Source organism: Nesoenas mayeri (genome assembly GCF_963082525.1).
Source record: "Nesoenas mayeri genome assembly, chromosome: 7".
In the NCBI taxonomy this organism is placed as follows: domain Eukaryota; kingdom Metazoa; phylum Chordata; class Aves; order Columbiformes; family Columbidae; genus Nesoenas; species Nesoenas mayeri.
This window is the reverse complement of record NC_137551.1, coordinates 22,132,417-22,193,364: the sequence shown is the minus strand read 5'-3', so window position 1 is coordinate 22,193,364 and position 60,948 is coordinate 22,132,417. Positions and strand designations below refer to the sequence as shown.

Here is a 60,948-nt window from a genome sequence, read left to right as displayed (position 1 = left end):
GTGTCTTAGAAGCGGAAGGCTGCACTTCTTATCATTCAAGTATGTGCCATAAAGGGGTAAAAATAGGGACGTTGAGGATAAGAAAGCTGAAACCAAGGCACCTGCTACCCACAGAAGGAAACTTGGGAATTAAATAAGACCTAGAGTATCTTCTATTTTGAATACTGAAAATCTTCACTTATGAGAGTAAATGATTTGCCTGTAAAGCCTCTGAGATTACTTATTTGAGAAAAGGTTTGCAGGATTTAGGCTCCCGAATTTACCATGCAGACTAAGTTCTGTTTACTGAGTTTTATAGAAGCTGAAAATGCCAAAGTTGGCTGAGAGAATTAGATTTCAATACTATTAAACATTTACAGGACGTCCTAAATCCCCATCCTTTAGTTTGTGACCTAAATAGAATTGATTAAACAGAAAAGTTGAAATAAGGTATTCATATCATATCACTATTGCCAAATACTGCATAGTTCATTCAATTTCACAATATTTTAATCCAGTATTTACTTTGCCATGATATATAGTGCAGACTATTTACAATGATTGCCATTCTTTAAATGACAGTTTTCCTTTAAAGCAAGCAGCAACAACAACAACCAGCCTCATACCCTGCTTCAAACCTTGTTTGCAAGGATTTTGATTTGTATCACTAATGTACAGATTTACACAGAGCAGAAAAAGGAGGTGTTCTTATTCTTGGAGCTTCTTGTATACTACCTGCAGCCACATTCTGCCACTTTCATCCCTTCATAGTTATATATCAAAGTGGGCACACCAGCATCATCCTTGTAAAGAATGGAGATTGAATCCAATTTAGTTGGAACACAACAGGCCTTGGAAGCTTTCTTTGGGTTTTGAAGATGGACGAGAGTTTGGACAATAGCATGTTTTGTTGGGGTAACGTTATCTGTCAGAGGGAAGAAGCAACCTCCTTTACACTCAAAAGCTTCATAATCTTTTGGAGCAATGATCCAGGAATCCCAGCCAATCTCTTCGAAGTTCACATGGAGGGAAGTTCTCCGGCAGTGGTTGGCACCGATGCTTCTCTTGCTTCTGGAGGAATGCTGGTGGGGCCCAGGGATGGTCTTTTCTTCTCCCTGTTCTTCCTCTTCAGATGAAGTGTTGTTCTTTCCTAATTTCTTTAGCACACTTTCTTGTTCATGAACAATCATGTCCCGGAGTTCCACTTTGGTCTCTTTTGTCCCATTGCTGCGGTCATTGGAGAACACTATTAATAGCGGCAGATTTTTAGTGTCAGGGGTAACGCTGATATCCAGCTTCCCACAAGTGAAACCACCCAGAGCCTTACTCTTTATAACAACCTCCAGTTTGTTTTTAGTCTTCAGTTTGTCTGCTCTGACCCATCTTTTCACAGCTCTGGAGACTTCAAACATCTCCCAACCACACTCCTGGATATTGTGGGAGACAAGGAAAGATTTGGTACTTTCTGGATTTTTCCCGTGGTCACTATCTAGAATATCATAAATGACCATGTTGCCTTCCAGCCTGGAGAGAGACCCAGCTTCTCTGTGACAGGAGATATAAATTCTCAGTTCAGCTCTCGTGATTTCCTCGTATCGTGGAATAGAGATGTTGAAGAGCAAGATGTGTTTCTGAAATGGATTTTCTTCTGGTGAAGCTAAAGAAACAACATCTGCAATAGGAAAGTAAAACACGTGGTTACAATGCTTCTGGCTGTCCAAGTAACTTGCTGTTAAGAGACTCAGGATGTATTTTGCGTGTAAATTAAGAATCTGGCTACCCAGCTTAAAAAAAAAAAAAAAAGTTTTCTGGCCAAGTTTGAAGGGCAGGGAGTAGAAAGTGGAAATTGAGGTGCCTGGTGTTGCAAGCATTTTCATCAAGATTGCATGGTTAGGTGAGTGTGTGAAGTCTGCCTAGAACAAGCTGTGAGTGATGCTGGTCAGTGTTAAGTATGTAATTAAGGCATCTTGGGAGTGTTGCGGTTTCGCAGTTTCCTAAAGAGATTTTTACACAAATAATTCCTAAAATACTCTATGAATTTCCTGTCTTATCATCATCATATGGGATGAATGGCCCTCCCAATGCTAAGAAGCATGTTACATATTTAAGTGTCTCCAACAATTACCTGTGCTGAGGCTTTTGTTGTTGTCTTCAAATAACTTTGAAAGCTGCTTGGATTACTGAGAGTTTGGGGAAATAGAAAAGCTTTTGAAAATTCTAAAGCTTCAGGGTCTAAATTAAGACTTGGTGATAAACAACATTTAATGGCCAGGTCCCAGTCTTTTCCAGGCTGAACTTACTGAGCTTGCCAAGGCAACTCTGCCTTTGGAGGGGCAGATACTTGACTGGAAGCTCAGATTGGCTGTGTTCAAAAGTCCTCACTGTCTGATATCTGTTTGGTCAATGTAAGGTTATTACTCAATCATGATTGGTTTTTAATTGGCTTATGTTGACACTTCTTCACAGTGTTTACCCACAAAAGCAGTGAGAGAGGAGAGTGAGTTATGGAAACTATAATCTAGTTTATACTGTTAAGGTTTCTTTCCATTTCAGGACTAGGGGCACTAATTTGGAGATTTGGAGTTCTTCATTGTGATGTTAGCTGTGTAGGTGTATTTTTCTTATAAATAGAAGCTTCGATTCTCCCTGTCTTATTTTTATCACAAGGATTACATTTACTTCTAACTTTTTTACTGCTACTTATGATGGAGGTTTTAAAAGTCTGTGTAGTGTTACACAGACAGAGATCTTGAATATTTTTGGTTGAGACAAGCTTGACTACCAATTTCCATTTAAATCTTTCCACCTCAACTAGAATGTTGGGGGAGCACTGCTGTTCCTTCTTCGGATCCAGAGACACATTTCTGAGTTGACTGCTGCGGTTTTTAAGTATTAGAAGAATCACCCAAAAGCAGAGCTCTCTAGCATGGATGTCTCAATTATAGATGATCATAAGTTTGCATTCTAACATTAAAACTCAGTTCCAAATTTCTAGCTTTGAGAAACATGATTCATATAAGCCATTATTCAGTGCATCATCTCAGTTGATGCTTTTGAGAAAAGAATATTGTACAGTAAAAATATCAAAGAAGAAAACTAAAGGTAATTGTATTTTTTTTAAGACTGAAAAAACTAAAGAACAAGACTACAATCCAAAATTTTAATGTTTCATTTCTAAAAAATCTGTGGAAGTTAGGCACTCAGTTCACTCTGAATTTCAAAAGAATCTGAGTACCTACTGTCCATCCACGTACTTCAAAATTTCTAGTCCACATATTTAAGATTTCTCCTACCTTCAGTGCTGAAGCTCCTTACAATATTGGATGAGGGGATGGAGGACTTGTCTGCAGCATATCTATTGTATAAATCAATCATGAACTGTGGTGGTTCTTCTTTGGTCTTCACTTGTGAAGGGACTCTTGACATATTCAAACTTCTTAGTAAATCTGTCTTCATATTCTCCAGCAAAGACTTAAAGTCAAAATGAGTCTCATCTTCCACTTCCCCAGGATCATGAAAGCGTGCATCAGACTTTCCCATAGCTGATAACTTGTCCCAGTCCTCCAAAGGCTTGCCTCTTGTCAAACAGGCAATGATGTTGAAAACAGACAGTGCCGCTAATACTCCAAAATAATGCATTTCTTTTATATTTACTTTCTGATGGAGAGACAAGAGGACAAGGGTATTTTAGCTGATTAAAAATGTTGTTTCATTACAGAGAGAGGAAAGGAGATGGAAGGCAAACAACTGGAATGTCCTTTGCAAATCACTTTCTTGTGCTCTTTTTGCAGTCTGCTTCAAACCCCAGCCTCTTGTCAGTTGTCAAGCAGATTGGCTGTACACTTGCCCTTATCAGAGTCATTGATGCCATGCTTCAGCTTCTGTTATCTAGCAAAGCTCTTAGTTAATGAAGATTCTATAAACATCTGACAAACACATGTGGCTGGTGGGAAGGACATTGTATATTGTAGAGAATCCACATTTCATTTTAGGGTCATCATGGCTTAATTACACTCTTCCGTCACTTCCTTGCCAACAAAGAGAAGCTCTCTTAGGGACGTAGAAGATTAAACTGTTTTCATCAAGACGAGAAAACAGAGATCTAGAACAAAGTTACTTTATTAGCTATTAGTAAATAACATCTCTGAAATCTTTATTACAGTCCCTTCTCATGTCGTCAGAAAATACCTGATCATTTGAGAGAGACCTGTGATTCTGCAAGACGTGATTTCATGACAATACAAACAACCTTAAAACTACTTTTATCAGTGAAGAACTATTGTTTGTACACAGTGAAATATCTGTTTTGTGTCAAGTTTGCTTCATGTTGTTTGCAGGCTTGTCCATTTTTGGTTTGAATGCTTTGGTGGATAGAAATTCAGTCTTGTTCTTATAGTATCTTATGTCATATATTTCTTAGATTTTTTGATCGTCAATCCAGTCCAAGAACAACCAGTCATTATTTCAGTGACCTCAAAATGAAGGTGGAACTGGGCCTTCTAAGGCCACACAGAAAGTAAAAGCTCTCTGTGCAGATGCAGAAGATTATCTATGAAAATACTGTTAGTTATGAGAAGAATGGGTCAAGGCAAAAATACAACACTGGTGACAGAATTTCTTATGATACAGAAGAGATAAACCTAGTTTATTTATAGACAAAAATATCACTCGCTATCTTAATGAATGCATTATGATTTAATCTAATGATGCATAAGTATTTTAGCCGTACTATTAATGTATCATTTTTTCTAAGAACAATGGAATCCATACTGTACACGATCCATAAAGTCTGAATAGTATTATGAGCTTTTACATTTAAAAAATCTAATTGCAAAGAAGCAGAAAAGATTTTGCTATTTTTCTCTAGTTTTTTAGCAGTTCATACACAGTGTTTAAAGTGATCCCAGACTTCTCAAATACTCACGTCTGTTAGGTGACAACTGGGAACCAAGATCCTGGTTAATTATGTTCCTGTGGTGTAAAGTCAGAAAGGATTATTCGGCATTGATCCTGGTCTCCTGCATAGCAAGTCTGCTATGTTTTACTCAAGGCCTTTGTGTTTCCCACCAGTGTGCAGAGCCCAATTACTTCTGTTTGTTCAAAATGTAACTTTCTAAGAGTCTCCAGAAATTACCTGAAGATATCAAAGAACTGAAGATTTCTTCATTTTTTGTAGCATTTCTCTAGAAGATTATCACTTACACTTAAAAAAACATGGTGCCTCATTTATTATTTCATTGTTCCTGGCTTCATTTCTAGACAGGAGTTCCTGTAACTTTGTGGCTGGCTGAAGGAGCCCCATAGCACTGGCATTTTCTCCCTGTTAAAGTACTTGTACAGTGTAATCAAGTTACTTCCCAGTTTGCTTTCTGATAAAATAAACAGATTGTGCTTTTTCGTCATATTATCAGACATTTTCTCTAACTGTCTTTGTTTCTCTTTCATGTCTCTTTCAGAATTTGAATGTTTTTTTTGCAAAAGGTGAACACTAGGGCTATATATAGTTTTCCTAGTGGCAGTCTACCAGTGCCACATGCAGATATAAAATCTCCTTTCCTGATGTGGTTCACTACCCAGGGGTGTATCTTTCCAAAGCCTGCATTAGTCCTCTATACATGGCATCACCATGAATGCTAATACTATGCTGTGATACCTGTGATACCATGATACCCACCAGAATTGTTTTAAGAGTTATGGATTTCAAGGCTGTAGTCATCTACTCAGTAGCAGCAGCCTCAATTCCATGTGCCCAAGTACTAAGTTCTGCATCTGTCTACCTTAAAATGAATTTTGATTACATAAAGTGCAGCTAGATCAAATAAACTATATAAATACCTCTCACTGTCTTCTGCAAATGCTGTGGGCTTGTTATATACAGAATTCCAGTTCATATATAAAGATGTCAAATAGTGTCAGGCCAAGTGTCAGCTTTGCAGAAAGTTTACAATGAACAGTTCCATTTAGTGGCAATTCCTTTGAAAGCTGCTGTTTGAGGTTTGGCAGTGAGACATTTGTTAATTCCTGTGATACACAAATATGTTAATATTGTCCAGTGGATTCTTTTAACTATGCAGTCTTGCGCAAGTGAATTGAAATACTTCATGAAAACCCAGGTACATTCTGGCTGTTGCTGTTACCTCTGGCAATTAAACTGTGGCCACAAAAAATGAAATTTGATTTGTTTTAGGAAAAAAGTCCTTAACGCTTTGCTGGTGAATATCACCTGTTTTCCTGTTTTCTGTCTTTAATCATCCCATATCAATGTATACTTAATTATTTTAGGACTAGTTAGTGGCATTATCTTGACCTGCCAGTGTAAGTGTTTGTTGATAGTCACTTTCTCTACAAATCAAAAGATCTGTTGGAACCAAGAATGTGAGGGTATCAGCATCTCCCAACAGCAGCTGACTTCATTTGTGCCTTTTCAAATGTAGTTTCCTTTTCCATAGGAAGATTAGACATCCAGATACCAAAGACACAGAAAGTAGTAGCCAGTTCTACACAAATATGGGTTTTAGACATTGTTTGCTTTAGAGAATTTACTGGTACAGCTAAACGCTAAACGAAATACGTAAACTTTACTAATAAGAGAGTTTTATTGCTTGTGTAGTAAGGGTATGCCTTGAGAGCTATGCCACTTACAAGTATAATTTTGTTTGACCCATGCTAAGTAACACAGATATGCCAACAAACCTTTAAATGCAGACTAAACCTTTCAGAATTTTATAGGTATCTTAATGAATATAGGAGTAGCATTTTCCCTTATGCTCTATAGACCTTATAACAGATCATAGTATCTCTTTCCTAATTGCTTACATCAGGACATCTTGGAAAGTCAGCTTGTACCCAAGGGTTAATTCAAGATCTGGAAAAGATTCCTTGAGGAAAACAAAATGCAATAGATGAGAACATAAGCACACTAGGCTAATATGTCATTCTGTTCAGAGCTGGTGCTAAATGGGAGCAAGACTAGACCTACAGAAAAGGGTAAGTTTTTACAGAGAACAGAAATGACAGTGACTTAACATATTTTGAAAACGCATATGCTTATGGCTGTTCTGTAGGAATAAATGATGATTTTCTGAGCACTTTTTAATTTTTCTTTATGCATTAGCATTACTCTGACAACTGTAGTTGAGTTTCTCGTGATTTATAAAAGCACAAGACCCTACATTTTTAAGGCAGACCTTCAACAGCAACAGTATACAAAGGTTTGTCTCAGTAGTTCCAGTGTAAATCACTGCAGTACTTTAGGAGAAGAAGAAATGCCTAGTTGGATCCATGATCTTTTGGCAGTCATAACTGGCAGATGCTCCAAGGTGCCTTAGAACTATCTACTTCTTATTTGAAGCTGTTTATGATGAACTAGCAAGAACTGCTGTGAGAGTAAGCCTGTAAACACCCCCATACACACTGAATCTTGCTTTTATGAAGGTTAGCAGGAAGTACCACATTTACACATCTCTGTTGTCTGGGAATCTGCACCACATGAATATGGAATACTGGTGGCAGAAGTTATCTAGCATCTCAGCTGGATAGGAGCCTCCTGTTAGTCATTCATCAGAAGACAGTGTGTGCAGTATCCTTTCCCTAAACAATACAACTCTTAATAGGATAAGATAGTGCAGAAGATTAGGTGTCTCTTGAGGAGGAAACACACTGTATCTTGCATTCTGTGTTACCTCATAGACTTCAGAAGTTTGTTCCAATCCTGATCTGCCTATGCTATTGTGCTGGAGGTGGCTGAAAATGGAATATGTGGCAAGTGTGTCCTGGCACACAGGGACACTGAGAAAGAGGATTGACAGACAGAATGGTGGAACGCCAGCTCTTAAAGGAGCGCTGCAGTTATAAGGGCTACCATGAATGCATCAAGAGAGGATTGTGCAGGAGGTAGAGGGATGCAGAGACTTTGTTAATACAAAGACTTCTAAGAGATACACTGCCAGATATTGTGTCCCATTTTGGTGTCCATTGTTGGAAAAGAAAGTTGATGAAAGTTCTGGAAAGAGTTCAAAGAAGAGCTGTGAGAAATTGTTTTGAGGCTTAGAATAAGAAATCAAAGTACTTATTTAAATCTTAGCCAAACTGTAATTTGATCCTGCTCTATATACTAAAAATACACAGTGAAAGTGTTTTGGATAATAGATAAAAGGGATCTAATAAAATAGATTACAGTAAGATCCAGTGAATTGAAGCTAAAGCTCAACAAATTCAGACTGGAATTAAGCCACTGCATTTGAACAAAGAGGACTAACTTTTGGAACAACTACTTGTAGTCCAGTAGAGATATTCTACCACAAGAAATCTTTAAAGCCAAATTTATGCATGTTTTTCAAAGATATTCCCAAGCTCAAAACAGAAGTTCCATAATGCATGGTGTAGGAACTACTGGGCAACATTCTTTGATCTGTGCTATGCAGGAGGTCAGTCTAGATGATCATAGTATTCCCCCGTCTTTAATCTACTGAGGTGCATTATGACAAGCTTAACATATATTTACATGTTTCCATTTAATTAATAGAACATAACAGACTGCATTTATAGAAAGACAATTGAACTGTTTCTAGATACTACTGTACCTTTAATTTATTAGCTTTTGTTAAAAGCATGTAACAATCTAGAGGATATAAAGTATAACTTACAAAAATATAAATCTTGGTTATTTTATTTTTAGTATTTCAACATATTACTATATAGGATGTGTTATTCAGAGAATATGTTTAACAACCTGAAATTATCCAGCAAACCAAAACTGTGGGATATTACATGTCTTTTGTAGAGCAAATTATATATTAGGGAAGGTAACCAAAAATGGCTATATTAACATACTGTTTATATGAAAGATTATGCAGTGCACTATACTTGCATCCTGAAGAAAATATACATTTTAAGCCCTTTATTACAGCATTTTTTTTAGTATAAATATGCAGATTAAGAGTATGAGTGTTTTAAACAAAAAGATTTGATTTGTGTACAATAGTTATACACTAAAATAAGCCTGCCTTTGCAAGTTCACTTCCCATCTTCCTGTTTAACTGAAGAGATAAAAGAAAAATGGCATATAAAAACGTATTTTAGTCCTTCAATTATGGAAAACTTTACACTTCAATTTCTCGCTAAACACCAGGTGTCCTAGCTAGGTGGATTATGAAGATATTTATAAAAATATTGAGTTCCTGGAAGAAGAATATGAAAGACAAATTATGACAGTAAGAGGTATCCTTCCAGATGAGCATGTGTATCCTTTTAGTCTCTCTGTGTGCTTTCTGTAGAGGAATTATAGGCTTGCATTCATTCATCAGAGCAAGTGGATTCATTTCCCATTCACAGCTTTCCCAGTGTAGTCAGGCAGGATGCATAGGTCTGATTAAAGATGTGTTTGCATAAACTTATCGGCAGGCACAGGTTTCAACTGACATATTGGGATATACCTTTAAAACAACATTTTTGTTCTCATCTAAGAACAGGACACTGAGTGAGCTCATTTTGTCAGGAACGCAGCAGGGTTCCGGGATGCCAGGAATGATCCCCACTGCTTTTACAATGCTCTGGATTGTAGCATGATTTGATGGCCGAACAATCTGGAACAGAGAAGGAGATAGTTATTGCTTCATTTACGAGCAGTCGCTTTCTCAGATGAACTTGAAAAGTTACAACAATAATGGGTTTTGTTTCTCAAAAAAGTGAATGTATGTGGTTGAGTCGCAGGGCCATGCAGCATAGTCAGTCCCTCGCACTTCCAGGTCTCCTGCACAGGTTGTATCCAACAGAGATTTTGTGTTTCTTATGCTGCCCTCATCAATACCAGAGGGGGGCACTGGTGGCACAGCCAGCAGTCAGTAGCCTGAAGAAAGAATGTCCCTGACTGTACATACTAGATGCTGGAGGCAGGCATGAAGGAGAAAAGGTCTAAGGCCAGGCACACTTCTCAGTCATAAGATGACATCTTTTGTTTTCTTAACCTCTTGTCTGACTTGGAAAATTGGCTGTTGTCAGTATTTCCAAAATAACTATCCGTATGTTGTTTCAGTAGTATTTCTCCTCATGTTCGCTAACCTGGAATTAGTTCCTTTGTTCCTGGAGTAATTACTCTCTTTTGAAAAAGCAGAGGGCTCCAGGAGTACTGTCCACAGGGGGAAGCTAGTCTAGAATGGTCAGCCTTAAAGAGCCTTTCTGATCATAACCTCCTGACAAACAAGTACTTCACACCTGTAGTTTTTATCTGCTTCTCTTTGCCTTCCTCACCAGGCTTTTTATTCCCCCTGCCGCACCCCGGGCTAGCCTTGAAGTGAGGAAAGAAGATAAAAGGCTGGGAGGGCAGAAGAAGTATAAAGTGAGGTTTCACAGCCGTCTTACGTCTATATACCGTTCAGAATACTGAGCCACAATTTTATTTCTACTCCTGTTTTTTGGATGCAGTAAACAACACAAGGAGAAGAGGATGCAACCAGTAGGCATAACAGCAGAGAGAATAAGAAAAGAAAAAAGTAAAGTTATGTAAATAGTATACAGTTTTACTGTTTAGTAGCTAGATGTAACTTCTTTTTTTTTGTAAGTTTTATTCACAAACTATGCATGACCTCTGTAGTCTGAGCAACTTAATAGTATCAAACAGTTTTCACCCCTTCTGTTGCTTGAGGTACATACAGTCAAGGACAGGTGATGTTTACTGGTGACAGATGACAATATTTCTCTGTCATTGTCTCGGTAGAGCATGGAATGCATGTGCTTCAGTTACCTGAGGCAATAGTATGGCATGCAACCCACCACTGAGGCTGAAGCTTTAGTGACTCTTATTCAGTTGTCATGCTTGAATACTGTTCCTGCAAATGAGTACAGTAACAGTAGTAAAATTGCAGTAGTCATATCAGACTTTTTGCTACAGTTTCACAAGTTTTCTTGCACAGATCTGGTATATGTGGCACATGAAATCTTTCATCACTATTGGTACATATCTGTATATTAGGTGGCAAATTACACCTGTGGGTCAACAAAAAGGGACTTTGCTTACCTTCATGTGGAAGCAGATACTTCAAGTGAGAAAAACTATTATCCTCTATAGCTTCTCTGTTTCTCAAAAAAGAGAGTATAGGCAAAACATAATTTTTCATTTCAACATGAGAAGCTATGTAGTCCATAGGTATAACACAGGACCTATTTTTTAGGATAATTCAGTTTTGATAAATTTTCTTTAAGTGTAACATATTAGCAAATCAGATCCAAACCTTAATTGCTATTAAGGCTTTCAGATGTTCCTTGACTAAAGTGACTTCATTTGAGCCATTACAAGGAAGATCTGTGAAATCCACCCTTGATCCTTTGGGGTTTCAAGACAGCATCCCAATAGCCAAGTCCCAACAAGTGACCAATCCTGAAAAGTGCATTTCTATAATTGGCATATGTTGGCATAAATAGCAACAGGTTGCTTTCTCATGCCACCCTTCATCTTTAGATTTCAAAGCTGTTGACAAACAAGCAGTAGTGAATTAATCTCACAGCTACTATGTGAAGTAGAAATGATCTGACATTGGCCATGTCAGCAAATGTGGACAGCAGGAGAGAGACAGAAGTAGCTTTTGTGTGTTTAAGCAAGTGCAGAGAACAAGAGCTTCTAGAATCAAGTTCTTACTTGAACCTTTATAAAAAACCTCTTGAAGTGTTTCTAGCACCTTTATTATTTCATATTGTTATTTGAAACAGTCACAGATCCTACTGTGCTACTGAAACAGAATTTGTTCGCCCCATGTAATGGATAACCATGATTGCCCTCAGTGCCAGTTACTAACTTACAGGATTCCTGGGTATGAACCTGCAGAAGATCCTACTAGGATCTTCTCCAGCTGTGCAGTCTCTAATGTCTGCAAAGAACAAGTATATGTGAGAAAAGTCTAGCGTGAGCAGCTGTCTACAAAGACAACAGCACCAATTAGTTTTCTAATGCCTGCAAATGCTAATGCACAAAAAATGCTTATAGAAAAAAATACTTATTACGGACTGTTACTTTATAGAGAATCTGGCTGCCCAAGCCCTACATCCACAGCAGGGCCAAAGAGCACACCCATCCCACATCCAGCCAGGCTCTGAATTTTCCAGCCCCTCTGGAAACCTGGCGTGAGTGTTTAATGGTCTTGGGCTAGGCTTCACATTAGCCTTTCTACCAATGTGCTAAAGTGGAAAGCTTGAAATAACGAGTTGAATGTCCAGTAGTGATGGCTCTGAGGAAGTGCTAATGTTTTAAATGCTGGCTACTAAGTTATATAGAGCCAGCCAGCTTCTGCTCTTACCGAACCTCTAGGACAATCCTAGCTCAGAAACATTTTAAACCCCAGAAAATAGAAGGGTGGTGAGGCAGCCAAAAAGCAATTACACAGCAGGTTTGAAATACTTTAAATCCTCCCCTTCTGCCTGGCTTAAACTCCTTTTAGAATCTGTTTTATGATGAATTTGCCCCTCAAAAAAACAGTGCTCCCCATCTTAATAAGCAACACTTCTTAGCTTCAGGAAAGTTTTGTTTTCAGGTTTGAATTAAATTCTCAAAATGAAACTCATGAACTCATACACTTACAAGGATGAAATTGTGAGAATTGTAATTGCTATAGATCACGGAAAGCATATGTTCCCACCTACTTCCACCACATGTAGGACTAGCATTTATTTGGCAAATGCAGCAGTGCAACTAGCCATTATTAACCACATAAGGTAGCCTTTTCCCTTACAGTTCAGTAAATAAGAACTTGAACAGTAAGGCAGGTGAACTTGTTATGGCAAGATTTGAACCAGACCCAATTTGTATCTAGATCAAAAATTACAGTTATTATTGTAGATATGCAGAGTGATGTACTGATACTTTATAAAAAAAAAAATCATATAATGTGATGATTCTTAACATGACAGGTATGTAATTCTATCACCACAGTTCTGAAAGAGTACCTTGAAAATAAGTTATCTGTTGTCCATCACAGCTTGACTGTGTAGACCAAGTTTTCATGAATAGCCTTAATCTGACCTTTGACTTTGGAGTACTAAGATCATATGTGTGCTTTCCCAATTTAAGGCATACATGAAAAATCAAAAGCTATTTCTCTGTCCATAATATTTAGCCACTTTTATGCTCTGTCTTGAAGCTTCGTTTAGTCATGCTGATGTCTTAGTTATTTCTGTTCATTTGGAAACAGCCATGTAAAAAAGATATAACTGTGAATCTACCTTCTCCCCCCCTCTTAAAAATACAAAGCTAACAAAAGGTGGACTGCTCCCAAATCAAACAAAAGAGTGTGTCAAACTAAAAATCCCCAAATCTATGTATCTGTGACTTAGTTTTAAATTTGCCTGGGGTTTTTTTTGTCACCAAGGTGCTTGTGCAGCCACATTAGTTTATCTAGAAAACAAGTATCAAAATGAGAACTAAAGTATAAGTGGTTTTAATTTACAAGGGAATCTTTATTATATAGCAAGTAATATTTCCAGATAAGACATTGAATAAGTCAGCAATATGAGCTTATTTAACTATTCCAGCTAGAAATGGATCCACTCTCCTTTAGTTCTGTAAGCTTTTGTGTCATGCTGCTTTGCTCTCAAGAAGTCAGATGTGATAGGTGCTCCCTCCCCCTCTTTTATTTATTTTGCTTTTGTATGTATTAATGTTGTATTATACTGTGAGTCTATGGCAGAGGACCCATATTGCCAGGCTGTGGGTTTTTTTGGGTAAGTTACATGGCAATTGTGTTGCATAATCTCTTTATACTGCCAAAAAAAAAAAGAGGCTGTGCAAGCTCTCATTTTTATCAGACCATGTATTAATTTATGCATACGTGGATCAGCATCAGCTACACAAAAGCACGTGGTCAGATTTGTACACCCCACCCTGATGTCTGGGTTTCCACCATTCCTAGACTTAAACTAGGCTGTGTATTTACTCTTCCTGAAATTATACTACTTATTTCACCATAAACACACACCAGTCTCCTTGTATGTAATATAGGGCATATTCCTGTCTCAGAGCTTTGACATTTTCTGCTGTAAAACACTATCCATTATTTATGTGCTGAGTGACCACATGCAAAAATGGCAGTAGAATAAGTAATAAGGCCAGTTGTAGGTAGAATTGCAAAATAATTAGTTTCTAATCATGCAAGTTATGCAGTGCTTCAAGTCCTCTCCTCTTACTTGAAAGCCTTAAAAAATGCTGGTAATTCTTGTGCTACATAGGATTGCCAAAATGTCTCCTTTTTGCTATAGAGCGAGTGGGCCAAACCAGAATTCCATTGGAGAAAGAGTTCATGTTTGCCTCTCTATTAGGAAATTTCACACTGGGTCTACAGGAGGAATTCAGTACGGTAGCTTTAGGGTGTTTAAGGAGTTACAGGCAGCTATTTGGCATTTCCAGTCACATAAGGTAAATAAACATTTTTGTTCCAGAAGCATTATCTTAATTTTAAGAATTTAGTAAGTTTTAAAAAGCACCAGAGATTTTGACACACAACTATCAGCTTAACTAGCATTATTATGTTCAAAGTGACAAGCAGTTTCTTAAAGTTAGGAATACCTCATTGTCACTACTCTGTATTTTTCTCCTAAGGTATTACCAGTGTAGTTCAGAAATACTCTTCAGTACCTTGTTTTATTATTAGCATACAAAACTTTATACTTCTTCTACCACAACAGAGTAGTTTGATGACTCGTTGTTTGTTATCATATTTTAGTAAACTGCATAAGCCTTCATGTTATGGTTTCATGATATAAAATGAGAAATTTTAAGATAAACCTGAGACATTTATCTTATTCTTCAGATTACATTTAAAGGTAACTTGAAATCTTTTTGCACTCCGATTAATTAGTCGATGGAAACAATATTGCTAAAATTATTTTGGCTGAACAAGACAACAGAACACAGTGAAAAATAAAAATCTAAAGGAAAATGTAACTAACAGTATTTGGATAGGTATAACAGTAAATCAACTGTTTGCAAGCTAACAACAATGAAAAGGCATACTACCTTGGGCATTGGAAATTCACATGCCCCCGCACAGTAGTAGGCATCAAATGATTTGGGAGATATGATCCATTCATTCCAGCCAATATCAGCAAAGTCAACTTTCATGTATCTTTTTGAACAAATCCTTGGCTCATTCCATTGTTTTCGCCTTGCTTTCTTCATTGTCTTCTCATCAAAATTTAGCACCTGAGACTTTGTAAGTATTTCTGTATTTTCTTGCCCTTTTCTCCTTCGGTCTTTGCGTGAGGCTTTAGGTTTCAAGGACTTGTAGGCATTCTCCCATATGTCATGTTTGTTGTATTTATTGCTGTTATAATCTATTTCTGGCAACTCATTGTTCTGAATAGAGCTAGAAAGGTACGTATCCCTCCTCACTCGGGTATCAGTAGAAGCATTAGGGGATAGATTTGGGTCCCCATCATTGGAAGGGAATGGGTCGTAACGCTGTAAGGTGACTGCCACACTGTTAGGTTCAGAGATTGCAAGATCATTGGCATAAACTAGTATATAAGGTAAATGACTGGCAACCTGTTCAGGGAAGCTCTGGTGTTTCTCCCCAGAATCAAGCTCAGCACAGAGAATGGGCTCTCCAGCCTGTTTTGATTCTTTTATGATGTGTGAAATGTCCTTTGCATGCCAAGCCCCTCTCCTTTGCAGAAACATGGTGAAGTTCCCTTTCACTAGTCTGTAGGCAGAATTCTGCTCAATGCTTTGGAAAATGAGGTTGAGCCGCAGGATCGAAGGCAGGTGAAGGAGGCGGCAAGAGGAGTTCTTGGACCGCTTACAAAACACTTCCCGGTGCCGAGGGCGTTTGTCAGCATAGAAGTGAAAAGTAGCAGTAAGGATCATCTCCGAATCCTGCATGGATGTCAGATTGAAGCAGTACAAGGGCTTCTGGGCCAAGAATTCTGCAAGAAAGCAAGGAAAATATGGAGAATTATTTGAGACCAGAAAAGGTAGTCAGATCCTTATTCTTGTATAAGTGGATTAACAAATTTTGCTTTTCATTTACCCACTTCAAATCACTTAGTACAGTGAGCTTGTCACTTCAGCTTAAAACTATGGTGAATAAAGGGAGGGAAAAACCTTTACAATATTTAATAGCAATATTAGAGTAACACCAGGAGGGTCCAACACACTGGGCATCTTTTGTATACATGAGAGAAAAATGTCTTCCCAGAGGTTTCCAGTTTCAGACTGCTTTTCATTCCAGGCAAGAGAAGCAATCCTTGCTTCCATTCCATTTCATCTGTAACAAAGCCAAGCTCAGAGAAGCTGTAGTAGAGCAGTACCTTACTCTATACTAGCTGAAAACCAGATTTAGAGTTAATATTAAAGCTGGTCTAATCTAAAGCTGGCTGCAAAGATTCCTGAAAGATCTCTGGGTGCTAACTCTGTGGGCAACAGCATATGAAGTTCATAATCCATAAACAGTGCACAAGAGACATTTCACAAGGGAGCTGGAAGTAAATAGTGAAACATATTTTGAAGCCATTACTCTTATGAACAATCCTTCTTTCCAGTATACATCATGTAGAAGCTTTGTTTAAAGCATTATGAAACCCTTTTGGTTTCCAAGAGTTGTGTTTTGATCTGCCTGAAGTTAATGACAGCTACTGTTGAATAGAAGCTGACTCCTAAAATTCAAACTCCATTTGATACAGCTCCTTTTTAGCTAGTTGAACAATTTGTGTTCCAGTTACATCTCAATACTCTTCTCAAGGAAGGTGAGCAATTTTGCACTAATAACTGTTTACACTATGTTTATTTAAATAGTAGAAACCCCTCTTATAGTCTTAAAATGTAATCCTAGAATCAAAAGACCCTACCTTCACAATCTATCATTGTGAAAAGTTGCTTTTTTTTTTTTTTTTCTAGCTAGTTCAAGAGTATACAGGGAAATGATTGCAGAACCAAAAAGTTCTGCTGAGCTTAGACTGGTACTTAGAATATATCATGGGACTACAGTGGGTAAGTTCGCATCTTTAGTTAACACAAGTGGACAAACCCTCCATCAGACCTTCTTGACATACTTGGAAATTCTCTGGCAGCAGGGAGAAAAAAACAAACAAACACAAAACAAAAAGCAACAAACCCAACAGCCAGTCTTCCTAGAAATATTTATGTTTCTTTTGCAATGCACTCTGGATAATAAGCCACAGAAATTTTGAAAACAACAGAAAGGCAGTACCATTAATTACCACCTGTCAGAATGTTCTTCCTTTTAACAGTTTCATTTGAAAGATGGAAATTAATAGTGCTACATCTCACTGAATTGGTGCATGCTGTCTTCCAGTTCATGCTATATAGAACCATCATTTGGACTAAAGCACAGCAGGTTAGGATGCTCATTAATCCTAGGCCCACACAGACCATCTGAAAGTACAAATGTTCAAGTATGCAATTTCCACCTACACCATCTGTGTTTTTTTTCCTGATGCAGTGAAGCAGAACAGCCTGTACTGATGCCCACATAACAGTTTCATAGGTGCCAGAGAGGCTAGCAGAAACAATATTCTGGGATGACAACCTACTTGTTTCTGTCAGTGCAGGAGAGGATTGCTATCAGTAAACTTTTAATCGACACTAGTCTTTTGTACAGGTGCTCATACTATGAATAAACTTCAGAGTTTAGATTCTATTCAAGTCTTTGAAGCATAGACATTTCACAAGGCTGCCAGCCTATCCTTCAAACTGAGGAAGAGAATAATTGCAATCCTTTAGAACACCAAGCTGTTATTAATGTTTGCTCCACTCAATCTCTGTGGCTCTGCGCTGGACTCTCTCCAGCAGTTCCCTGTCCTTCTTGAACTGAGAGGCCCAGAAATGGACACAATGTTGCGGATGCCGTCTACCCAGGGCAAAGTAGAGGGGAAGGAGAACCTCTCTCTCGACCTACTAACCACCCCCTTTCTCATGCACCCCAGGATGCCATTGGCCTTCCTGGCCACAAGGGCACAGTGCTGGCTCATGGTCATCCTGCTGTCCACCAGGACCCCCAGGTGCGTTGCCCCTACACTGCTGTCTAGCAGGTTGTTCCCCAACTTATACTGGAACCTGGGGTTGTGCCTGCTCAGGTGCAAGATTCTACTCTTGCCCTTGTTATATTTAATTAGATTTCTCCCCGCCCAACTCTCCAGCCTGTCCAGGTCTCACTGGATGGCAGCACAGCCTTCTGGCATGTTAGCCACTCCTCCCAGGTTTGTGTCATCAGCAAACTTGCTGATAGTACACTCTATTCCCTCATCTGAGTCATTGATGAATATATTGAATAGTACTGGTCCCAGTACCGACCTTTGAAAGACTCCACTAGACACAGGCCTCCAACTAGACTCTGCCCCATTGACCACGACTCTCTGGCTTCTTTCCTTCAGCCACTTCACAGTCCACCTCACTACCTCATAGTCTAGACCGCACTTCCTGTTTAGCAGCAAGGATGCTGTGCGAGACTGTGTCAAATGCTTTACTGAAATCAAGATAGCCCACATCCACTGCTTTGCCGTCATATGTCCACCTGGTTATGTCCTCATAAAAGGCTATGAGGTTAGTTAAGCATGACTTCCTCTTGATGAAGCCATGTTGACTGCCCTTAATGACCCTCTTATTCTTGAAAAGCCTTGAGATGGCACCTGAATGGAGAAGGAAATGTGGTTACTAGAGATTATTATACATAAACAAAGAAGGTTTTTGTTAAAAACCAAAGCATTTGCACCCCACTGTAGTATTACTCTAGTTTTAACAATTCTGTGAAATCTCTGATAGGAGGTATCACTGAAATAATGAAAAGATAGAGACATTGGGTTGTGGAAAGCATTTCTTATGGTGGCCCTTCTGCTATGCCTTCAGCTATTGTTTAAATATTCACCATACTACAAGCTTTGCAGGTAACAGGACTTCTCATAATAGAAGAGAATGTACAGAATCACAGATACGGCTGTGAAACACGTTTCAAATGCAAGAGTCCCAGAGTTTCAGATAGGAAAGTAACTTGAAATCATAGCTCAGAGAAAGGGAATTTTAATTCATCTAAATTAAATCTGCATTTTAGAGTGAAGCAAACCTGCCACAATTCTTTGTAGGACATAAGAATTGGTGAATTTGTAGCTACTGAAAAGCCAGAAACCTGGAAGTACAGGCTTTTTAGGAACTGAGGAGACTGGATCATAGTCATATTTATCATATTATGTCAGATCGTTCAGGCTTTTACCAACCTGTCAAACAAGCATTGTTACATTTTCCAGATCTACTCTGAGTTGAACTGTACTAGCTGTATACATTAAAGCTGTTAATATTTTACTGATTTTATGTAGCTCTGATCACTGTAGGTGGCTTCAAATTAGGAATACAGGCAAGATGTGTGGAGGATGCACACAAGAGATTAGTAGAGGAAAAAAAGGCAAGTGTCCAAGGAAAGAAAATATTAGCCTTTAGCAGGTAATCCACATAGGAGAAGATTGCATTGCAGTAAGTAAAGATTAGCGAACAGATTTACATGGTATTTCTGATAACACATTTGTGAGAAATATGCAGAGAACTTCATTTAAAAATATTTCAAGCTGTGAAATTATGTTAAAGAAAGACTCTAGAGGCCAGAATTACAGTTCTGTGGGTAATCTTAATTTACTTTTCTTGCACATTTGCATTATGATATAGTCTTAATTAAATGGCTGCTATTTTCTACTATTCACCACATTCTTCGCTTTATTTAGCACAGAGGATGGATGATGTTTGCACAATGAGCCTGAGCTACAAGAGTCAATTTATGGGGAAGTTTCGTGGCTTAGGTAGAAGATTTCTGCCATGAAGAATAATTTCCCACCAGTTTCAGCAACCTGGCTGAAGTTGGATAATAATATTTCACATTTGGTCACAAACCACTTATGACTTGTCTGTGTAACTAACTTCAGTCAATTGGTGCCGTTTTCTAAAGTTACAAAGTTCCCTGAAAACTGGAAATCACCTAAAGAAAACAAACAAACAAACCAACCAACCAAAAAAACCTTGGGAGATTAATTCATAATTCATAGCCTCTCAGCCTCCTTATCAGAGAAATAATGAACTCTTGTGACCAAATGTAGGGGTGAGCTGAGAGGAGGTAAACAGATGTTTGTGAAGCACTCTTCCTGAGGTGAGAAGTACTGCTAGAGAAACAGGAAAAAGTTGTATTTGGAACACATGCAAATAGCACATGCATATATATAGCAAGTGCCTCACATTGAATATGGAGTAATATTACATATTCAATAACACAGTCAACACCATCTGTACCCTTTAAGGGGTATGTAGGATGGCAATACAATTGTGTAGTTAAAAACACATCAATAATGCATATGACAAAGGGGCAAACCAAGTTTGGACTGACATTTTGCACCTCTGGAGCCCTCATCTTGGCAACTGTAACTAACACTGATGTTTGAGTGTCCCCTAACAAACAGCTTTAAGCTACACCATAGGAACAGCAGGTTTGAGATTTTCTGAAAGGTACCTGTTTAAACAAGTAGTAGGTCAATTTCTTGGGATAATGAAAATAAAATTATTATACATGTAGTCTGTTTATCTCAATATGATCATAATTATAATCCATATTCTATAAAGAGCAGATGTTCCATGTCTTGTTTTAAGAACAAGCCTATTTCTTCTTTCAGAAGAAAACACTAGAATTTCTTGGAGGAGATAAAGAAAAACATACTGCCAGATAAGATTCTTCTCCCCTCTCTCATCTAGTGTCATTCTAGGGTTCATTTCAGACTGTTCATCATTAGGTGAATGAGTTACTAAGAAATAAAATTTATTGTCATAACAGAGGAATGTTGCAGAGGAGCTTCTGCTGTCATGACACATTGCTGGGGAGACAAGGGAACCAGTAGAAAAAGTACACAGATGGGACACAGGAGACAGGAGTTTTGGACATAGCTGTGCTAACGTCCATTGCATGAAAGGACGAGTTGTAAGCATCTCTGCCTTGATTTCATGATCTGACAGATGAGGAAAGTAATACCATTTTGTAATTGTTCATTACAGTCTGTGGGTAGAAAATGCTGCTATTTAAGTTTTTTAAACCAGAATCTAAAACCACTTAGGTACAAGTAACTTGTTCAGTAGATTAACTGAAAAATTAAGAAAAAGAATATAGTGCAATCCTTGCATTCTTCCCAACTCACTCTTGGGGTCCAGGACCTTGGTTTGCTGCCAGTACCAGCTGCTCACTTCACAGGAAAGTACGAGTGATAGTAGGATATCACAGAATAACCATCAACAGTGGAAGTTCCTTCCTAATGCTAGTTAGTGAGCAGGTGCTATCTAATATCTAGAGGATGGTGATTTATTTCTCTCCCAAATGCTCACAATTACTGCCCATCCTAACTCCTTGATTTCTAGACATTTTCATTAACAACTTAGCTTTCCATGGGACCTCCTCCTTCAATATACTTAGTTTTAAATATTGCATTTGACCTAGGATAGAAATGAAGTTGGGGTGCACTAGAGAATATAAGTTATTGTGTGGTATTATAGTAACCATTCCCTAAAACACTGTGTGCTGCCTTGCATTCTACAAATGTTAAGTGTAGGAGAAATAGACTCAAACTTGCAAAAGCCGATTTTGAATTTGTCTATCAGATGTGCCTATAAAAAATGAGTATTTCTAGCAATGTAACAAAAATTATAGAAACAGATATAATTCTTATTTTAACAGCAAAGATCCTAGTTGTAGTCTCTAAGAGTTAACTGAAAAAGGAAGACATTTTCCAGAAAAGGTATTTTGGGCTTCCTTGGCCCAAGGTAACAAATTTAGAGTATCAACTACACAAGACTTTTCTTTCTTATTTTGAAGTAAGACCGGGACTATGAAAGTGCCGTTTTAACACAGTGTATGTGCTCTTCCACCCTCATAATTAAGCCAAGTAAAAGTGGAGAGAGGGAAGTCAGACATCTGTCTACTCAGGTTTAGGCAGCGCGATGAATTTAAGATCCCCAGCAGTTCTGGGCAGGCCCGTAGGCGGCACCCTTCCCAACAGGAACGTGTGAGCCTGCGAGAGTAGCTGGAGAGGACCTGCGGCTGGAGCACCCGCTACCAAGCTGTATCTCTGGAAAGATCGTTAGACTCAGTGCGATGTGCGCTGGGAATAGCGCTTCTTTTGTGGTGTTTTGCATCCGCAGCAACAGAGGCTTACTGAAGGGATGTACCTTGTCGCAGATCCTCTCGGTGAAGGGTACGGAGCCGGGGGAGGTGGGAAGCCGCCCGCAGAACGGAGACACCGTGTACATATAGTTAGCAAGGTCCTCCCAGGATTCACCCAGCGTGACAACCTCCGCAGTCACTGACAACCTCGGCGCAAACCCGTCACTTTAAAGAAAGAGAGGAGCGAGGGGGCTCCGGCGGTGACCGCCGTGCACGGTCCATCTTACCTGGCTTGGCTTTGAAGCTGCGGACCGTGTTGCCGTCGCCGGGCCGGCTGCCTTCTCGGTTGTACTTCTCGTAGAGCTTAAGCATGTGGACAGTTACCATGTCTTGAGCGATACTGCCCAGCGTAGGGGGCGGCGGGGAGCCCCCACGGGGGTCCCGACTAGGGGAGGACGAGTCCCGGGCGGCCGGCGGCTGGACGGGGCAGGCAGGCTGGCTGCTTGCTCCCTCCCCCGTAGGCGAGTGGCAGCCTCCATGGCCCAGGGCCCAGAGCAGGAGGCAGCAGGTCAGGCGGCCGGCCATCGGGGGGATGTTGCTGGACGGCCGGGCGCGGAGCCGCTCGGTGGCTGCCTGCGTTTGGGACTCCCGGTTGGCCCTGCCGCACCGGGGCGAGGGGGCGGTGGGGCCAGGGAGGGAGGAGGGAAGGTGGGGGCGGCCCCCCCCTGCCGCCGCTGATGCCGCCTCCGCAGGGCCAATCCCGGGGCCGGGGGTGAGGAGCTGCGGGTACGAGGGGAACTCGCGGGAGGGAACGCTGCATTCCTTCAACGTGGGGCTTCCCCGCTCTTTAGAGCGTAGCGGGGAAAAAGATCTAAATGAATTGGTGCGGAGCCGCTGATTGGAGACATATGTCACCGCTGCCGCTGTGGCAGCGAGCGCTGCGGCAGGACGGCACCTTGGCTGCCTGTGCCAGAGAGGGGGGAGCTTTAAAATAGTTTCTGAAAGATAGAAGCAAATAGATCACCAGCGGGTAGGCTGGCGGTGGGAGAAGACGGGAGGGCGAGTGGATGGCATGAACTGCATGAGAAGAGCCTGCACATGCGTGCAGAAAGAAGTGGAAGGGTCCTTTCTATTTCGACTGGCAGAGCTGACAGTGCTGCCTTGGAAAGGCAACGCTGCAAATAGGGTTTGTTTCAGGAATCCCGGAGAAAAGAGAAGTCCTCTGTGGGTCCACACTCTGGAAGACCCAGTGTGAACTAGCCAAGAGTGCAACAAGGGTCACTGATAATTCCAAGCAGTAAGGGTTAAAGGGGCTGTGCATGGGTAAACTTTCGTCATTGGGCTGTTTCTATGTGTGATCTGAAAGAGGAGAATACTGGCGTGAATTTCTGAAGGATTTACATGGCTTAGGTCTGAGGGGGTTGATTTAAAAGTGAATGGTGCATGTTGCACTTATTCATCATGTGATACAGGTAGTTCTGAATTAGAGTTTATAGTCACCCAGTGGGTATAAATGCTGCTATAATGAATAGCAGTTTTAAAGACAACCTATAAGGAGAGTGGTATATTTTAAGGAAATTTCTTCATTCTGCCTCGTTTTTTAAAGCTTGTCCTCCAGTAGCCAAGACAGTTACTTTTCTTGGAGAGTATACAATGCAATAATTGAAAACTTGTTGGAAAAAGGTACTGTTGCTGTATATAACACAACTCTTTTGTGATTTTCTAACCTTGGAGTGTCAAATCTGAGCAGATACTATTGAAAACCTCTGAACCACGAGTTTGTAGGTTTTGGATCATGGCAAAGAAAAGTTTGATTCATTTTTAAAATTAGCACCAGGCCACATTGCTCTGTGCCCCATGAATGTATGAAACGAACAATTTGCCAATACGAATTTGCCCAAATGTATGTTGCTAAAGTATCAAACCTCCTATTAATTAATCTTTCCTTCTAAAAAAGCCAAACCATCCTTTAATGCCTTTTTTTTGTTTTGTTTTGTTTTGTTTTGTTTCTTCTCCATGGTAGCATGCTCATGACCTCCACTGGGGGTGTGAGTGAACCTTTTGTTGTTTGTGGTTTTTGTCTGTACTGTTTCTATACAATCAAGGTCCTGTGAAAAGGAGGAAGAGGCAGCAGGAGGTAGGAACAAGCTGGGCTATTTTGGACCGATGTCCCATTAAAATGTTCTCTCTCTCCTTAACTCACTTCAAACTCCTATTCAGGCATACACTTTGTATCAGTCTTTAACCTGCACTAAAACCTGTAGGACACTGATACTTTGACACTGTTGGGAAAGAATTAAAGAATCAACCAGGGATGGCTAATATTTCTTGCCTTATTTTATTGCAGAACAGCAGGAATTCAAAGTCTTTAAAGCTCTGGTACGTTGACTCTTTTATGTAGCTGAGATGATGAAATAAAAATGTGTTTGGTAAAGGAATTCAAATTAGCACTGGGTCACATAATTCCCCTGTTCTGAATATGGCAAATCAATGGCATCTCTAAGGCATCTAGAAGCAAGAGCTATGCAATTTCTGCTCATGCAGAATAATATTCCTAGCGTGGAAATTTCTGCTAATTAAAGCTCTTGCCAAGTAGAGTCTTTTTTTATTCTTCCTCTTAAATAGCTCAAGTCAAAGCTTTGCAAGTTAGGACTTGGAGAAAGTCTATAGTTAGAGCGATGCATTCAAGATTTTACACTGCAGATCTAAGCTTCCTACTAAAATCATGGTGTTATACTGTTATACACCCTTAATAACAGCTCATTATGAAAAACCCATCACCACACACAAACAAACAAACCAACCCCAACAAAAAGCAAACCAAATCAAACACCAGACCCAATACAAAATAATCTTTACTTATGGAATTAGAGACATCTATACAAAGGAAGTCTTGTGACCTGTGCTTGTGTTTTGTTGCAGAATATAATATAGGAAATATGTAAGAGGGGATATGGGGGATCAGGAGGAGTACGTCTTCTTTTTGTTCTATGGTAAAAGAACTTACTAACTCCCTTTAGGGTTATTTCTAGCTATATTAAAATAATTTTGCCCAACTCTTTATTTTTCATAGTAAAGTCAATAGCAGGGATAGTGAAGGTTAAAACTCCAGGGAAGTTAATGAAACATAATTTATTACTGAGGTTGGGCTTCAGTCCAAATTTCTGGTTACTACTTATTGTAGGACATCTCATTCATTTTTCATTCACAAAAATATCTTTGCTATGTACAATGCTACACAGTTAGCTAGGACCCTACAAGACCATTCTTTAAGTATATAACTTATTAATTAGAAATTAATTGAATGAAATGTAGTGGGCTGCAGGTTCTCATAGAAACTGATGCCAGAACTCTAAAAACCCCTTTCACATTCCATCCAAAATCACATGGTGTGACAAGAATGATATATGATCAGTAAAAAAGTCTTTTATATTTTGTTCAGTTTTTCTGAACAATAGTGAAATTATCTTAACACCCAAAAAAGAACAAAGAGGCACAGTGGTGTTTAGGTTTTACAGCAAGCAGAATGAACAGAGCTGATCCAGAGCCCTGGAGCGCTCTTAATGTTGAGAGGAGAGTTTGGGCATATCAGGCAGCACCTATTGTTGGCAGGGAAAGCTTTGCCACTTGAGAAGCAGTGCTCACTGTCCCAGTCCATCCCATCAGTTCAAGAACTAGCTCTCACCTTAGATTTCCATTCTGGATCCACACTCTCTCATGTTGCAGCCTATGGCAAGAATAGCCCTTCTCCCTGACAGACTCCCTGTCCTTCATCTTTAGTGACAAAATATTGTTTCATCTGTCTTACTAGGAAGCAAGAATTGCCTCTATGCACATCCTACCACACTATCACTGGTACATAATTACAGAAAGTAAGGAACTAGGAACCAAGATGCACAGACTCCAGTGTAGCATAATGTATCCCGCCCTACTGTAAATGCCTAAAACTGTTCATATGGTCTGTACTCTAGGAGTGCCTGTTGTTTTTCATTTGCTATAAAAGAAGTCTATGTCAGCTAGCTGAGATGTACACAAGATGAATTTCACTCTAAAGGGGTGGCAGTGTCAGGTAGAGAGCACCTTCCTCTTCTATTAGTTTCGCTGGCATATGGTGGCACATGCACTATTCAGCCTCAGGATTAGTGTTTTGCAAGACTGTGTTTAACTTTAGTTTCTCTTGACACAATTTGCATGCAACAGGTATTGGCATATTAATCCCTTAACCTCATCAGTGCTGAAAATGTCATAAGTTTCTATCGCTTGTCCAGTTTTATGTCACTGAGAGTTCAGGACTTATTCTTCCATATTTGAAGACTTTCAGAACATGTTTATGACAGATCTGACTATTTGGAGCCAGAGACCTGTGTTTCTACCTTGAGGTTCACCATTTATGCTTCTAATGAGGATGGCACAGACAATTATCAGACAAGCATCTCCTATTTTGTTGCCATGGAGGAGCTGCCAGCCTCTACTGGAGGATTTTCTCCATGACTAGGTTACTAAGTGCAAAGTCGTCACCTGGTATTAGCAGAAGCAGTAATTCTGTGATGTTACTAGGCACTGGTCTAAAAGGAAGAAAAGGAAGACCATGTCAGGAAGACCATGTTTTATTTTACATATATATAGATAGATATATGCCTATATATCTATACATATATATATATATATTTTTTTTTTTTACAGTAAGCACTTAAATTTTTTTTCAGTGACCCATGCCCCACCAGATAGAGTTGTTTAGGAACAAAAAGGCTTGATATTTTTTCCCATTAAGAAAGGTAAGCGAACTTTTCCAGTGGAAATTCCAGTGGCAACTTATATCATTGAAAACCTGGTTTATCCAGGTTAGTAATGCTGCCTTGGAACTGACCTGAACTGCAGTAGCTCCTGTCATGGTTTAAGAGATGTCTCCTTATTGTGAGAGGATGCATCACGAGTGCCTAGCTGTTGCTCTTCCTGTGATACATACACTTTTCTTCTGTGGGAGAGGCAAGCTACAGACCATGCAGGAGAATGAGAGCACAAAGCAATCAAGCCATTCCAATTGTGGCTGAAGAAAAAGTAGACAGCTTTAGGGAGGAAAGAGGGGGGTTAAATCCAATTTCCTGCTCAAAAGCAATTTTAAGGAAATATTTCAAGCAGCCCTAGGTACTAGTCTTTAAGTTCCAGCCAGCAACCTATAGAGTTTTGAATTCCCTGTTCTTTTACTCAGTTTGTTTCCTAGTCAGCAGAGACTCTTACCTAGACCAGTGTTCAGTACAAGTTCGAGCTCAGCCTGATGCACTTAATAGGCAAGATCGATATCTGCTGAGCATCAGTTGCCAGTGTAAACACTAGTGCTTTTCCAGAGAGCAAGTGCAAATGGAAGATGGGTTAGATAGGCTTAGTGAGACTGCAGCCTACCAGTATATACCCTGCATCAGCACTACGATGGCCAGCTGTAATACACATCTTAAGATTTCTGTTTACAAGTGGAATTTGAAGGCTGTGGAAAGAGGGTGGGGGAAAGGCAGCAGCAGCTGGGAACCATCCATGGCCACAGCTGGTTTTGCAAAGATCTTGCAAGTTGCATTGGGATCTCTCCAGGATTTTCTTGGTTTGAGTAATGCTGCAGATGAGAGGAGGATATTTAGTGCTGATAGTACAGAAAGGTTTCTGCACAGGGTGGACGAAACTAGACAAATATCGGAAGTGTTCTAGCAGCGTGATGAGCTGCTGACCAGTAGGTGGCAAGCGTGCCACTAAGCCAGGGCTAACCCAGGGCTCTCCGGTTGTCTATGGAACACTGTCGCGTCCTTAGGGTGACAGCTAAGATCATTTATGATCCTGTAGCATCTTCCCAGCGAGCAGCTCTGTCAGGTAGCCTCAGTGTTTTCATCTTGCATATTCATAGCCTTCTAAGCCTTATGATAGCTTTGGCTGGCTTCCTGCGTTGTGCTTGTGGGAGAACCTGGCCTTGTGGGATACACTTGGTGCTCACAGCTCTTCTCTGAGCTATAGCAGCTGTATTAAGGATCCATGCTTAATTGCAAGTGATGGAGAACTCACAACAAAACTGTACTTTCAGTCATATTTAAGATTTACATGTAATTTTTATTTCACATTTGCTGGGTTTTGGTTCCCATGCAGATTCTGCTCTTTTTTTCCCTTTGAACTTCAGTAAGGTTTCTATGCAAGAATAAGTGGTTCTCATGCTCTTGCCAGAAAGGGCGGCATTGCAGTCATGAATAAAGGCAACTATGAAGCCTGACTCAGATCAGTGGTGTCTCTTCCATAGTTGGATGTTAGTTTAGATTCAGAGCGTTTTAAGTACCGTGGAATGGAAGATGCTGCAGATATTTAAGCAGAGGTGATCCTGCCCTGAGGTAGGGTGAAGAACGAAATGATCTCCTGGAGACCTTTAGTTCCTAAAAATTCTGTAGTTCTATTAATGGAAAGGGTGATATTTTATAGTGGTAAAAATAATTTTGATACTAAATATGGCAGATATGCTAGGGCATTTCCTCCCTGTAAAAACGTATCCAGCATTTGTGGTTGACCCATATACACTGAAACTATATTGCATCTTAAGCTTCTCTTAGTTTGTATGAGATGCAAGAAGCACTTTTTTTGCCTAGGTCTGTTTGTCATCTTTTTGGAGCATGTGCTCTTTGTTATACCATCAGAGATATGAGAATGTATGGTTTTACCATTTTAATTGTCTGGATCCATGCTGACATCCTTCCCTCAACCCTGCAAATACTGCAAAATACATGCTTTTTAGATGCATTCTTTCCCTGAGCAGGTGTTCTGAATGTGAAGGTCACTTCTTCAGGATAGATGAAAGTAAAGAGATTAGAGAGGTTTTGGCAGGTTTCCAAGATCATCTTCTGCAGGCAGCACATAGGCCAAAGAATGGATACATGTACAGGGTATTTTGACCATGATTCCATACCCAGCTTGGATTGGTTTTATGGTAGATCAGAATGCTATTAGGAGTACAGAGTCCTTTTGTGGCTTCTCTCTGAATCAGTGATAATCATATAGTGGTTATGATGATCAGAGTCAGACAAGATTTGAGGGTAGAGGAAATATTTTTTATTAGATAAGTATCATAGGGAGGCTGAAAGTTTTTCTGAATTTTCCAGCCATACTTGTTGGTCTAATGACAGTTATTGCCTGTCTGCTTTGCTTCTGAATCCATGAAGCCTCTGTTTCTTATTCTATGTAAGCACTTACCTTCCTCTTCAGTTGTTTCAACAATTCAGCAGTATTTATTTCTCCAGATACATCCCTTTTTCCATATTTCTTCAATTCATATGTCTCTTTCTAATTTTCCCAGACTCAGTGTTTTTGATGGGTGATATCAACATCTCTTACCTCTTTCTGAGAAAATCCTATTCTACCTTTCAGCCTTAAGCAGAAATGTGCATGAGTGGGTGAGTGCAGAACACTAGTTTTCCTGAGGATTTCACTTTTCAGCTATCTGATTTGAAAGAGTCATTCAGGTTATCATCCCATATTATGTTCAATATGCTGATAAAAAACCAACAACCAACACAGAAGGTGACCAGAGCATGAAGTGGAGTTTTTATTCTGATGTCTATAGGCAGAGTCCCTGGTAGTAAGCAGAATTCACTCATTGTATGTAAGCTGACTTCACAGATTACTGCTGTGTAGTTTGGGTCCACATGGGTATTTTTCTTCTTGTAAAAGAACACTAAGGGAATGTTTTGTGTTTTTCTGTTATACTAAGTTGTGGGCCAAAATGTAATGTCACTACATTAACTTCGGAGTTGCACTCAAGATGAATTTGGCCCTGTCAGTTGTTAAATTCTTGCTGTGATTGATATCAGCTTGCTTAGAAAGGGATCATGCCAGACTAGCAACCACAGAAATCATCAGTTGAAACTCCACCAAAATTCGCATTCCCTGTAAATTGAAAAATTAAGCTTTGAAATAAAATGCTTTGTTCTTCAATCTCACACTAACTTTTAATTCACATTATATAACTCTTAAGCTATTAGGAAGATGCCAATTAAAACAGAATGGATTGAAGTATTTGAGTGGAGAAAAATAACAACATGATTCTAGATGAGGTACTGTACTAGGTTCTAGGCATCTTGTGGCATCTTATCTCTGATCTTTTCAGTTGTGAATTTCATTGCCCTCCACCTTCATTTATCATAGATGTACATAGATTTAAATAAATTAAAGTCTATTCCTGGCATATTTATTTTATGAATTCAAAACCACCCCTCATCTGTAGGAATGACTCAACATGAACACTTTCCCAGCTCTTTCTCCCAAGCTCTATGCAGAGGGATTTTTTTCCATGGAGAGAAGAAATACCAGAAATTCTGTAAGCCTCACTTGGAATTGCTTTATAACAGATTTATGAAAAAAGCTTGTAGACAAATATTGAAGCAGAAGAATAATGAAGCTAACACTAGGGTTTTTTTTTTTTCAGTACTTAGAGGTGTAATTGCGTGTGATTTCAATAAACTTCTAGTCTGAAAAGCTTGTCTTTTAATACAACATTTTATGTTATCAACACATCAGTGGAACAAAAGGAACAAACAGATACTAAAAAATATGCCATCAGTAATGGATGGGTTAGTCAGTGTTGGATTAAAAGGGCCACTGATTTAATGTCATGGCAATCCCTTTCCACACCCACAATGGCATTGTATGCTATTGATTTCTACATCAAATAGCTATTTCCACTATATGTACCAGTGCTGACGAGTTTCTGCAAGTTACCATGAATTCCCTGGGCCATCTGTACTGCACAGGGATGGGTAGGACATGAAATTTCAGAAATATGGGTAATCAGCTTGTGATTAGAATGCAGTAAATTATTGTACTGACTCTCAGATTGGCATAAACTCAACATTCCTAATGCATATAGATATAAAACAAAAAACTGTTTATTTTTTATCCCTAATGTCAAAAAATAAGAAACACATGGAGCAAGTTATTTTGTTTGAAATCACTACTTTTTAGAAGGGAAAGCTAGGTTGAAACTACTTGTATGCATTAATAATGTTCAGCATTGTTTTTATATTTTTGGTCCCATATTCCAAGTTTTATTACATTCAAAAGAATGCCTGTGCAATTTCATGAATACAACATTTGCAGAAGCAGTGCAGAATAGCTGCATAAAATCTGCTAGATTTCCTGTCATTGAGAATGCTTACTGAACTTTTTTACTGAAAGACCCTGAAGCCTTAGAAGAGACATACACTTAGAGGCTGGAGCTTTTTATGGACATTCATCTGTGATGAATGGTTAGGTGGAATTGAACCTGCTGTGGGACAGAAAAATGGAATGGATTACTTTCTGATGTTTTTCCCAGCCCTTTTTCCCATGTATCATTTGCAAATGGGAAGAATGAGTCTTATCCAGGCTTGTATTTATAAAGTGATGGGTTGATATGTACCAGGCTGGGTAGTAAACTTGACAAAGCTGTGCACAAATATGTGAATTTGCAAAGTAAATTCTTATTTCAGCTTTTATGAATATAGCAAGGTGGTAGCAGTAGCAAGTGTAGACACTAAATGTGTGGTGTGATTGTGCCCAACAGAGCCACATTACGTGCTTTGTAAACTTGAGATCTTCAGTAAGACCTGTATCTTCTGTGGCAGAGTTATCAATATCTTACTTTAAGAAAGATCTCAGCAGCTGTGCGGATCAAATAAAATGTAAATCTGATTTCAGTTGTTCATCTGGCTTCATCTGTCATCATGAATTTCTTTAGAAAGATTCTGAAGTGCAGAACAAGTTGCACATGGCTTGCATGAAAAAAGGGATCTCAAAACTGCTAAATTAATTAGCAGTTTCTAAGTAAATCAAGTACCTTCATTTAAATATTAGATAAGTAATTGCTGATTGTTAGTGATGGTCTTTCAGAGACTTTTCTCATACCTTCCCATCAGATGGATATCTGACTAGACTGCTTAGTTCAAATTCAGTTCAATAAGGCATCCAGGTGCCATTTTTGGCAGCTCACCTCCTTCTGGGGATTTCAGAAGATGGAGGTTTCTTCAGAAGGGCTATTTGAAACAGTAGAAAGAATTCTCTGAGTAACTAAGGGCTACTGAAACACTCACCAGTTTCTGCTATAAATACAAGATGCATTTCCAAGGCATAGTGCACTTTGTTTTACATAAAAGAGCACATGTATTGACTTGTTGATTTTTTCATATATAAACTCCAAACAAATAAGAAATGTATATGCTCAGAGAAAGAATTTAATTTCTTCATTCACGCTTCTTCATTTGAGGAATCTTGTAAAAAGAAACTGAAGGCACATCTGAACTCTGTTGCTTAGGATACCATTGGATGGCATTCTGATGCTAAGGTGATGTAGCACAGCCTGTGTAGCCTAGAACAGATATTCTAGACCTTTGTTGCCAACGTCTTAGTATCTCCCAGAAACCCACTAGACAAACAGGCATGTTCTATTAAAGTAGTCCAAGTGAGATGGACAAAGATTGCATAGTAGATTTCTGGCTCCACCGAGGTCTAACCTCTGTGGTTCTGCTCCATGAGACAGCTGGGAAGCAATGAAGCAATGTATTCTGAAATTGGAAAGGTCTGCAGCAGGCAGTAAAAGTTTGTAGTCAAACAAAGCTCTAAGCCTCTACTTTGTGTTTTTGCTGGGTTAGGCTCCTTCCATGGGAGCTGAAAGCAGCCGCGGTGCCGCCATGTCCCAGATCTGGGGGTCAGAGAGCTAGTAAAGTGGCTCAGCAGGGTTGTGCTGGAGCAGAGGCAGCTTCCAGTGGCCTTGTCTTTAGTGAGGAGTGTCAGGTTTTTATGAGTACCGTTACATTTTTATAGTTTAATGGGTTTGACTATTAAAGCATAACAAAGCACATTAAAAACTTGCCACAGCTCATTTCTACGCTCAGAAGCAAGGCCTTGTGATGTGTATCGTGGGTCCCTAGGAAATACTAAATAACAAAGGCCAGCTTATGACAGTACTTTTCACATCTTCCTTATCCACTTTAATAATCTCAGTCCCTTTCTATTTAAAAATAATCTTGATTCAAGGTGTGTTTTATTCAGCTTCAAAGATCTCAGCACAGTGGCTGGTCTGGAATTCACACCTATGGGTTGACTTCTTCAGGAAAAAAGATGGTAGTTTGTGTGAAGACTGCAGATTTGAAGACAGGTCATTAGAAAACATGTTTCTAAAGACACTGTCATAGAAACTGAGGAATACTGGATTAAAGAAGAGAGTGAGAGGTTTCAGTAAAGAAGCAGTAGAGAAAAGAATACCCTAAAGAAAGCAACTATGACTAGTTGCTGACACTGAAAGTTTGACAGAATGGAGAACGGTTTATTAGTTTTAAACAGTGCTGCTGGCATCTTCAGTTACGAGAATATGGAGATGGATCCAGGCTGCAGTTCAGGGAAGTTTAGCAGCAATTCAGAATTCACTCTAGCTGCAGCACACGAGATCTATACAGCACTGAATATTGTTGAGATGGACACTGCTCCCAAGGATGACAGTTTTGCAGAGCACATGTTAGGTTGCTGAGGTATTCAAAACTGGCAAGAACTCCCATATTGGAGCTGGACAGCACAGAGAATTTGGTACTTGTGGAAGTAAGACAGAGTGCTCTGCAAGGATGTTTCTTTGCATCTCTTTCTGCATTTATAGAGAAAAGTTAGAAAGTATGATAATTCAGTTAAAATCTCATGGCGGGGAGGATTTTAAATATATTTTATTTCTGACAAGCAGCTTCAGGAAACAGACAAACAGAATACTTAAAGCTTAGATTTGATTTTGGTTTGCTATTTCAATAGGGTCTTTGCAAAATAGGGTTTTAGGGTTTCCTTTAAACTGAAACTGATAAGTCAACTTAAATGTACTTGTATTGCTTTTTAAAAATCTTAAGATCCAGATGTGTATGTACCTAATGGCATTTTCAGAAGGAGGCTGGTATCTATATAAGAATTTTGGGAAGTTTTTCTAGATGCTAATTGACATTGTTTCATGCCTAAATATGATTATAATTGCATTCCCTGTGAGCTTTAGGATCAAAGTGCTTTGGAAATGTAAAGTATTTTACTATTATTTACTGCCTTCAGTTCATTTGCTCATATGTTTTCTAAGCACTTGAAAGCCATTGCAAAGTTGTGGTAACTTGATCTAGACCTGGAATAACCTCACTGATGATGATACATTCAGAAGTATTTACCACAAGACATTCCAGTGCTTGTCAGTGGTGCCCAGTTCTCAAAGACAATTTGTCACTACGTTTATTTTCCTGTTAACAGTCTGCATTTAATATCACTTGCACTTGTGACTCAGAGAACACAAGTTCATCATAGGGTTACTTATCATTGCCAAAGAAAGTTCACTCTTTCTTTTCTCCTTATTGCCAGAAAAGAAATAAAGATTCTAGCAAACTATTCCAAAGGGAACTGGTGAATTCAGGGATTCTGCTTGTTGACTCATGTGTTACAGGATCTTTTACAGCAGAAGGGAGTTATAATAAATGTCACTGAAAACATATTGCAGATCACTGTTAAATAATCCCTGCTTTAGTGCAGTGAAAAGCGATTCAGCAGTACAATGATGAATGTGGAAGAAAATCCTCCTAGTGACAGGATATATGGTCTTTTTAAGGTTCTAGAATGGTAGCTGACCTTCCTTGGGAAGACAAGCAAGCACAGGTGACACAGATCTCAGTTGGCAGATTTTAAAAGCTTCCAGCTTGGGCAGGAAGGACAGGGACGTGTTATGCAGAGAGTTTTCCAAAGGAAGGTATTCCTTCTTGATGGGAAGGAGGAGCAAGTAGCCTATTTTTGGATAGCAAATAAATTATTTATTCTGAGATTTCACACCAGAATAACCATACTACTTTGTCATCCCTAATAGCAGTTATGATCTGCTCAAGTATGCATGTTGGTCAAGTGGCAAAACTGAACAGACATCACGAAAAGGTAAAGAAAAATCATACCGAAACATTACCATGTTGTCTGTTCACTTGATTTATTCAGTGCTCCTGAACAGTTCTGTCTTCTCTCTTCTCCCTTCCAGACAGAAAGTAATATTAGTTGCTGTAAATATGAACTGTGGTTTTACTGAGAAATGTAGAAAGTAGTTTTGACATGATGATGTATCTTTATATGGGGAGTCTTCATGTGGCAGTGGATGAGGTATGAATAGGAAAATGTGAAGTTGCCCTTCTGATCTCACCAAAAGTTGACTTGTTGGTGCAAGAGTGTTCCTGGAACAGGAGCTGAGATAAGGAGAGGCAGGAAGAAGTGAGGCAGAGAAAGCCATGGGATTGAGTGACAAAAGAGGTGATGCAATAGGAGATTAGTGCAATGCAGAGAGAGAAGCTGCTTGGAATGAATATGATAATTACATCCAACTATCAATAAAGAAGTGAGAAAGTATGTATACTATGATGTTACAAATGAAGCAAAAGAAACGTTATGGTACTGATGTTACAGTCCTGTTGAAACTGTGGTTATTGAAGTAGAGAGTGAATAGCTTGGTGGTATTTCTATGGATCACTCAGCCTCAGCCTCAAACTCTTCTCCAAAAGGTTTTGAAGTCCTGTTGAAAATATCTGAATTGTCACAGTGAAAAGAGATTTGAAGTTATAGTGAGACCTAGTTGCCCAAATATTCTTTCCAACTTTTCCGCCAGAATCTGGGAAGAAGATTTGGTGATGTCTGTTAGATTTGTATAAAGTTCTTGGTTGAGCTGAATTATCTAATGCTTCTGCTTATTTTTAACATGAAAGAAATTCTACCAAAGTAGAATTATACAGGCAATATAATCTACTTTTATTGCAGTCAAATTGGTACATTTTACTTCATATGCCTAAAAACAAAGGACTAATATTATTGTTTTAAGGTGCACGCCAATGAATTATTTTTGTAAGATAGATTTCTGCACAATCTGGATGTAGTTGGTAGTGACGCCCCAGATTAAAGCAACAGTTCTCTGGAAAGATGAAGCATCTGACTTTCACACATACAGCATTATGTGAGATGGATTCCACCACACAGATAGCTACATTAGATAACTGAAACTGGATCCTGTGAATATCCCTAAGGATGGGGAGTTATAACTGCCTAAACTTAATGTGTTAGTGGTCGTCCACTTTTATTTTCACTGGCTAAATGGCAGCACTGAAAGTGAAATTGAAGATAAAGATGACGAAACTCAGATGCTAACAATGCAAGTACCATCAATGTATCAGGTATTGTAATCTTCCCATAACATGTAATGCATGATTTGGTGTGCATTACTTGCATCAGCTGCCTACAGCCTACTATCATTTACAGGCAGCTGGCCCATTGACACCTTTTTCTGGGTATGCCCTCTATCAATGCGCTCACACAGAATTACTGTATTACTGAGGAGATTTCATTCACTTGTAAAGGAATCCAGTGAATTATTTTCATTGATCATTTCCATCCCTCAGACAGGAAGTACTGTTCATGCTATCTGCATATCTGCAAAGTGATTTACCATCTTTCCTATATCAAAGACTGTGTCAGTACAGAAAATACCCTTGTACACATATACAAACATACTTTCATACCTGTATCATATATTTTACATAGCAATATTTGTTATACAAAAAAAAAAAAAGTCTCTGTATGTGTTTCTTTTCATATTCACTTTAAAATGAAATGGAAAAAGCTGCCTTTGCAAGGAATTTTTATTGGCGAAGCATATAATTTACTTTGGCTTCATAAATCAAAGTGCAGCCATGCTGCAAAATATGGGTAGCCCATTTAGAAATATTCCATCAGGAGGTATAGAGGTACAGTATATTATACCTGCTGTTTCAAATGAATAGCATTCTCAATTCCTGTTCATCTGTATATGATATCTTTTATTGCAATGTGGTGCTTTCAATCAAGTTAGTTAATTTTGTTTCTGCAGTTCAAGACATAATTGATCACTACAGTACTTGCCCTTGGGACAAAGTATCTTTTTTTATCCAGTGTGTTGTTTCAACCTTTCACTATTCTTTTAAAAATATTCTATATGAAATATTGTAGCCTGGGCAATAAGTTTTATTATTTTTTTTTAATAGGTTGTTGTTGTTGTTGTTGTTGTTGTTGTTGGTGTTCTCTGTCTTCAGCATATATATGTAGTCTGTAAAATGTGTTGCATACCTTCTTTGGTGCTCTACCTGCACTTTGTTTTGCAAAAAAAAATGCATTTCAATATAATTTGCATGAAGTCTGTGGATTATTTCAGTCGTCTTTAGAACACAATGCTTCAGTTCAGTGAATTACTTAATTTTGTGCCTAATCTCTTCATTTTTATAGAGCTACTCGAATAGACAGCAATGCAGAGCAGGGTTTTGAATTTCAAGATATTATAACTATTTTTGTTTCTAAATTATTACTTTGAAATAATCACAATGTTTTTCTATTTTTCTTTTAAAATCTGGTAGATGTTTTACACATTAAAATTATTCTTGTTTTGAAAGTGATTCAGGATGGAAAATTCATGAGAAAGGTGTGTCAGACTTTATAACTGAGTTTTTAGCCCCAAGTAAGCTAAGAAATAGCTGAGGCCAGATAGAGGTGTATATCTTCTGGTAAGGTGCTAAAAGAGGCGTTAACTCACTGACTCTAAATAAGTCAGAATATCTGTATAGTGATGATGCATTTCAGACAAAACCATAACGGATGAGAAGTGTAGTTACCTTATACTTCAACTGTAAACACTTTGGGGCAGGGACTGTACATGTAGTAGGTTTTCCAAGGTACTATTTCAGTACAAATAAATCAAAATCATCATAATAATAAATTATGAACCCTGTGGCATTAGAGAGGCCAGCAAGTGTCAAAGGAGGCTGAGTGCTCAATGCTTGGCATTAGGGGCTATACCTGTGAAATGGCAGGTGGTATGGTGGGAAGATCTGAATGTTGTTAGGTGTGTTCTGTGGATTGAAAATTCTAGCTCTATCCATCTAATCAAGATTGGCTAGAATTTTTTTTTAAAAAATAGGCTTTCTAATAAATTCCATTGAAATTTTAAACAGGCATGAAAAAACATAGAACAATTATTTTTTTTTGCTGCTTTTGAATCAATTTTTGGTAAACTAGCTGAAGTAAGATAATTGGAGAGAGTTATATGGGTATATGTTAAAATTTTCATGCACAATGCATTTTAATTTGGAGATAATCCAATTTTGTGTTGCTGTACCAAACTGAAAAGAAGAGCTTTCTCTTTTAAAATAAATCTATATTAAAATGTTTTAGTACTTGGATAATAAATTACTTTAGAAATACAAGTTAACTAACCTTTCTAATGAACATCTGCATCACTCCTACAGCTAACAGATAATGGTGGGCATTCCAGAAATAGTTTTTAGACATTAGAATTGATACTTAATTAAGGCATAGCCTGTGTATTTTTGTATTTGCTTTTTGCTAGGATTTCTAGCAATTGAGCTATTGGAAAGAGTATTCATAAATCAGGAAGTTAGTTGAAAATAGTTACTTTATGTGCATCCAGCTTCTGATTTTGAATGGGGAGTATTTTTTGTTGGGGTCTTCAGTCACATTTCTGATTCCCAAAATCTGTGTTTTTAAGCAACTGGAATGTAATTAGTGCAGCATGAATTGCAATAACAGATTTTCTGTAGAAAGTGAAATCTATTGTTAATAGTAATGAAAACAACATTATATTGCATTCTGAACAATTCTATTTCCAGTATACTTTCAAGGGTAAAAAAAAATGGCTATGTAGTAGTGGTTTAATAGTAGTATATGAGCACGAAAAGTTTCTAAAAAATATTCCAGAGTAGATGTAAGTAATTTCCCTTTTGAAAAGCCCTAGGAGAATAGCCTGAATGTTTCTTTAAATGCCATTGGTGCAGCTTAGCTAGTAACACTTTCTCCACTGAACCACATACTTAGCACTGGGAGTTTCTTGCCAGTGTAACTGTACTGGCTGGCTATAATTGTCTCGTGAGCTATAATACATTGCATACGTCCCCAGTACTTCAGTGAGGCTGATGAGCGGAAGACTTCTGGAAAAGACTTAGGTGACTACAAGTGTGTACTTAGAGCACTAAACTCTAGGTCTGGCATACTCAAAAGTGGCACTGATTTTGAAAAGTTCCTAGTTATTCAAATAGTACTGAAGTCTCAGACTAGCTGATGGAAGTGTACTCATTAAAGAAATGTTACAGCATTTATTCAATACTTTTAAGACTTTTTAGGAGTATTTTAGTTTATTTTCAACAAATACTGGTTTGGGTTATGTGCTTACAGTCCGTTATAGTTCTTGGAGGTCATCACTCAGCTATGTGTATATGATAAGCTATGGACTTTATTTACGTGTTCTTACTTTGGCATTTGGTTTTTCTTCTGTAGGTAAGATTAATGGGCTACTTTGCCCTTGCCTATCGTGATTGCCTTTCTTTTCACTGTGTTTGTGAGACGAAGATCTAGTTATATCCTCAGGATGCTTTCCTGAGTATTGTGGTCGTCGTTACAGAACTGAGGATTCCTTTTCCCTTTTGTCTTCCTCTTATCAGGTAGTACAAAGTGTACATCCATAAGCATTGTTTGTTGACTGATGTCACCATTTCACTGGCGCCACATATATGTCATTTTCATCATTAAACTTAAATATGTTGCCAGCAAGAATTACAGAGTTTAGGAAAATTGTACTTCATTTTGTAACAAAATGTTTCAAGAATATACCTTTCTGTTCTGTGTCCTGTACCACTTCATAAACATTCATTACTGTTTGGATATATCATCATATAGTTAGGCCATTGCTTTTCACATACTCTCTTGAGTAATTTTTAATACTTCTGAGCTTCTGAAACAGAAAAGTTCTGTCTGTCTTTCAGGTGTTACAGGAATCTTTAACTTTTTATAATAAGAAGAGTAGAATTTTTTTCTTTTTCTCGTGTTCTTGACAATTGCCTATTCTTATGGATGTCAAACATTGCACATCATAAGCATGTTTTGTGCATTAAAGTGGAGGCAGTGGTGACATGAATTGAAATTTGTTTAATTTTGAGAAAACAAAGGGAATAGATAATGTAGGCAATATATAGGTAACTGAAGGATGCTAAAGGCAGAAGGAACTTGCATTAACAATTCTGGTGCTGACACTGTGGCTAGTTTGGAAAGAGAAGAAATGGTGAGATAGTCAAAGCTGGAAATGGATGGAAAATGAATCAGAGATCAGAATAAAGAGCTAGGCAATGTGACTAAGGCTAGAATGTAGAGAGATTGCAAATGGAAGTCTGGAGAGAGGAGACATGCTGGACCAAGTATCCAGAGTACCTTAATTTTTTAATAATCTGCCTCATTCTCTAAAAGGCAACCAGCTTTTGCAATAAGTGAGGCAGGAGATTCCTTTGCCATGCAGCCTTCCTAGAGCAGGTCTGCCTTGAGCAATGAATTAATTAGAATTCTGTAGATGTGATTTTAGATTATCCTAGCAGATATACACAGAGTGATAATTTAGGATAAACAAGCAAACTGAATTATAGAATTTTCACATATTTGCTGTTTGACTTTGCAAATTTAATAATACTTTTGAATTTTTTTTTCTGTATATACTAAAGGGATAGGGTACAAAGAAGTACGCATATCCATTCATATCGACAAATACACATAGTCAGGTATACACAGACTATACAAACAGACATGTCAATGGAATTATATGCACATAGGTACAGATATACTCACAAAGTCAGGAGGGTGTAGGACCATGCATGCACATGTGTACATACTGAGATAAATTCATATACAAGAAGTGAGAGGCACATAACCATGAACAGCACTGTGTGAATACACACATACCTACACACCACAGTTCCCTTCACAGCTATATAAAGTGACGGAAAGGCCCAGAGCTGTGCAAACATCATTAAAAGACACCCACACAGCCGCGACTGTCTCAGGCTGAAAAAAAGGGAATACTGAAAAATACTGTCTGGGAGAACAAAACAGGAGAGTCAACCCATCAAATGTCTGGAACTAAAATAATGCCAGATAGTATGCCCTGGCCAAAAGCACTGCCAGCAACTAAGTCAGTCACACAGCAAGAGCAGTCATCCACATACACATATGCTGCAAGAAAAATATCCACCACCTGCCAACTGGCTACTAGCAACCATGACCTGTGTGTGTGTGTGTGGCCATTGTGCTGGCACCAGTGTGGGAAGAGGAAGAGGAGTGGAAAGAAAGGAAACAGCAATAGGAAATCAGAAACAGAGGTGAAATGGAATCAGTGATCCCAATAAAAACATTTGTTTAATAGAAACAGAAATCTGAGATGTGTGCAATTTATGTTTTACACAGTGAAAGGTCTTGGTCATGTGTGAAACTTCAGCCTTCTTGAGTAGCAGGAAGTCCTGTATGTGTGAAGCACATTGCTCCACTTAGCACACATCAGATGTCTTGAAAATGCCAAACAATTAAAGAGGTGGCTAATTGGCTTCCATGCTCTCATTTCCTACAACACGAAGAAATCTGAGCAAGTGGTGAGATAGGATGCTCAGTCAGACCTCCTGGCTCTCTCTGAAGCGCTGTGTGATCTTGGGTCTTGCTCTTTGTGTCTGTCTGCTATGTGTAAAATAAAGATAATAATGCTTCTTTACCTCTTAGGGGTGCAGGATGTAAACCTCCTTAAGATTCATGAAAGATATCAAGTACAGGAAAATTTAATTGCAAATGAAATTTCTGAAATCTGCCTCTGAGCCAGACACAGTGTTGCATGGTAGATTTAAGTGACACCAGCATTTTGTGGCAAATTCCATTTTCATGCTGACTTTACATCTGTATCTCCTGTATTTTGTTAGAATAGTTTCCAGTCTGATGGAATATTTTTTTTTTCCCAGTGTCCTACTATTACTTTATGGCATCTCTACATCTAAACTTGACTTGAAAAAAAACCTCAAATAGTTGAGAAAAGCAAATTTGACCTCCTTATTTTCATACTTGCTCTGAATAGCTAATAGCCATTTTTGCTCTATTGTTTTTACCTGTTTCCCTCTGAACACTTTTCAAGCCTAATCCTGACAGAAAACCATCCAATAAGTATGTATGTTATGTATTCCTCCCTAAGGGATAAACTATAAATGCGGAACTCATCTGATCATCTCTTCTTATTTAAGGTAGTATGACTTTTTTTTGTTAACTTGGTGTAGTGCTGTGCTGCCTTCACTCTCAGCTCATAAGGATGTGTTACAAACCACCATACTGGGAATCCTTTCAGCCATGACAGGCTGTATGCCTTGGTGTCTCCTCTGTCATGAGACCTAGATTTAAGTTACTTATCCATCCAGACACCCGTCCAAATGAGTGTGAGTTCGGCCAGAAATTAAATAGAAGATATAAGAAGACAGACAAATTTCCATTGAAATAGTGACCACACTAAGTTTTGTTTCCAAGACATTCACGTATCTTTAACAAAAAAAAAATTCATCAAAAAGTTCTAGACTAGCAATATACCAATTTTTTACCATGGGAATTCACCTCATGGTCTAAATGACTATTGAGAACTTTTCCATGAGACATTTTCTCATCAATGAATGTTGTTCCAGAAAACTAAATACATGCAGGTTGTTGATTTTGACAGTATGTGTTTAAGAAAATAAAGATGAGACACTTCAGTGGTGTGGAATGTTGTTTGGCATAACTGGATTTGATATTGAAATGTATTTTGTGTTGAATTTTTTGTCTTCACATGGTATTTAATCATAGTGCGTAATATCCTATTTGGAAACTGCAGGGGAATGGTTCTTGTGAGGAGGTGCTTTGCTGGGTGAGTGAAGGCAGTCATACATCTGCTTTGCCGATGTTTTGAGCCTGCCAGATAGGAGAAGTCCAATTCAGAAGCCATGTGCTGAAAAGCAGGATATATTAGCTCGGGCTTGATGCCATGCTCATATGGTTACATGGCTTTTGGATGGAGTTGGCTGCCATCTGGCTTGTGTGAAGTATGGTAGAGTAAAATCCCAACTGTCTGCACCTATTCATCTGGACATACTCAACATCTGGTTAGAGAAACAAGTTGTAAATTCACTGCTTAGTAAACTTTCTTCATCATTTTTAAGTTTCACTTCTGACTCATGTATTAGCAGGTTACGTCCTACATTTACACAGTATCTTCATCACTACAGCATTCATCTCGTGCTCGTCATTAATGTACCTAAAACACTCTGCAAGTAAATAAAAAAGGTACAGCTGCTCAAGAGTATTTCATTAAATTATCAGAATAAAAACTGGTTTTACTTCCAGTTGAAAATATTAAGAAAAAATGTTAGTTTGATTAGAAAAGAATTTAAGTGAAGAGTCATAGACCAAAACCTGTAACATGCCCCAACACAGTTTTCAGAAGACATTTCAGAAGAAATTTCTGTGGAAAAGCTTGAATATCCAACTTAGTTTTATGTATATATTATATATATAAAATATACTTATTTTTCTACTTGGATTTTCAGCAAAGTAAATAAAATGCCCAAAGGAAAAAAAAAATCCTCTAAATAGTTGCTGGTCAAAACATGATCACTAAAATAACTATTATAGACTGAGAATGCCTGGAGAAGTTGCATTTTACTATGAACTTAGAATTATTGTCTCCTAATCAGTTTATAATATCTGGGTCCACTTAGGGAAAATGTGTAAAGCTGGACTCAAGTTAAACATTGTAAATTACTTTAAGGCCAAGAGCATCTGCATGACTTCTAAGGCATTTGAGTCTGAAAGAAAGTATATTTGTTAAGGCTTCGATCTTGGTATGCTTTATAAATGATTTGCTTTTGTTCTTAGGTTAGAAATTTCTCAGTACATTTTTCAGTTTTTCAAGCAAGTTGGGTAGGATGATCTGGGATCCTTATCATCCTCTTTAACACAAAAATTTTTACTCTCTTTTTCTGTGCTCAGGATCATGGTTTGTCCCTCTGAAATCAAAAACATTTTCTCCCAGATAAAGGAGCCTGCCATGAAGAACGTTTTTCAGGACAAGATTTTAGACTCCCTTTGGACATAACCTTCTGTTTCTGAAGTTAAGGAACTTAGTAATTGTGTAAGTGAAAAGCAAATGGTCCTACAAACGCAGCATACAGGAATGAGGCTGTAACATTGGTGACTAGTGGAGGCTGTAACTCATGACCGTTCAAAACTGTGTGCAGCTGAGGAGCTAAAGATCAGGTCCTGCAGCATAGTTCCTAAAGGCTCCAGGTCTCTGAAGCTGCCCTGCTGGGTGGTAAGGACAGTACCAATCAGTCATCAAAGCTGCTTCCTGCAGAAAATGCCAGAAATACTGAGTAGAACAGGCAAACAGCAGGAGAGTTGCCAGTTTCACTTTGGAAGTAAATGTCTTGGGTTCAGTTCTGCTTCTGACATTCGGACATGGCTGCTTCCCAGCTGGAGACATCCCCCATCAATCATCATGGCATGAGGGCACAAGATGACATTTTAAAAGGCTAATGCAGTGACTCCCATCTTTCCAGAGTGGGCACGGTGAGCTCATTGGCAAGACAGGAAGAGGAAACAGAAATATAGTATCTAGCACAGGCAAATCACTGGGACCCTCTCACACTGCTACAGTACAAATAATAGCTGTTTTAGTAACAGCACAGATGGCTCAGTAATATGTATGGGGGAATTTTACCTGAGTTATCTGCAATTCATCTTGAACATTCTTCCCTCTCCTTGTGAGGATTGTGCTAAAGACTGGTCTGGTATGACATGGTGACAGAAGGCTGAAAGACTTGGTTCTCTAAAAACTGCCAGATGAGTTCCAGTCCTTTCAAATCCAGATATCACTTCCAGGCTGCTGTAACTATGATGGTGGTTAATTTGAAAGGCAGAAGGGGCTGAGAATCCTGCTTGGAGCTTCTGAGAGGTTTAGAAAGGAATCAGCTTGAATCATAAATTCTAGAATTTTCCAGAATTATGGCTTCTCCTGTTCATAGCTCAGACTCATATAACTACGTGGTGATTGTTTTGGTGGAAAGCCAGTTAAGAATGAAATAAAAAGCCATTCCCTGGTATTGAAAGCTGCTTCATGCACTCTCAGCTGAATCCTAACTCCAAGAGTGTTCATGCTGAAGAAACATTGAGATAAGTGTATTTCTTACTTTTTGTGTGTGTGTGTGTGTGTGGTGCCTGCAAAAGCTACATTTCCATTGAGTATGTTTATTCTACGCTGTTGTTAAAATAGAGATGCCTTCACATTTGCTGTGGATAGTGTCTCTAAGGCAGGAACAAGTGAAGCTTGGATGGAAAGGTCTGATAAGAAAGGGCATAAAACAGCCAATCCCAGGGAGAAACCTTACCCTGAAGTTTATATTTCAGTCCATTTTACCAGCAAATCTAAGTTCTGGGAAGCAGGTGACTATTCAAAGTGTACAGTTCCATTTGTATGTGTCCTTTCCTGCAAGTGAATGGGAGACACAGAACAATTAAGTGAAGCATCGTGGTTGCATCTGTGAAGTTCAGCATTTGTTTAAATAATCTGAGGCACTGGGTCTAGGGAAAATGCATCATGCAAATAAGGTACGAGTGAATGCTGTTTCGGGGGAAGACTGGTCAGTCCCCTCCTTGTTCATGGTGTGCTGCTTTCAGCTCTGATTAAGGACATCAGACAAGACTGTGTTGATTCAAGTTCTGCCATATACTCAATGTGTTACCTCAGGGAAGTAATTTAATCTCTTCATCCAATTCTCTGGCCAATTCTCTGGCCACTGAATCTTTTCTTTGCTCACTGAGATTACAAACTCTGGAGAGCAGCAGTAGTTTTTGTGTAGCATCAAATACACCATGAGTTTCTGGGTGCCAGAGTAGTAAAATTGTAATTTGTTTTTCTGAACAGCTTGTAGATGGAGGGTATTATTTCATTTGGTGCTCTAACTTATGTGATCACTTTCCATCTGTAGGGAGTTTTGTTCTTCTATTGCCTATAGAGAGCATAGAGAGCCTGAGAATATGAGTTGACTAATTTAGTCTGAAGTTTGACTTTGTTCATACCTCCTATAGTTCTTATGAATACTGAAAAGTCAGTTGTACTCAGTGTGTTCTACCTAGTGTTGCAAAGGCTTGCCTCTTCACCTATGCTCATTTTTGCTCATATGCTCATTTCACTTGATCAGTGACCACCCGCCTCTGTTTGAATTTTCAAGATGAATGATTGAATTGAATGTTGCTATATAGTTTTTCCAACACTGGACCACCCACTTACCCTGGGCTCTTTAAAACAAACAGACAAAAGATCTAGGTTCTTTGTTCACCCTCAACTTTGCTGGTGTTATTTTACAAGCATAATGTTGTTTAATACCTGATAATTAGTAGTAATAGCCTTTTTAACTTCTGCAGCTGTCAAAACCACACATCTCTAACAAAAGCATAAAGGATATTAGGTATCCAAGCAGAAGGCTACATTATCCCTTCAGTTTGTTCCAACTAAGAAAAACATCATAATGATGTAACTCACATAACTTTGGTTCTTATAACTGATCAAATTCATGCGGTTGGATTTTTTCTTTTGGTTTTGTTCTTTTTTTTTTTTTTTTTTTTTTCCCAAATGATCTCAGTCTTAGAAGCATCCAACAAAGGCATCAAGGCAGACAGCTTCATAAAGGAAAAGGACACTTCTATGCTTTGTACCTCTTTGAAAGAGGACCCAATGAGGGCAGAGGAGACTGTACAGCTGTCTCCACCAGACATATGACACATAGCCTTCATTTTACTCCTCTGTTTTTCACATGCCAACAGTCAGAATGTGGGATATTATAAAGATCTTGGAAACAGACTGGAATCTCTGCAGCTATTGTACCATATTAAATCTCTGCCCCCACAGCTGGTCCCCAGATCATGATAGAACAAAAGCTCTTTCTATATATTCACTTTGTATCTGCAACACAGCTATGTTCTTGTTAATGAGTTTGGAAGTAATATTGTCTATGCTTCGTGCATCGGTACAGGGATTTAGGGTGTTAGTTTGTATGCCAGTCTCAGCCCTGCAGCTAGTGTATTATGTAACTTTAGCTACGCCACTTATTCTTCAGGTATTGGACTTTAGCAGAGGATAGCACAACAGGAAAGTGTGAATAAATACATCATCTCTGACATGTTTTAGGGTGCCCATCAAACATGATTCTGTTATGCTGGACAACACCGGAATAATGAAGGAAACCTATATTGACAGCAAAGCAGTAATGACCCATGTATCATAACGCAAGTGTGTTCAAGTCCAGGGAAACACAAGTTACATGAAGATAGACCTATTTTTGTCCATGCTGACAGATAGATCCATTTCAGCCACATTGTACATGGACAAGAAACACGTTTAGAACAAAACTAGTTGGAAACCAGGCTATTAGGGTTACTGAAGCCAGAAAAAAAGGAAAGTTAGAGTGGGTTGACGTGGTTTTAAACACAATTCCCTATGAAGTGTTTTCTGATTAGCATGCCTGACTACTATGTCTGGATGTTTTTCATTCCCATGATTAATGTTTATTACCAATGGATTTTTTGCGAACTATTTTAAAGAGAGTATAGAGAGACCACTGATGGCAAAACAAGTAAACACCAAAAAGACTAGACCAACACTATATTTTTGTATTCAATGTTCTAAGGTATATAGAAGAAAGATATTTTCTGGGACCCAAAAACATGGAACATGTCTCAGTATATAACATCATTTCAGAATTATGTTTGCAGCAAGAAGAGTGGAGGTGACAGAAGGTATTGTGCTGTGTAGTCTCTTGCTTTTGGATTGTGATCTGATGCCACTGGAAAAGGAATACCAAGTTGGGCAGTCAGTGACAGTATGTGTGTCTTTTAAGTTAGTGTGTTAAGTAGTGTGTGGCTTTTAAGTTACCTTTGACTTAACTTGAGGGCCCATTTTGCTTGGACATTTCTTGTACACCTTGCTGTGTCCAGTTCCATAGAATTTATGCACTGTGTGAGGGGTTGTACTGTAAGACATCTCTTTAGAGAAGTAAATCTATGATTGCCAGCAGTCCAGTTTGTGAATGAAACTTCATGGACTAGACTCCAGATACTTTTTCCAGCATTTCTAGTGAACACACTATATTTACAGCTGGGGTTTCTGATAGTGTCAGTTGTATCCATAGTTCAGATTTGATACTTCCTAGACAGCTTTTAATTACTTAAAACTGGAACGCCTACATTTTTTGGCATTCACCTGAAGTAGTCATAGGGATGCCATAGGAACTTCTGATTGTTCCTGTGTCAAAGCATTACTCTGATTTATCAGTTCAGAATTGAATCTGTCCAAGTTAAGGCTATCTCATGGGAAGACTCCTTTCTGAATCTAAGAATAACTTGAGAATTTTGTGATGTCCTAATTTTCGTGTCTACATGAGAGTGGCTACCATTTTCTGACTTGGACAGAGAGTAACATGACTATACGGAACAGACATGGATTAAATGTGTTTTGGTGTTGGTATATGACATAAACTGTAATGCTTTTAGGTAAGTATTACAGAAATTTATGACTTTTGTTGTTTCTTAAGCATCTCAAAAGTTCTCATAAATATTAAACCTATCCTACTACAGGTTATAATATCAGGTATGTAATGAGACACTAGGCACAAATAAGTAAAGTAAATAACTAAAGTAAATAAAGTGTTACTAAATGAGTAGATGGGGACACAGATGATATAACTCATCTCTCACCTGTGTAGTAGGAAGTGCCCTCTTTTCCCATATTGGTAGGCTTACATCTGCTGCTTGGAGACTTCAAAGAATTTAAGCTAATTGCACACAAAATCACTACAAGTGTCCCTACTCCACCTTGCCCCTGGCACAGCACAGAATGCCCATCAAGTTGGAGTTCCTACAGGCACAAAATGCGTGAAGGCCACCCACAAAACAGTGAAAGCCTGAAGACTGACTCTCCCTAGTGAAATCTTGCGTGTCAGTTTTAGAACTAGGATTGAACCTCACAGCTAGGTTTTGTCAGCTCTTTCAGTGGCAACCCATGCTTAGGTTGCCTCAGAGTTTAACAAAATTTTTCAGCTGAATATTAAGCAGATTTCTATTCTGAAGAAAATTTTCTTCAGATTCATCTCTCTACTCATTTGTGAAGCTGCACTTCTGCTTTTAAAAATGTAAATGTTCCTTTTCATTTCCCTAAAAGGAAGTTTCCATTTTCCAGAATACAGTTCCTTTAAACTTCAGAATGTCCCTTAATTTTATTTTTAAATGGAGAAAGCAATTATTATTTGTTAAATTTAACTAAAGGTGGTTTGTGATTGGCCTGAGACTGATTTGTTCTTGACATTTTAGAAATGTCATCAATAACAAAACCTCAGTGCAACTTTAGTTCTAATCTCCTGTCCTCTCCTGTACACACTAGCCCTTACTTTTCCTTTTGTATTTCAAATGAAAAATTCTCTGATGTTCATCAGGTTTCACAATAGCCCTCAGTTAGAAAAACATGTTTTCCAGGAGCATAAAGAAATAATGTATCATGGAATATGAAAGCTGCTTTGAAATATCCAATTTCAAGGCCCTTGATTAGGAATTTGGTTTTGAATCATTAATCTTTTGGGAAGCTTCCTTTATGCTCAGATCTTGAAAGTTCTTATTCTAGTGCCATGCTAGAGCCTATGTGTGCAGCTGCAAATAGATGTCACAGTAGGAGAATTAAACTATCAAGCTTTTGAAAAATTATTTTCCTCTAATGAAAATCCTCTTAGGAAGTAGAATCCGTTGCTGCTGATATGAACATTCACCTAGTGTCCATGGAAGCAATAATTTTTTTTTTTTCTAGAAAAAAACAAGATGCCAAAACACTTATAAGGAGCATGGTGTATGGTAAAAGCACGAAGGACACATAAGCAAGCTCTAGTTACATGAGAAACTGGAAAAACTTGGGAAAACTTATTATCAACGAGTGATATATGGTCACTCATCTTAAATCAGTAGTCCATATGAAAATAACTGTTAAATTTGTCACAAGAAGCAACCTTAGCCCTCTTGAACTCACAGTATTAACAGGCTGGACAAGGAAACTAGGAGGCTAAGAGTCACTTAAAAAGAACGCGAATTTGCCCACTGTTGTAAGGGCAGCAGCTGCAGAGCTGAAAATTATAATCCAAGGCAGTGTCTGGACCTCACTGAAATCCATACAGTTTTGCCATCTGATGATAAAGTGATCGGAATTATCTCTGTCCTCTGCTTCCATATTCAGTGATGTATTCACACAGTCACATGTTTTTCTGACAAATTCCTAAAACTGTTTAATTCCCATGAGTGACAATGAATAAATCTTCCTTTTAGGAAGTGGAGGCTTAAGGTACCAATAATGTGTTATGAACAGTTTCATTGCTGGACTACTCTTCCAGCCAGCTTGTCCTGTCTGGTATTCATTGTTATAACTACTGAGAAAATGGTGATGTGGTCTGCTGAAAAGAAACATTTTTTCACAAATATTTTTATGAAAAATTAATTTGTTTTTCCATAAAAATGTACAGCTGCAAATGTTTTGATTGTATTTTATTTGATTCTATTTATATTTATTTGATTGTATTTATATTTTATGAGATTATTTTTTATGAAATATCAACCCCAACCATTCTGTGATTCTGTGAAATGTGTCATTAATCTCATGCCACATTCTGAATATAAAATCACCAGCTTCCTAATGATTTCATATCATCAATACCGACTTCCTACATGGTTAATGCTAATAGACCTTTCTGAAGATAATGCAGCTGCCTGCCCCTTTTTCCCCATTCGTGTCTTTCTGATTGCATCTCTCAGTTGTTATTTCATGAGTTTATACCTTCCCCAGATGAATCTTTTAGCTTTTTTTCTTTAACTTCTTGCACATAAACTACTTCATCCTTAATACCAGCCAGCACATTGTGTAAAGTTTGATCTATGTAGTTCAAATACCTGTCATTCTTTCCTCAGGAACTGTATCTGTGAAGAAACTGGCAAAGCAGCCTGCATAAAACAGCTCATTTAATAATAGGAACAATTAATTAGAGGGAAAGAATTTTAAAACACCAAGCACCTGGCACCCAAATTGCTGTACTTGCCTTTGTGCTGGCACTTGTGCTCATGTGTCTCCACAGGGAGCTGAGTCAGGGAACTGGTTGAAAACTTCCTTTTGCAGAATGAGGGCATTGATTTTTCATTTGGATGAGGTCCCTGACCTAAATTACCGTGCAACCACACAGGCATCCCTCCCAGTGGCAGCCCACACTTACATCAACTTAATTTGCTCATTTCATGTCAATATAAGTGGCTGGTGAACATTAGAAATTGCATTTTCAAGTAATTTTTTTTTGTAGATCTGTATTTCTGGAAGACGTTATTTCTTGTTCTGTGTTATGTTTGTGTGTCCATTGATATGTACTAGAGGACACTTTCTCTCCTTTACTCAACCTCCTGTTCTGGAGATCAAGCCTAGGTACTTGTATTGAATTTAATGCACTGGACAGGTGATCACAAGTTTTAAGCAGTAAAGTGTAAATTTTGAGATGAATTCACGACCTGGATGAGTAAACTATGAACAGCTGATGGCTGTCTTATTGCATACTGATGAACTTAAGCATCACTATCAATCCAGTATGTAGGGGGAGAAAACTGCTTGTTTATAAGAGGTAATTTGAACATGTCTCTGCAGAGACCTATCAGGAACACCTTCTCTTAGGCTGAAGTTTCTATATTAGAGCCTTTAATAAGACTAAACTCCAACAAGGATATAGATTCAAATGAAAGAACTCAGAATGTCTAGATGTTGATACTTTAGTTTGCAGTTAAACACTTAAACAGTAGGACATGCTGTTTCTATTCAGAGTTGAACAGGGCTCTATTCCCACTTAGGTGGTGTTAGAGAAAACTTCAGCTCCAGGTGCTGACTAACTAATAAGTGCTTTGACTTGTAAATGACAAGTATTCTATAAGATATCACTCTTATTCATAGTGGTTGAATTGCAAATGTTTGCATTGTAATGAAAAACTGCAACATAATATCAACATGTTTTGCACTAGTGCCAGAAAAGAATGCTAGCTATAAGAATGATTGTTTCATCAATCTCAGTTTACCTACACAAAGCTTGGTTAGGCTGCATTAAACAGACCTATGCAGATGTAAGTACAGTGTAACCATTGCTTTGGTGTTGACATACATTATGAACAATTCTTCCCAGCAAAATCTTATTAACGTGAAGTTTGGTTCTTTTTCCATTATATGCCTTCTATGTATTGGCCAGAAGGTGCTGTGCTGTTGTTTGATGTGTTACAATCAAAATCTTGTTTGGGGCAAAAAGGCATACACCATATACATGGAATTAATAAGGTATTGTTAGACTAATTATGTCTTAAGAGTGTAACAGACAAGGAAGTTAGTCGTATTCCAGTAACATGCATTCAAGGTGCAAATTAACACAGAAAAATAACACAGTTGAAATTGTTATTTAGAATAAAACTTCCTAGTGCTACTGGATTAACTTTCTAGTTTTCTAGGACTAGGCTAGTTTTCTTATGAATAAATTGTAATAATGACTGGTAGAGGGTTGCTTTTAGGAAAGAGAACAACAAATTGTAAATTATGGGGACGAATGGAGGCTAGCAATATCAGGAATGCATGCACACAATTGGTTTTATGAGAGCTAAATGATTCGGGCATCAATTATGGATCCCATAAATGGATCACATTGCTTCTGTGAAATAGTTTGACATAAGTTGAAAAGAGTCACATAGTGAAAAGAGTCACATAGTAAAAAGAAATAATAGAAGGTCAAGTTCAGTAAAAAGTGGAAAGTTATGAAGATGTCCGTCAAATTTCAGTAGCTGAGTGTAGAACATGGGGTCAGGCAAAGACTGTTCTGTGAATGCAGGCAGGGCAGACCACTCCTTGTTTTGCTAAGAAACCTGTAGAACTCATGTCACCTATGAGAAAGGTGAAGAAAAGGAATGAAGAATAGAAAAGACTCAAAATAAGTTGGATAAAACATCATCTTGACTTGTCTTAGAATAATGGATCTCAGCCTTTTCCACAGCGTAAATGTACATTTTGGTAGACAAACGTTATACGTAGGTTTTATATGAAACTTTATATCCATGAATCCAAAGTGTTTAAAGGAGTACAGAAATTTTATCGCTACATTACAGGAGGGGAAACTGAGATAGAAATTGACAAGAATTATCCATTGTCATCCTACAGGCAGTTAGTAGATTGAAAATAGAAAGGAACCTTGCCCTCAGTCCATTGTTCAAGCCATAGGACCACATTGAACGCTGCCTTCCCCCACAACCCAAACCACCAAAAATAATAATTTCAGGACTTTCTCACATTTGCCATAAAGAAAGAATTGATTTGACTTCTGGGAGCCTGTTAATGACCCTGCTGGATTTCCATTATCTTGCAGAATTCAGCTCAGCCCCAGCAAACTTCCCTCTGTTAAAGACACAAATTTTCAGTGACCACACACTGTCAGGACTTGAACTTCACTTGTGAATGTGCACCACTCTTTACTGTTGTCACTTGGTAACTACTCAGCTATTATAGCTTTCATGATCTCTCTTCCTGCAGCCACTGGTGACCGCTTGCAGAATTATCACCTGGATATGTCACCAACCAAAATCGGTGTCACTGGAGCTTTTACAGGCTACTTATTTGGTCACTCTGGTTTGAGAATTTGTGAAATAAACAGCATGATGAAGACATGCTTAGTGAAAAAGGAAAAAAATACTGGTAATGTCCAGGAAGCAAGAATTGACAAATCACTGTTTGGTATCTCCTGCTGCTTCCAAATGCAGTTGGGACCTCATTTTGTTAGATGCTGGGGTCCAGTCTTCACGTCATAATAAAGTGCTATGCAGATACACCCAAACTCTGTCTGCATAACATGAGGCTCTCCAAGATGGGTTAATCAGTCTGGCACTGTATTGTCTGTCATCTGAGCTACCTTGTGTAGTTCTGCCCTGAGGATGTGCCATAGGAGAAATGACCCTCCAAAACATATTCTCAGCTGTCAAGCAGTACTTCCTCTGCTAAATGTTTCCTATTTCTCTCCGTAAATGGACTTGATCACCCATGATTAAGATTTTCCCTGTGTATACTGTGCATTTAAAGAGATTAATATAACAAATTTCTGACTCTAGGCTGGAGAGGTAGATGCAAAATGCAAGATTAAAATTTAAATCATTTTATTCCCCAAATTTCATTGTCTGGGATCAATATAGAGGAAGTCAAGATTTTTCAAAAGATCCATAAAGTCATAGCTTCAGAAATTTTGAGGCCTGAAGGGACTACCTAATTTGACTTGCATTCTCACAAAGGCCAATGAATTTAGTTCAGCTGGTTTGTGCTGAATCAGTGGGATTTAGCCTCAGGCTATGAGAAAAATCCAGGCTTTAACAGAAAGCCACAAAGTTCAGACTTGGTTAAAGGATCAAAACTTCCCCAGAGTTTAAGAGTGTGTTCAGGCTGTAAGAAGATCTGATCTGATCTCGTTTCTACTGGAGCACAAGAAAGTCAACTTTTCTACGTGTTTTCCATCATCATTTCCATTTATTTCCTTAATAGAAAATAGAAGCATGACCCCCTTCTGTCCTTAGCTCCAGCTTTTACCATCTGTAACAACTGTAGAATCAAAATATGTAAGCATTTGTGAAAACTAAAAGCCACTGGGAAAATATGTCTTTTCTGTTGCCCATCACATTTTGTTTAAAAATCTGAATTTTTTGCATGAAAACATTTCTGGCTATAGCCATGCTATGTCAGACCATCAATATTTGTTTAGAAGTGGCATCAAAAAGACAAGGAGAATCAGACCTCACAGTGTATTTGTCACAGAGAGCTTGAAACTGAAGTGAAATTTATTATTTTTCTCTTTCTCTGAAGTGAATGCCTGTGAGGGCAAATAAAAGAGTCTTGTGAGCAAAGGAATCCAACAGCCACTACTCAAAGGAACAAAGTCTAACAAATTATTACTAGCTAGAAATTAAGATTTTCTCTTGTGAAATAGATTTTGTTGAGGTTTTTTTCCTTTTATTTCTTTTATATGCAGTTGGAAAAATTACTGGGCTGAATAGAGTTGTAGGCACAAACTAATTAAAAATCACTTGATATATGGTGATGTCTAACAGTCAGAGACATGTGAGTTCTCGGAATATTTCTTTGACTTACTATTAATAGTGTGTGAACATGAAGGTGCTTGGAAGAACCTGAGCCGTTGCTTGATAGGTTCTGTGCAGATGTGATCAGTTATAGATCTTACCTAGAGAGCAGCTCACAATTAAAATGTTGCAATACTAGGGATAGAGACTGAGGAATTAAAAGCTAAGACCAATGACATTTTTGGGCAATTTCCAGCCATGCTGTGGCCCATGTTGCCATTTATCAGTTTTAGGCATGCTTCATACCAGAACACAGTTTTGAAGGGTGATTTGACATCATTATGTTTACTGTTCTAGATGCAAAGGAGCACATTCCTACCTTGCCTGCATGTCACCTTCTATGCTTTGGTTTCCTCCATCCTCTATATCAAGGCAATACTTCTGTAAGGATAATGATGGATATGATTGACTCATGGGTGCTTTGTGAGGTTTACTATATTAACATGTCACTATATTAGTCATGCTTCATGAAGCGTGATATGTAGGTCTTAGGTCTAATTATTAAATATATTAGTACAAGTCAGTCTGGAGCTAGAATGGCAATTTAAAATTTATAATATCTTTTAATGGATGTGATACAGAATTTGCCTTTTCATTTTCTGAGTATCCTGTTTTAGTAGCAATAAAAGCCATAAAGCATGTTATGACTTGTTTGAACAATCCAAGGCATAGCCACATGCACCTGAGTATTAGTCAGGCTCTTATGTCCTAGTTGAGCTTTAAAACACTCTACTCTGTATGAATAATCATGGAGACCTTCTGTGAATGAGGACCAATGTTATAGAATGCCCAGGCCACTGAAGCAAGGCTCCAGGGAGGGTTTTCTTACCTGCCTCTGGTAAAGACACACTAAGTAACCTTGAGTAAATTAGTTTTCTAGTCTTGTTTGAGCAATAAGCTCCTGAGACCGCTGTTGTTTTATTTCTGTAACATCTAATGCAAAGGTTGTTATCATCTTAGCCTTTTTAATGTTTCTCTCTATTACTTAAGCCTTCCTGTCTGTATGGGGCTCCACAGACCTTGGACTGTACTTTGCCAGGAGAACATCCAATATATAGATATATCTTGCCCTTGTCCAGTCATATATTTAAAAGCAATAAATTTCATTTCAATATTTCAGCTTGCTCAGGTGGGCAAATAACTGTGCTTTTGAGCTTTTCCTCCATCCTTAGGGAAAAAAGTACCCTGCAATTGAGTTTCCTACTAAATGTCATATTTTAAGAAGAAATATTAACTCCATTCTATGATTCTTTTATTTCTTACAGTGAAAGGCTAAAATACATGAAGTAATTAGCTAGAAAAGAGCAGATCCAGGTGCTGTGCTCATAAGCAGGAGGATATTTATGGTAGTAATATACTTCTTGAGTTAGCAGACAAAGGAAGCCAAGCCAGAGCACACAGAGCTAAGACACAAATTTTTTAGATGTGGAGGTAGTTCATAAATATAAATACCTAACTGGAGTTCTGGAAGATTTTCTGTCTTCTAGGGTAAGGAATGTAAGTGAATACTAGATGCCATTCTGAAAGGTACAGTTCATCCAGAAATGACAGTCATCAAGTGGCAATCAGTGGACTGTGTTATGCAGAGGGTCAGATGAGTTAAACAGGTCATCCTTTGTGCTTCTAAGAACCTAGCTAGTGTGCATTTTTAGTGTGATTGGTGCTGTACAGATGTACAGAACAGGTAGTCTCTTCTGAAAAATGTAGCATTTAATCAAGATATTCAGAAGTAAACAAATAGAGAATGAAACTTTCAGTGTTTATTTTACATCATTATCAAATACTGACTAATTTTCTTTTGGTGTTACAGTAACATGATTTATAGGATGAGAGAAATGAAACTCTGTGGGCTAGAAAGCAATATAGGAAACCTTCCAGCTTAATTATGTTTGCGTCAGAAACATGTTTTACCTCTATAAAATTACTAGAGCCAGTTCTGAGAGAATGGAGATGTCTGTTGTGGAACAGGCTTCCAAATAGTTCCTCTCAAAGCACACCCAAACTCACTGACTCCAAGGAAAATATTTGTGGAAAGACTCATCTGCATGCTTCCAGCATTTTATTTGCTGTGTAGATTGAACAGTATTGCAGTATAAATACAGCAGTTTCAGCTAGCATTGGTTCAAAACCTTTGTAAGCAGCAGGTTGCCTTGCATAATTTTGCAGAATTGCTAAGTCCACCAAATGCTCTGACTCCAGATTCCTCCCATTCCTTGTTTTCCAGCGTATTTGGGAGGCCATGTGAGGTACGTGTATGCTTTTCTGCCAAAGAGCTGAAAAATGGCTACCCTTCCACCTTGGCCCTGTGGAGCACTTCTCAGAAGTTGTATTAGATCTTTCAGAGTATACCAAGTATACGATGTGAGAAAGTAGTTGTGATGAGGAATACTCAGCTAGGGACTTGATCCAGAGAAGAAAGCTGTCAAAAATGAGGCAACTACAATAGAGCATCTGCATTGCTCCAAGTGTCCAAAACAAATTACCGTATTTTGACCTAATTATTTTTATTTGGACTTTTGTTCCCACAGAAGTGCAATATTTTTTTGCACAAATCAGCTCATTTGGCAATTATACTACATTGAGTTAAAAGCTTATGTTTCTTACAAAAAAAAAAAAAAAAAGTGATTTCTAGTAGGAAACTTGCAAATAAAAGAATCAAATACACAGGAAGATACAGACACAGTAATTAGTATGTTTATGTTCAGTAGAAAGTATAGGAGTACTACACCTACCAAATTCTGACAAAACCACTATGATTTCTTCTTCATCAGCTATTATAGTTAAGACAACAAAACAAATAAACCTGTTCTTCTCTTGACATGAAACGGGGTACAGAATGATAATAGGAGTGGATTTATTATCCATTATGTAAACAAATGAGGTTAGCTTCCAAACCTGCAGCCAACAGTCAACAAATGAGACCTTGGTGGACAAATTTTTACTTAGGAAATGAAAGCCTTCACAAATACTTAGGGTACTGCTTAAACAAAACAGATTTCCGAGGGGAGCATAGGTGAAAGATAAGTTATGTATATATGTACAACTTAATGCATGCACCTTAATTAACTTGGTAGAAAATAGCATTACTCACAGTATTCTATACACTCAGCCATGCTGGGATACAGTGAAAACAAAAGCGATCTGCATCTGGTAACTACGGAGGACAGAATATAAACTGTTCCCCTGTATCTGGCCAACAAACATCACATCTGTATCTAATAACTCTAATCTCTCTGTATGTAACTTAAATGAATCTGCATTACCATATAAATGAATTACAATTAGAATATGACCTGGCCATAAATCTTCCATAGAAAAGGAAGATTTCTGGTGATTTCATGGTGATTTCTGTTCATTCTTAATAATTCAATCTAATTGCTCTCTGAGATAATAATTAATATCTTCTGTTTTGTTTTCACCTGGTGGTTATCAAATGACTAACAATCTTTCACTGCTTCCTAGGACCACAGTTTTTCTAGGTAAGGAGAATATTGTGTTGGGAGATTTTGTAACCTACAAGCCTGAGACTCTATACTCGGGTAAAGTGATAATGGTTTCGTGGCTTTTGCTAAAATGGTGCCTGTCAAAATGTGAGCAAGGAAAAAAACAACTGCAAATTATATGGCTTAGTACAAGAAAGCATCAGGGGAAATTTAGTAAGCTGTGCTGCCGAGGAGTTCAAGCTAGTTTAAAATCCATCTGAAGCATCTCTGCATTACTCTGGGTTTTGCAGCCAGCCAGTGAAAATCAGCCAACTATATACTAAAGCCAATCTTTACAGATATGCAGAACACCATCAGTCCCACTGCAGTCAATGAAAACTCAAAGCAGTCACTATCTCCTATGAAAATGACATTCATTAACAACTTTGAAAGTAATGTGGGTAACAAGAGTTGGAGTGTATACCTCCAGAACTAAAGCCACACATGTACAGTCACTGAGATATTGGCTGCTAGCAGCAGGAATAAGCCTGCATAGAAAGCCATATAGTTAAGCTCACGTTTATGGTGTGGGAAGTGCTTGAATCATGCTCTACCAAAATTTGTTCCCCCTTTTGTCTTTTCTAAAACTGATCTCTCGGGGCATTTCATGTAAACAAAATGACAAAGGGCCATTCTTTGGGACCTGGATCAAAAGGAATGGCACAGCTTATGCCCACTCTGCTTTACTCTCTTCCACCCAAAGTAAAGCCTCCTGCTGCAAGTTGTCAGCTGGAAACAGTCCCTGACTTCAAGAATTTCGATACCTTGCCGTGACGTTGCCTGAGAGAGTGTCAGTAGATATGAGCCAAAATTATGCCAGCAATGATGCTAATAATTCTATAGTAGGAAAGGTTGTATGCTAATGTATGCTTGAGCATATGCATTAGCCATGATTAGTTTACTGGCACAGAGATAGCTGTGTACATGATCATGTGTTTATGTACATGTGTTTATCAGGTAATATATTCTAACAATGTTGTGAGGGTGTCCAAAACACCCGTGTCCATTTTTCCTCCTCTCTAAAGCTGTATGTACTCCAGCTGGCTACAAACATGAAACAAAAGACTTAGGTAAGTTCATAAAGATGATAGAACAAAATAATAAATATCTGGCAGCTGTATTAGAAACACAGCAGCAGGCACTAGGAAGATGTACTGTATTGCCAGTGTTCAGGTATTAACTTGGATTTGTGAGGAATGGCAAAAGGAAGGCAATGATTCATAGTACAGTATATTCTAATGGCTGGCTAAGCTCCCAGTCCAACCAGAGCCTGATTTCTGTGCTTAGTTCACAAGATAACCATGGGAAAGTTACTTCACTTTTCAGCTGGTAGAGCCAATGGTATTTGCAAACCACTTTAAATTTTGCCAGTGAGAAGCCTGTAAAGTCGTAACCAGTGTTAGCTGCTGTGAATCCCTGCAGAGTACTTCCTTTACCTCTGTAATGACTGATTTGAGTTGCAAAAGAAAGAATTGGCTGCTGGATAAAGATATGAACAGTACCAAGAAAGAAAGTGTCATTACGGCTCCAGTCATTCGTTAAACATTAAGGAACACAATTTCAATGGATTGCAGAGGGTTTTTCACCACATAATTCCCTTTGATTGCAATGGGAACTGACTACTTTTGAAGGCTAAGTTGTATCAGAGCAGCACGATGATGAGGTTTTCATCTCACGGTCATTTGCATGGCAATAATTTGTTCCTTCCATCAAGTCTTCTAAATTATGCAGAACCTGAATAATAGATTGCAATAGAAAGTAAACCCAGGGACATAATACATACTTTTCAGTAAGCAGGCAATGAAAAAAAGCATGTGTGTTAACTCCACAGACAAAAATCACTTCCCAACAGCCTGACCTCAAGGATGGGAACCTAATGAAATGTCATATAATGGATGATGACTGTCTAAAACCTCCTACTGCCCCATATTTGAGAAGAGAATATTATTACTTTGTCAATCAGCCCCAACTATTAGACTGCAGAAAAACTAGAAGATAATTGTGTTTTCAGATCCATTCTTTTTAGTCACAAAACATGTCAGCCAAGTTCTGGTGCAAGGGAAGAGGAAGAAGAGCCTTGATAAGATACTGTGGAATATCTGGCATTTCAGAAGTTCAGTGGAAGTAAAAGCCCTGAAACTACACCACCATACATGCGCTCTTCTGAATGATCCACTCTCAGTACATCTTAGGAATGAGGATCGGGCTGCAGTACTGTAATGTAACTTGATGCCACTGAGTGCTCTTTCACTTTGGAT

The 60,948-nt window shown here is 38.4% G+C and overlaps 2 protein-coding genes across 2 annotated transcripts; both read right to left on the bottom strand.

The window, feature by feature from the left end:
* Positions 1-710: 710 nt before the first annotated feature.
* GDF2 (growth differentiation factor 2) lies at positions 711-3,618 on the bottom strand (the record flags this gene model as incomplete). The annotated part of the gene is made up of 2 exons (XM_080348158.1): positions 711-1,651; positions 3,273-3,618. The coding sequence occupies 2 exons, from the start codon at positions 3,616-3,618 to the stop codon at positions 711-713; spliced, it is 1,287 nt and encodes a 428-aa protein (XP_080204284.1).
* Positions 3,619-9,371: 5,753 nt separating this feature from the next.
* Positions 9,372-22,682, bottom strand: GDF10 (growth differentiation factor 10; the record flags this gene model as incomplete). Its single annotated transcript, XM_080348069.1, has 3 exons — positions 9,372-9,563; positions 14,978-15,885; positions 22,385-22,682. The coding sequence occupies 3 exons, from the start codon at positions 22,680-22,682 to the stop codon at positions 9,372-9,374; spliced, it is 1,398 nt and encodes a 465-aa protein (XP_080204195.1).
* Between the last annotated feature and the right edge of the window lie 38,266 nt (positions 22,683-60,948).